This window comes from Acomys russatus, chromosome 9, assembly GCF_903995435.1.
Source record: "Acomys russatus chromosome 9, mAcoRus1.1, whole genome shotgun sequence".
Lineage (NCBI taxonomy): Eukaryota > Metazoa > Chordata > Mammalia > Rodentia > Muridae > Acomys > Acomys russatus.
The window spans coordinates 34279813-34351901 of record NC_067145.1 but is presented as its reverse complement, the minus strand read 5'-3'; the positions used below and the strand labels follow the sequence as shown (position 1 = coordinate 34351901).

The 72089-nt window shown below is 39.9% G+C and overlaps 2 protein-coding genes across 4 annotated transcripts in view; both read left to right on the top strand.

Moving 5' to 3' along the window:
- Positions 1–625, top strand: part of LOC127193867 (cathepsin 8-like) — a 4666-nt gene extending 4041 nt beyond the window's left edge. For both annotated transcript variants that reach the window (XM_051151125.1, XM_051151124.1), the window contains exon 7: positions 526–625. In XM_051151125.1, coding sequence (XP_051007082.1) covers positions 526–625 — 100 coding nt within the window. The remainder of the gene's footprint in view (positions 1–525) is intronic.
- Positions 626–57796: 57171 nt separating this feature from the next.
- LOC127193866 (cathepsin J-like) lies at positions 57797–62005 on the top strand. 2 transcript variants are annotated; one of them, XM_051151122.1, is made up of 7 exons: positions 57797–57922; positions 58220–58336; positions 58484–58630; positions 59108–59329; positions 59742–59904; positions 60992–61109; positions 61903–62005. In XM_051151122.1, the coding sequence occupies exons 1-7, from the start codon at positions 57797–57799 to the stop codon at positions 62003–62005; spliced, it is 996 nt and encodes a 331-aa protein (XP_051007079.1). The 2 variants fall into 2 exon arrangements, with proteins under 2 accessions (XP_051007079.1, XP_051007078.1); XM_051151121.1 differs by having other exon boundaries at positions 58217–58336.
- Positions 62006–72089: the final 10084 nt, after the last annotated feature.

The following is a 72089-nucleotide window of genomic DNA, read 5'->3' as shown; positions in this document are numbered from 1 at the left end:
CTCTGAAAATGTGCTTACAGAAGCCTGTGTGCTGACTGACTTAAATTCTGGGAAAGAAACAAGGGTTCTATGGGAAAGTCCCATGTTCTTAGGCATGGATCCATCTCCAGGCCCTGTTCTGGCTGTAAATGGGCTCTTGATCTTGGACTATAGTCTTTTCTTTTGTATAACCATCGCTTGACCCAACCCTGTGCACTCTGTGGTTGGAGCAACCAACTTATAGTGTATGAGTTGTTCTAATTCAGTCGCTGGTTTCCTTGGGTGCTAAATTACTTATGTCATTGATTTTCTACAAGCTCAAAAACTGTCAGTTCTATGCCATCTGTGGGTGGGGAGATGTCCTGATTTTCACTGCTGTGATTCTCACAGTCCTACGATAACTCTTGGTTCCCAGAGGTTGGTGACTTGCATTCTCTGATCATTTCTTTAAGTAGGCTTCTGGCTCAGTGTTTACACAGGGAATTGTTGTAATGAGTCCACTGTCCCATGTTCTTTCTACTAAATGGAAAACATGGTTCCTTTCAGTCACGGTGAAGGATGGGGAATGAACGGCTACATGAAGATTGCCAGAGACAGGAACAACCACTGTGGAGTTGCTACATTTGCCTTCTATCCCAGAGTGTAAGCTGCCTTATAGCAGCAAGGAAGAAGTGGAGTGCAGACAGCCGGTAAATAGGAGGCACTTCCTCTTCACATGGCCAATCTCTGCAGCATGGATAGAACACTTGAGTTACCGTACAACATGTTGTGATGTGAATTTTGTGGTATGGTTACTCCAGTAAGGCACCATGGCTGCTATAACCACAGCTCTGCACTGGTTTGTATTTGATTCCTGTAATAATGTGATTTTCTTTGTTTTAAATGAGTGTACAACATATTGTCTTTTAAAAGGCTTAAGTTCAAATGTGGTGTCTGCCTTCTTTTTGTTTTGATAGTGATGAGTTTTATTTATTTATTTTTATTAATTAAACATTTTTTATTTTTATATATACATTTATATTATTACACATATATACAATAAACTACCTATAGCAAGAAGAACCATGACATAATCAGGATTATATAAATGTTACATTCTTAGTGTTTTAGCTATTTGTATTTGACAGCCTTGAAGAAAACATCTTTCCTATCTTGGTGCACCTAAAATTATGAATATAAATCCATCTCCACCACATCTTGTCATTATCAAATTAAAACATCTATCTAGACCTAAAACCATCTTAACCCTAAACAACTAAGCTTCATTGCAAAACTAAGATACCTGGTGAGTTTTTAAATTTATGTAATTCATTTTATTTAATTTATGTTTTAGTTAAAATATAATTTCACTGCTCCCCTCCACTTTACTTTCTTTTTTTTTTATTAATTTATTCTTGTTAAATCTCAATGTTTATCCCATCCCTTGTATCCTCCCATTCCTCCCCCCCCCCATTTTCCCATTATTCCCCTCCCCTATGACTGTTCCTGAGGGGAATTACCTCCCCCTGTATATTCTCATAGGGTATCAAGTACCTTCGTGGCTACCAGCTGTCCTTCCTCTGAGTGCCACCAGGTCTCCCCCTCCAAGGGACATGGTCAAATGTGAGGCACCAGAGTACGTGAGAAAGTCATATCACACTCTCCACTCAACTGTGGAGAATATTCTGACCATTGGCTAGATCTGGGAAGGGGTTTAAAGTTTACCTCCTGTATTGTCCTTGGCTGGTGTCTTAGTTTGAGCGGGACCCCTGGGACCAAATCTGCCTATCATATTGTTCTACTTGTAGATTTCTAGGACCCTCTATATCCTTTTATTTTGCTATTCTCCCATGCGTCTCTCATTTAGAGTCCCAGTAGGATGCCTTCCCCTCTGTCCCAGTTTCCTGGTAAGTGAAGGCTTTCGTGGGACATGTCCCTTGGGCTAGTATGCAGATATAAGTGAGTATATACCATTTGATTCTTTCTGCTTCTGGGTTAACTCACTCATTATGATCATTTCTAGCTCAATCCATTTATCCACAAATTTCGGGAATTCCTTGTTTTTAACAGCTGAGTAGTATTCCATAGTGTATATGTACCACAGTTTCTTTATCCACTCTTCTACTGAGGGACACTTAGGCTGTTTCCATGTTCTGGCTATTATGAATAAGGCTGCTATGAACATGGTTGAGCAAATTTTCTTGTTGTGTGCTGGAGCATCTTCTGGGTATATTCCAAGGAGTGGAATAGCTGGGTCTTGAGGAAGCCCTATTCCCAGTTTTCTGAGATAGCACCAGATAGATTTCCAAAGTGGCTGTACTAGTTTGCATTCCCACCAGCAATGAAGGAGTGTTCCTCTCTCCCCACATCCTCTCCAGCATGTGGTGTCGCTTGAGTTTTTGATCTTAGCCATTCTGATGGGTGTAAGATGGAATCTCAGAGTTGTTTTGATTTGCATTTCCCTGATGACTAAGGAGGTTGAGCATTTCTTTAAGTGTTTCTCAGCCATTTGATACTCCTCTGTTGAGAATTCTCTGTTTAGTTCCAAACCCCATTTCTCAATTGGGTTATTCGGTTTGGTGGTGTTTAATTTCTTGAGTTCTTTATATATTTTGGATATTAGACCTTTGTCAGATGTAGGGTTGGTGAAGATTTTTTCCCAGTCTGTAGGCTGTCGCTTTGTTCTCTTGACAGTGTCTCCTGCCTTACAGAAGCTTCTCAGCCTCATGAGGTCCCATTTATTAATGGTTGACATTAAGGCCTGGGCCGTTGGTGTTCTGTTCAGGAAGTCATCTCCTGTGCCAATATGTTCCAGGCTCTTTCCCACTTTTTCCTCTAAGTGGCATAGTGTCTCTGGTTTTATGTTGAGGTCTTTAATCCGCTTGGATTTGAGTTTTGTGCAAGGTGACAAATATGGGTCCAGTTTCATTTTTTTACACATAGACCTCCAGTTGGACCAGCACCATTTGTTGAAGATGCTATCCTTTTTCCATTGAATGGATTTGGCTTCTTTGTCAAAAAATCAAGTGACTATATGTGTGTGGATTCATATCTGGGTCTTCGATTCGATTCCACTGATCAACCAGCCTGTTGCTGTGCAAGTACCATGCTGTTTTAATTACTATTGCTTTATAGTACAGTTTGAAATCAGGTATGGCGATTCCTCCGGAGCATCTTTTATTGTACAAGATTGTTTTAGCTATTCTGGGTTTTTTGTTTTTCCATATGAAGTTCAGAATTGAACTTTCAATGTCTTTAAAAAATTGTGTAGGTATTTTGATAGGGATTGCATTGAATCTGTAGATTGCTTTTGGTAGGATGGCCATTTTTACTATGTTAATTCTCCCGATCCATGAGCAAGGAAGATCACGCCATCTTCTCAGGTCATCTTCAATCTCTTTCTTCAGAGTTTTGAAATTTTTTTCATACAAGTCCTTCACTTGCTTAGTTAGGGTAACTCCTAGATATTTTATATTGCTTGTGGCTAATGTGAAGGGTGTGGTTTTCCTAATTTCTTCTCTGCAAGCTTGTCATTTGTGTATAGGAAGGCTACAGACTTTTTTGAGTTAATTTTGTATCCAGCCAATTTGCTGAAGGTGTTTATTCAGCTTTAGGAGTTCTCTGGTGGAATTTTGAGGGTCACTTATGTACACTATCATATCATCTGCAAAGAGGGATAATTTGACTTCCTCCTTTCCCATTTGGATACCCTTGATCTCCTTTTGTTGTCTTATTGCTCTGGCTAGAACTTTGAGTACTATATTGAAGAGATATGGAGAGAGTGGGCAGCCTTGCCTTGTTCCCGATTTTAGAGGAATTTCCTTGAGTATCTCACCATTTACTTTGATTTTGGCTATTGGCTTGCTGTATATAGCCTTTATTTTTTTTTTTTTTTTTTTTTTTTTTTTTTTTATTAATTTATTCTTGTTACATCTCAATGTTTATCCCATCCCTTGTATCCTCCCATTCCTCCCCCCCCCATTTTCCCATTATTCCCCTCCCCTATGACTGTTCCTGAGGGGGATTACGTCCCCCTATATATTCTCATAGGGTATCAAGTCTCTTCGTGGCTACCAGCTGTCCTTCTCCTCTGAGTGCCACCAGGTCTCCCCCTCCAGGGACATGGTCAAATGTGAGGCACCAGAGTACGTGAGAAAGTCATATCACCACTCTCCACTCAACTGTGGAGAATATTCTGACCATTGGCTAGATCTGGGAAGGGGTTTAAAAGTTTACCTCCTGTATTGTCCTTGGCTGGTGTCTTAGTTTGAGCGGGGACCCCTGGGACCAAATCTGCCTATCATATTGTTCTACTTGTAGATTTCTAGGACCCTCTATATCCTTTTATTTTGCTATTCTCCCATGCGTCTCTCATTTAGGTCCCAATAGGATGCCTTCCCCTCTGTCCCAGTTTCCTGGTAAGTGAAGGCTTTCGTGGGACATGTCCCTTGGGCTAGTATGCAGATATAAGTGAGTATATACCATTGATTCTTTCTGCTTCTGGGTTAACTCACTCATTATGATCATTTCTAGCTCAATCCATTTATCCACAAATTTTGGGAATTCCTTGTTTTTAACAGCTGAGTAGTATTCCATAGTGTATATGTACCACAGTTTCTTTATCCACTCTTCTACTGAGGGACACTTAGGCTGTTTCCATGTTCTGGCTATTATGAATAAGGCTGCTATGAACATGGTTGAGCAAATTTTCTTGTTGTGTGCTGGAGCATCTTCTGGGTATATTCCAAGGAGTGGAATAGCTGGGTCTTGAGGAAGCCCTATTCCCAGTTTTCTGAGATAGCACCAGATAGATTTCCAAAGTGGCTGTACTAGTTTGCATTCCCACCAGCAATGAAGGAGTGTTCCTCTCCCCCACATCCTCTCCAGCATGTGGTGTCGCTTGAGTTTTTGATCTTAGCCATTCTGATGGGTGTTGTAAGATGGAATCTCAGAGTTGTTTTGATTTGCATTTCCCTGATGACTAAGGAGGTTGAGCATTTCTTTAAGTGTTTCTCAGCCATTTGATACTCCTCTGTTGAGAATTCTCTGTTTAGTTCCAAACCCCATTTCTCAATTGGGTTATTCGGTTTGGTGGTGTTTAATTTCTTGAGTTCTTTATATATTTTGGATATTAGACCTTTGTCAGATGTAGGGTGGTGAAGATTTTTTCCCAGTCTGTAGGCTGTCGCTTTGTTCTCTTGACAGTGTCTCCTGCCTTACAGAAGCTTCTCAGCCTCATGAGGTCCCATTTATTAATGGTTGACATTAAGGCCTGGGCCGTTGGTGTTCTGTTCAGGAAGTCATCTCCTGTGCCAATATGTTCCAGGCTCTTTCCCACTTTTTCCTCTAAGTGGCATAGTGTCTCTGGTTTTATGTTGAGGTCTTTAATCCGCTTGGATTTGAGTTTTGTGCAAGGTGACAAATATGGGTCCAGTTTCATTTTTTTACACATAGACCTCCAGTTGGACCAGCACCATTTGTTGAAGATGCTATCCTTTTTCCATTGAATGGATTTGGCTTCTTTGTCAAAAAATCAAGTGACTATATGTGTGTGGATCATATCTGGGTCTTCGATTCGATTCCACTGATCAACCAGCCTGTTGCTGTGCAAGTACCATGCTGTTTTAATTACTATTGCCTTTATAGTACAGTTTGAAATCAGGTATGGCGATTCCTCCGGAGCATCTTTTATTGTACAAGATTGTTTTAGCTATTCTGGGTTTTTTGTTTTTCCATATGAAGTTCAGAATTGAACTTTCAATGTCTTTAAAAAATTGTGTAGGTATTTTGATAGGGATTGCATGAATCTGTAGATTGCTTTTGGTAGGATGGCCATTTTTACTATGTTAATTCTCCCGATCCATGAGCAAGGAAGATCACGCCATCTTCTCAGGTCATCTTCAATCTCTTTCTTCAGAGTTTTGAAATTTTTTTCATACAAGTCCTTCACTTGCTTAGTTAGGGTAACTCCTAGATATTTTATATTGCTTGTGGCTAATGTGAAGGGTGTGGTTTTCCTAATTTCTTCCTCTGCAAGCTTGTCATTGTGTATAGGAAGGCTACAGACTTTTTTGAGTTAATTTTGTATCCAGCCAATTTGCTGAAGGTGTTTATCAGCTTTAGGAGTTCTCTGGTGGAATTTTGAGGGTCACTTATGTACACTATCATATCATCTGCAAAGAGGGATAATTTGACTTCCTCCTTTCCCATTTGGATACCCTTGATCTCCTTTTGTTGTCTTATTGCTCTGGCTAGAACTTTGAGTACTATATTGAAGAGATATGGAGAGAGTGGGCAGCCTTGCCTTGTTCCCGATTTTAGAGGAATTTCCTTGAGTATCTCACCATTTACTTTGATTTTGGCTATTGGCTTGCTGTATATAGCCTTTATTATGTTGAGGAAAGTGCCTTGTATCCCCGATCTCTCTAAAACTTTAAACATGAATGGGTGTTGAATTTTATCAAATGCTTTCTCTGCATCCAAGGAGATGATCAGGTGGTTTTTTATTTTCAGTTTGTTTATATGGTGGATTACATTGATGGATTTCCATATATTAAACCATCCCTGCATGCCTGGAATGAAGCCTACTTGGTCATGATGAATGATATCTTTGATGTGTTCCTGTATTCGTTTTGCAAGTATTTTATTTAGTATTTTTGCATCTATGTTCATAAGAGAAATTGGTCTGAAATTCTCTTTCTTTGTTGAGTCTTTGTGAGGTTTAGGTTTCAATGAGACTATGGCCTCATAGAATGAATTTGGTAATTTTCCATCCATTTCTATCTTTTGGAGTAGCTTGAAGAGTATCGGTATTAGCTCGCCCTTGAAGGTCTGGTAGAATTCTGCACTGAAACCATCTGGCCCTGGGCTTTTTTTGGTTGGGAGACCATCGATGATTGCTTCTATTTCTGTAGGGGAAATGGAACTATTTAGCTTGTTTATCTGTTCTTCATTCAACTTTGGCAAGTGAAATTGATCAAGAAAATCATCCATTTCCCTTAGATTTTCAAATTTTGTGGCGTATATGCCTTCAAAGTAGGATCTTATGATTCTTTGAATTTCTTCAGTGTCTGTTGTTATGTCTCCCTTTTCATTTCTGATTTTGTTGATTTCAATACTGTCTCTCTGCCTTTTAGTTAGTTTGGCTAATGGTCTGTCTATCTTATTGATTTTCTCAAAGAACCAGCTTTTGGTTTTGTTGATTCTTTGGACTGTTTTCTTAGTTTCTAATTTGTTAATTTCAGCCCTGAGTTTGATTATTTCCAGGCGTCTACTCCTCTTGGGTGTTTCTGCTTCTTTTTTTTCTAGGGCTTCCAGTTGTGTTGTTAAGATGCTTATGTGCGATGTTTCCAATTTCTTTTTAAAGGCACTTAGTGCTATGAATTTTCCTCTTAGCACTGCTTTCAATGTATCCCACAAATTTGGGTATGTTGTTTCTTCATTTTCATTGAATTTCAGAAACTCCTTGATTTCTTTCTTTATTTCTTCCCTGACCCAGGTGTCATTTAGCAGAGAGTTGTTTAGTTTCCACGTACATGTAGGCTTTTTGTTATTTCTGTTGTTGTTGAATTGCAGCCTAAGAGCATGGTGATCTGATAGGATACAAGGTATTATTTCAATCATCTTGTATCTATTGAGGCTTGCTTTGTGACCTACGATGTGATCAATTTTGGAGAAGGTTCCATGGGGTGCAGAGAAGAAGGTGTATTCTTTCTTGTTTGGGTGAAAGTTCTATAGATATCTGTTAGATCCATTTGACCCATGGCATTGGTTAATGATGTTATTTCTCGGCTTAGTTTCTGTTTCAATGACTTATCCTTCAGTGAGAGTGGGGTGTTGAAGTCTCCCACTATTATTGTGTGGGGATCGATGTGTGGTTTAAGCTTTTTTAGGAGATCTTTTACAAATGTGGGTGCCCTTGTATTGGGAGCATAGATGTTCAGAATTGTGATGTCATCTTGGTTGACTTTACCTTTGATGAGTATGAAGTGTCCTTCCTCATCCCTTTTGATTAATTTTGGTTGAAAGTCTATTTTGTTCGATACTAAAATGGCTACACCTGCTTGCTTCTTGTGACCATTTGCTTGGAATATTTTTTTTCCAACCTTTTACCCTGAGGTAATGCCTTTCATTATGGATGAGATGTGTTTCTTGAATGCAGAAGAATGTTGGATCTTGTTTATGTACCCATTCAGTTAGTCTGTGTCTTTTTATTGGAGAATTGAGGCCATTGATGTTGAGAGATATTAATGACCAGTGACTGTTAAGAGTCTTAATTTTGATGTTGTTTCCAGTCGAGCGTTTGTGTAGTTGTGTTTTTGCCATGGGATAGTTATCTATTTCCTGGGTAGTTTTGGTTGTAGCTTGACCCTTTGGGATGGAGTTTTCCTTCTAGTACCTTCTGTAAAGCTGGATTTGTGGATAGGTACTGTTTGAATTTGTTTTTGTCATGGAATATTTTGTTTTCTCCATCAATGGTTATTAATAATTTTGCTGGGTAAAGTAGTCTGGCCTGGCATCTGTAATCTCTTAGGGTTTGCAGGATCTCTGTCCAGGCCCTTCTGGCTTTTATGATCTCTGCTGAGAAGTTGGGTGTAATTCTGATAGGTTTACCATTAAATGTTATTTGGCCCTTTTCCCTTGCAGCTTTTAATATTTTTTCTTTGTTCTGCATGTTTTGTGTTTTGATTATTATGTGGCGGGCAGTTTTTCTATTCTGGTCAATTCTATTTGGTGTTCTGTAGGCCTCTTGTATGTTTATAGGCATTTCTTTCTTTAGATTGGGGAAATTTTCTTCTATGATTTTTTTGAGAATAGTTTCTGGGCCCTGGAGTCTGATGTCTTCTCTTTCTTCAATGCCTATTATCCTCAGATTTCTTCTTTTCATGGTGTCCTTAATTTCTTGGATGTTTTGTGTCAGGAGTTTTCCAGATTTGGCATTTTCTTTAATGGTTGATTCAATATCTGTGATTGTATCTTCTAGCCCTGAGATTCGTTCTTCCATCTCTTGGATTCTGTTAGAAAAGCTCACCTCTGTGTTGCTCGCCTTCTTCTCTGAGGTCTCACGTTCTCGTTTTTCTTCTGTCTGTGTGTTTATCATTGAATTCATTTTCATTTTCAGATCTTGAACTGATTTTTTGATTTCTTTCATCTGATTTTTTGTATATTCCTGAGTTTCTTCCATTGCCTCTTTATAGGTCTTCAGAGCTTGAACCGTTTTATTTATTTCTTTCATCTGGTTGTTTGCATTTTCCTGCAATTTTTCCAGTTCCACTCTATGTGCTTCTTTTATGTCTCTCACCTGTTTGTCTGCATCTTCCTGCATTTGATTACGAATTTTATTTGTTTCCTCCATTATCATCCTCATTATTAAGGATTTGAGGTCATTTTCTTGTATTTCCATTGTATTTGAGTTCTCTGGGTTGTTTTCTTTGGGATAGCTGGAAACTGGAAACGCCATGTTGTTTTGGGGTTTTTTGCGTATGCTTTTTCGTTGTCCTTTAGACATCTTGCCGTCTTTGTTTTTGTTGGGTAGCTTCCAGAGTTGGATGGAGGGTGTCTGACGATAGATTCACTTATTTTCTCACAATTTCCCTAGGCTGGGAGCTCAAAGCTTCACTGGTGTGGATGTTAGGAGGTTAGCCCTGTTGTTCTGGTCTCTCACAGCCAGTGATCTTCAGCCCCCCTGTGCTGTGGATCCTGCAATTGTTCTGGGTCTCTGAATGAGCGTTGGGTCAGGCCAAGGTATCCACAGCCTTCTGTGTTCCCTGCCAAGTCCAGCCAGGAACACTGGGCCTGAACCACGGGCTGAACTCAGCTAGATTCTCAGGGCCTGAACCGTCTGCCGAGCTCAGCTAGGGATTCTGGGCCCAAAATGCGCACAGGGTCCAGCCAAAATTTTTGGGCTGGGACTACGCACCAAGCTCCGCTAGGGCCTTTTGGCCCAAAGTGCGTGCTGTGGTCAGTTATTGACTCAGGGCCCGAACTGACTACCAATCTCAGCCAGGAACTCTGGATTCAAACTGCACACTGTGTCCAACCAGAGTCTTAGAGCTGGTGGAACCGAGAGCTCTGTCCAGCCTGTGCCACAGCAGGAGAACTGCGGCTGCTCTGAGTTAGAGCCTGTGGTTCAACCAAGTGCTCCGCCCAGACTGTGTCACCGCAGGGGAGCTGCTGCTGAGCTGAGGTGGTGCCTAGGATGGAACTGAGCATGTCAGATGGGTCACTTCTTAACCTTTACTCCAGTGGTTAGGTTTTCATTCATTCATTCATTTTAAAAAATATAACAAAATAAAACAAAAAACTATCATATCAGAGTTAAAGAAGATAAAACAAAAGGAAAGAGACCAAGAGAAAGCACATGAAACCACTTCTTTGCACACTCAGGAATCCCAAAATATCAATAACTGGAAGCCATGGTATATTCACAAAGGACCTGTTGCAGATCTGTGCAGGCCCTGTGCCTGCTCCCTCAGTCTCCATGAGTTTATATGAGCTTTGCTCATGCTGATTTATAGGGCCTTGTTTTCTTTTCTTTTTAAACACTTTTATTTTTTACATGTACATTATTATACATATATACAATAAACTACCTATAGCAAGAAGAACCATGACACAATCAGGAATTATATAAATGTTACATTCTTAGTGTTTTGGCTATTTGTATTTGACAGTCTTGAAGAAAACATCTTTCCTATCTTGGTGGGTCTAAAATTCTGAAGGTAAACCAATATCTATCATATCGCATCACTGTCAACTTAAAGCATCTATCAAGTCCTAAAAACATCTTAAGCCCTAAACAACTAAGCTTAACTGTAAATCTAAGCTACCTGGTGGGCCTTGTCTTCTTGATGTCCTCCATCCCTTCTGGCTCTTACACTCATTCTGTCTCCTCTTCCTTGGGTTTCCTTCCTTAGGGGAGGGATTTGATAGAGACATCTTATTTAGGTCTGAGTGTTCCAATGTTTTTCTCTCTGAATAATATCTGGCCGTGGGACTCTATATTTGTCCCCATCTCTTTCAGGACAAAGCTCTTCCAATGATAGCTGAACAAAGGTACTGATCTATGAGTAAAGCAGGATGTCATTGGGAGTCATTTTATCAGTACGGTTCTTAAGGACCAGTTGTGTTTTGTTTTACTTAGGTCTCTGGGCTATCTAGTCTCAGGTCCTTGATTACCCAAACAGTGGTGGGTATGAATTCAATCTCATGGAGTAGGCCTTAAGTCAAATCAGCTATTGATTGGTTACTTACTCCCACAGGCTTTGTGCCACCATTACCCTAGCATATGATGCATTGTATATAAAGTGGAGTGTCTGCCTTGGTGTTTACATTTCTTTTTTGAGAGGGTGTAGAGTTTGTTCCTGTACCAAAGATCCTGGAATGTAGAGAAGAAGGCTCTATGTAGCCACCAGCTTGACTTCTCCATGTCCAACGTGGGTGATGTCTTCAGCGATGGGACCTTGCTGTCAGTTTGTGGAGAACAACTTATGGTCTTAGCAACTGCCTGGGTTCTTTGGGGAATTCCCTGGGAGCCCTTTGTCAACAACCCAATTAGATGTAACCTAATCTCAGCACTAGAAGCTTCATTTGGTGATAATAGATAGCCAGTGGGGTCTCTGTCTCTTCCATTATTTGATGGTTTCATTTAGATATGCTTCACATATTTATGTGTTTTAGGAGATTTCTAATATACTAGGTTGTGGAGAAATTTCTTACTGGGTTTTTATTTGTGTCACGGAGATATGGAGATACAGAGATACGAATTTCTTGAGTAGGGGAATCTCCAAACAACTGTAGGTCAAGCTATTCATGCCTGAGTATTTCTCACTAGATGGCGCCATTTGGTAAGACAAAAACAAAGGCTGCATGTTTTCTCGCGTTTGTAGATCTTACCATTGAATCTTCTTTATATGTATTTCATTTGTAATACCCATGGAAGTCAGGAAATTAGTGATTGGCAGTGTGTGAGAGAGGAGAGCTGCGAATTGTGTGGAAGAGTTGGGGGGTGGAAAGGCAGGCACGGGTGGCGGGAGGGGAGGGGCAGGGCGGTGTCAGGACCTCCACAAGGAAACTATCAAGACCAACAGATCTGGACAACAGGGGGCCTGCACAAACTAATGCACCAACCAAGGACATTGCAAGCAGAGGACCTAGGCCTCCTGATCAGATGTAGCCAATGGACAGCTCATTCTACACTGGGTGAGGGGTGGGGGAGCGGAGTGGTGGATTGTCTTGGACAAGAACTCTGGTGCCCTCAACTTAATCGCTGCCCCTTAGGGGAGAGGTCCTGTCTGAACACAGAGGAAGGGGATGTAGGCTATCCAGATGAGACCTGATAGGCCTCTAAAAGGTGGGGGAGGAGGACCTCACCTGTCAGAGGTCAAGGAGAGGAAAATAGAACAAAAAAGGGAGGGCAGGGTGGGAATAGGAAGATAAGAGCAAGGGGATTAAAATTGGGATGTAATGTGAAATAATATAATAATAATAATAATAATAATAATAATAATAATAATAATAATAATAATTTAAAAGTAATTTTCCTCTTTATACAGACCAAAGAGGAGTCCTGTCGTAAGAAGAAATGTTGTCCATTGGGATAAATCTCACAGCTCTGTGTGTGGTCATGAAAAGATGAGGGAAGAAAATCAACCACATATTAAGAAAGAAATTTCCATGGGATTTGGGCCTTTCTATTTCCTAAGGGTGGGATATTTGGATGCCTGAGATTCCTGGTATTGTGAAGTAATTCATTTGCCCTTACAGATGAAATATTTCTTTACAGCCAGGGCTCAGGGCAGCAGTGATGCACCAACAGTGCTGAGATGCACATATGGCTTGGCTGAGGATTTTCACTGTGACTTCAATGAACAAGTACTATGGATTTGGACAATACTTGTGTCGCTGTCATTTCAATGAAGAAAAGTACAGAAATTAATGTATGCAGGGATATTGTTCAGCAGAATGAGAGGTTTTAAAGCTTATGACCCCCTGAACAGCATTTTGGTTACTCTGACTCAGCAGACCTTCAGTGTCCCTTGTCCCGATGAATCTTTTCCTGCTTAGTAGCATTTTTCCTGTTGATTGTGCCTAGCTTTTACAGCCCAGTGATTATCTCACCCTAGAGGCCAGATTCATGAGTCACTAGGACTCTGAGTAATGGAATTCTTCTATAGTCTCTTCCAGGCTCATGTTCTGTGTGTGTGCCAGAGAAAATGTTTTTAAAGTGTGACTTCCTTTATTCTATCAATCCTGTGCTCACAGCATATATGTTCTTTCAACTCGGGTTTGACTACACATGTTTGAAGCTGAATAATGTGTTTTAAAGTTGGAGAAGGTAAAACAAAAACAAAAACAAAACAGATGTCTTTGGAGAATCAAGACTGAAATGAGACCAGAGTGTGAATTCACTCCTGTGTGTATACCCAGATAGATAGTGCAGGCAAATGGATGGAACTAGAAAATGTCTTCCTGAGTCAAGTAACTCAGACACAGAAAGATACATCTTGTATTTATTCACTCATTTGTGGCTATTAGCCACTAAAGAAATGATAACCAACCTACAATCCATAGACCCAGAGGTTAGGTATAGAGGAAGGAACTAGGAGGGACATATAGATCTCCCTGGGAGGGGAAAATAGAATAGATTTTTCAAATGTATGGATTGAGGGTTGGTGGGGATAGAAATGGGAAGATTGGGTGGGGAGGGGAAGGGAGATATGGTTGACTGAGCAAATATGAGGAAAAACAGCTGGAATTGATATGCATTTGAGGTATGCTATAGAAACCTAGTGCAGCGGAAAATTTCTGAAATATATGAAGGTGATCCTAATGATGTCTCCTAATAATGAGCAAGAACAGAAATCCAACTAGGCATTTCCTATAACCAAATGTGGCTTCCAGTGCTGGGACGGCTTACATTCAATTGAGTTTTTGGTCAAGGTGGTCCCATAGGAATCTCCAAACAACCCAACCTCTGGCTAAGAAAATGGATTGCTCTTCATAAACTGAAGATGTGACCCCATTATTGAGAACAGTATGTACATGACTCATTGAACAAGGAAAAGTGGAGATGGTGCCTACATGGGGCCTGCATCCCTACATTCTAGTGTCTTTGGTACAGGAAGATATTTCTACCAAAAGAGAAGCGTAAACACCAACCCAGCCTCAAAACATTTGACCCACAATCTTTCTTGCTTGAAAAATATGTTAAGGCAATGATGTCACAGAGCTTGTGTGAGTAGGCAACCATGCTGATTTGATTTGTCTCACTTCATGTGCTAGGGTAATCGTGCTATTTTCTAGGAAAGCCCTTTAAAGTCTAGTGTCTGAGTTAGACATGACGATGTAGAATTCTAACAACTTCATCATCTCCTATTCTCTCAGGTGGGATGTTGATCATTATCCTAGAGATTAATAGCTGTCTTCAGTTGGCAGGATTTTGTTGAAGAAAAGATGTGAGAGCATTTGTTGAAAGTTAGAACCAGATTCACGTGACTGTAGGAGGATCCGGGGCAAAGTGGAGCATAAGTGAAAGGGTCTGGTGATTCAGGCACAGCTTCTGAGTGACAAGCAGCATCTCCTCCTCATGTGTGGTGGACACCACCATGAGGCCTTGACCACAGTGTTCTCTCAGACAGTGGCTGACAAGGGGACTTTATTTTATTTCACTAACTGTTCTCTTTTCTTATGAAATATGGAAATGAGGGATTAAGTTGATCTCAAGTTCTCTCCATTGGTGATATTGATTTACGGCATGAACACACACACACACACACACACACACACACACACACACACACGAGAGACTATGTTGTCACAAGTGTTCTAATATAAATACCATTCTCGCCAAAATAGTAGCAAATGTACTTCATTTGAAGAACATATAAATGAAATGTGTATTGATGCATTGAAATATTTTAGCTATACAATAATGTATTAACAAATTCTATATGAATTAGTTTAAAAACAATACATCAAGCTAACAAAACAAGAATAAAATTAAATCCTTTAACTTTTATTCTTTAATATTTTTGGAAACTGAAATCAATAAGACAAAACATAGGTAATGAAAATAGATTAAAAAGAATTGTAGGTACTATATGTGGGGTTTTATTTTGAATTGATGGAAGTGTTCTAGAATTAGATATCACTAATGAAAGGATAACATGGGGATTGAATTATCAAACACTGAATTATTAATTCTGAGATAAATACATTGTTCTATGTACACCCTAGTTTAAAATACATTTGGAAAGTTCTGTCCTTGTGGCACATGAATGTAATCTCATCACTTGGGAGGCAGAAGCAGACAGATCTCTATGAGTTCCACCCAGCCAGGTCTACATAGCAAGACAACATCTCAAAAAATAATAAAATGCTTAGAGGGAAAACAAATCCAGCGTCATACTGAATCAGAAGAAAAGATACTGAAGGTTTTTAGACTGAGAGACCTGGGTGCATCCACACCTGTCATGGGGCTGCTCCTGGGGAAACACATCCCGGTCTTTGAGTACCAGTCAAATATACAAATCAAAACACTGCTTAAAAAAAAAAAAGGCTCCTGCTCACTTTGAATATAGGACTCATAGCTAGCTAACACTGAGGGTCACAGATTTGTTTTACAGTGCTCTCATCCTCATTTTTGTGTCATGACACAATTTCCTGAGAGCTTGACTCAGGAGGTCTGGGGTAGATATAGGATTGTGTTTTTCTAGCCAGTTCCCAGGGATGCCATTGCTACAGACTGTGATGCTACATGACTGAAGCACCGTGTAGTTGATGAGCAGCTTTGTGCTCACACATGGAGCTATTCCCTGCAGTCTGCGGTATATGGGAGGCTTACGTCGTGATGCTTGACAAGTACTCCAGTGCATGGCATGCCACAAGCAGAGCTTAAGTGTGAGAGGTGAGCTTTAGGTCCTCTGACCTCAGTCCCTCACCATGCCCCAATGAGTGCTGTAGCAACTGTAGGGCCCATTTCTGCTGACATCGGTGCTTCACATTCTTCTTTCAGGTTCTGTAGGGAAGGTGAGCACATGTTCTCTCTGTATTAATAAAGACGTGGCATGCCAAGTTGATGGATTCCTTTTCGCATACACTAAGATGTGAGTGTTTGCGCTCACGGATCTTGTACAGCTCCTGTGCGTTGTTTTCACTTGGCATGACCCATCTCACGCATGTGAGCTCTTCACAAGTCATAAAATTTATTATGCAGCATCAGTCACTCAACTTTTTCCCCCTTTAGTTAATCTTTAAGAGCTCTGAGACAGACTGTAGCTCTTAAAGAGTGCCATGAACTAAGGAGTTTATTTCCAGTGGTGCTTTCTTGGAATGAGGTTCCATTACTGAAAGCACAAGATGTCAAGGAGCTATACACATGTACGCAAGTGCTTATCAACAAAATTATGCTTATTTGGACTCCTTTGGATTTTTATGAGAACCTCAATCAGTATTACTCTCAACAATTGATCCTATTCCTACTGAAGTTTCTGAAATTTCAGTGAAATCAGAAAATGCCTTAGTTTTGATGATCATGGTCACTACCAGGTTCCTGAAGCCTCCCTCGTTTTTCTTCATTTTACTTTTCAGGTGTTTATTTTTTTTTCCTTTTTTTTTCCAGGTGTTTATTATGAGCCAACTTGCAGCAGTGTTAGTGTGAACCACCACTCAGTTCTGGTAGTCGGCTATGGTGTTGAGGGAAGAAAAGGAGAAGGCACGAAGTACTGGCTGCTCAAGAACAGGTATAAATTGCCAAAAGGATTTGTCTAAAATGACAGAGACTTTCTTTGCCGTCAGAATTTGGATACAAGTTCCTCCAAAAGTTTTTCTACTGAAGATCAACATCCGTGTATATGGTATATGTGTTTGTGTGCAAGAGAGAGAGAGAGAGAGAGAGAGAGAGAGAGAGAGAGAGAGAGAGAGAGAGACAGACAGACAGACAGACAGACAGACAGACAGACAGAGACACAGAGAGAGACAGAGAGAGAGACAGAGAGAGAAGACATGATGTAGATATCAGTTTTCTTTCTTAACTCTTCTCAACTCATATACTGAGTCTGGGGCTCTCACTGATGAAATTGTTTCTACTTTTGTTAGTGTGCTTGGCAGTTTCATCCAGATAAAGTCCTGGCCTCTGTGATTACAGGCAAGCTGCAAAGGAAACATGCTTTTTCGTCAAGACTTATTATTTGTTATATATGTTAGTGAGGGTGTCTGTGTGAGTGTACACTCCCTGTCAGGGGATACAGGAAGAGGATATTAGATTCCCTGGAAGTGCAGTTAGTAGTTGTGAGCTAACTGATGTGAGGGCTGGAAAAGGAGCATAAGTTCTATGGAAAAGTCTTAAGTGCTTTTAGACAGTGAGAAGACCTCCATCTTGACTTGTAGTGGGATCCTGGACTAGAACTACAGTCCTTCTCCTTGCATGGACATCACTTGACCCGCTAAGCTCTCTCTACAACTGTAAGAACAGCTCTAAGCGTATGGTCACAATTTTGAGATCCTGGCACTGTTTTCTGTGATGTTAATGTCATATTTGTGACATTGCTTTCCTAAACTCTGGTGCATTTGTTAGTTATGACATGGGTAAGGGTAGAGTCTGCCTTTCTGTGCTGTGATACTCATGGTCTCATGTATGGGAACTACTGGTAGTCAGGAATTGACCCTCTGTTGTTTCTTTGTGTGCGCGCGCGTGCGTGTGTGTTGGCCTCTGACTCAGTGTCCAGATGAGGAGTTGATGCATTAATAAACTCACTATTCTGTATCCTTCCACTAAACAGAAAGACATACTTCGTTTCAGGCGTGGTACAAATTGGGGCTTGAATGGATACATGAAACTCCTCAAAGACTGCAACAACCAGTGTGGAATTGCTTCACTTGCTATGTATCTCACTGTGTGAGCCGCCTTCTCACGCCAAGAACAGACCAGACTTGAGACAGCACGTACAGAGAAGTGCTCTGTTTTTACAGTGAGCGCCCTCTGCTGTGTCGACACAACACCTGAGTCATTGAAGCGCCATATTGCGGTGTGAACTCTGTGATGTGTTCACTCTATGCCTCTTACAACTGATCCTCTTCATTGATGTGTACTATGGATTCCTTTAACAACATGATATTTGAATGTCTGTACCAAATAATGCCTTTTACAAACAAAACAAATCAAAAGACGTTTAAAGTCAAATGTAGTATCTAGCTTTGGTCAGGGTAACTTTTTATGTGAGCAAAATGTAAGTTGGCAACAAATCACAGCTGAATATGGAGTTAACGTATTAGCAGAAAAAAAATGTGCAGCTATTCTTTCAACATTTCAGTATTCGTGCATGGCTGTGGTTTGTTTACAAGGTCTTATGTTTTCAGCAGCAAACCTCATCTAAAAGTCTATATGAAGATAGACTGGTTTTGAAATTTTGAATTCACATGAGTTTATCCGGTTTACTACTGGCCACTCTGTATAGTGATGTGGCACCATGTGCTAATACACTCTAATGGTCCTGGGCTATGAAATACCCTTGTCCAGCAGCTCAAACCTCTGTACTAGTTTCTCTGTGCCTGTGTCAGAGACAACAAGGTGATAGTAGTTATATATAAGCCAAGTAACTCTACTACAGTAGGATCTGGTAAATGCATCATAAATACATCATAAGAAAAGGACTTCCAAATATCCTTTATATTTATGATAGAGCTCTGTAAAGGAGAAATGAAGAAATTAATGAGAGAGCAAAAGGAAATAAATAACATAGTTCAAGATATAAGAGTAGAGTTAGAATAAAGAAAACCCAAACTGAAGTGATTATATAATTGAAAATTTTAGAAATTGGAACATGAACTTCAGAGGAAGTCTTATCTATAGAGTACAGAAGAGGGATAAAAATATTAGGAAATTGAGACAATTTCTGAGCATTGCTGGGAGAGGGGAGGCTCCTGGGAGTCTATGGGTTGACTCTAGTGGAGATTTCTAACATCAGGGTATATGGAGTTTGAAATCACCACATCCTGTAGCCAGGTGGGACTTCCAGGGGAGGGAAAGCAACAACATCCCACATATAAAACTTTCAACCCAAAATTTGTCCTGACTGCAAGAAATGGTGAGATAAAGATGGAGTGGAGATTAAAGAAATGGTGAAGCAATGACTGGTTCAACTGGAGACACTCTCAGTAGGAGAGATCCAACCCCTGACACTCTTAATGATGCTCTGCTATGCTTGCAGACAGGAGCCCAGCACAACTGTCTTCTGAGAGGCTTCATCCAGCTGCTGATGGAAACAAATGCAGAGACCCACAGCCAAACAGAAGACCAAGATCATGGAGTTTTGTGCAGGAGTGAGAAGAAGGATAGAGGGAGATGGATAGGCGAAGGGCATCACAAAAAGATACACAGAGTAAACTAACCAGGGACCATGGAGGTTCACAGATACTGAACCACCAAAGGGCTTGCATGATCCAGACCTAGATACCTACACATATGTAACAGATGTACACATTGTCATCATGTGGGTCTCCTAACAATGGTAGTAAGGGCTATCTACAACTCTGTTGCCTGATTTTTAATCCCTTTCCCCTAGAGAGGCTGGCCTGTCTGGTCTCAGTTGAAAAGAAGGCTTTTAGTCCTGCTGTAGCTTCAGGTACCAGGATGTGTTGGTACCACTTAGGGGCCTCCACATGTTTCAGAAGAAGGAGACAAGGAAAGGTGAGAGACGGGCATGAGGGCAGGACCGAGAGGAGAGCTGGGAAAGGGCTGGGATGAAGCTGTAAAGTGATTAAATTTAACAAAAGAAAAAATAAATTGAGACAAGATAGAAAGTATGACACCTCTGTCAAAAGATATGTTAAATCTGCAAAAATCCATACACAAAACAACAAGAAATGTAGAACACCATGAAGAGACCAAATGTTACAATAATAGGAATAGAGGAAGGAGGAGAAGAAACAATAGGCAAAGTCCCAGAAAATCTTTTCAACAAAATCAGAGAAAATTTCCCTAACGTAAATGGGAAAGTGCCTGTCAAAGTACAAGAAGCATATAGAACATCAAGCAGAAGGAACCAGAAAAGAAGGTCCCCTCAACACATAATAAGCTAGACACTAAGCATCCAGAACAAAGAAAGGATATTAAAGGTTGCAAGGGAGAAGAGACAAAGTTAGATATAAAACAGGACTATTACAATAACATATGACTTTTCAATTAAGACTGTGAAAGTCAGAAAAGCTTGGACACGTGTTCTGTAAACTCTGAAAGAACAGAGATGTCAGCTCAGCCTGATATAACCAGCAAAAATCCAATCAAAATAGATGGGAGGAAAAGAAATCCATGATAAATCCACATTTAAGCAGTATCTGACTATAAATCCAGTCCTACTGTAGGTGCTACTGGGAAAACTTCAACCTGAAGAGGTTAACCACACCCAAGCATGCACAAGGAAATAGAAACCTCAGACCAGAAATTCAAAAGGAAAAGGCCACATCACACCATAAAAAACCCAGGAATCAATTACCACTGCTCACTGATCACTCTAAACACAAATGGTCTCAGTTTCCCAATGTCAGTCACCAGAAAGGATGCAAAAACCAAGATCCATTCTTCAGCTGAATACAAAAAACACACCTTAACATCAATGGTAGATATCACCTCAGGGTTAAAAAATGAAAAATATATTCTAAGAAAATGGACCTAAAATAAAAACTTATGAAGCCAGTTAATATTTGGCAAAATAGTCTTCAAACCAAAACTAATAGAAGAGACAGAGAATACAAGATGCTCATGCAATGAAATATTCATCACAAGGACATTTAAATTCTTAACATATATGAATTAAACACAAAGGGGCCAGGTACATAAAGAAACACAACTACAGATTAAGTCACATATTGACACTTATACACTGATAGTGGGTAGGTTCACTGTTCTGCTCTCACTAGTAGACAAATTATCCAGAATAAGTAAGCAGAGAAGTACTGGAACTGACAGCATAACCTAAAAAGACAGAACAGATATTTACAGAAAACTTTACCTAACAAAATAATATACCTTCTTTAAGTAGCTCATGGAATCTTCTCCACTATTGACCACATGGTCAAACACAAAGCAAGTCTTAACATATACAAGAATATTGATATGACATTCTGTATCCTATCTGGCCACCACAGATTAAGGCTGGATAACAACAACAGAAAGAACAAAAAGTTTACAAACTCATGGAAACCAAACAAGTCATTACTGAATAAGAAGTGGATTAAGACAAAAATTTTAAATGATATTAAATACTTTCTAGGATTCAGTGAAAAAAGAATCGACAAGTCATCCAAGTTATGGGACAAAATTAAGGCTGTTCTAGTAGGTTCATACCACCGAGAGACTTCAAACAGAAATGGGAGCAATTTCATATAGTAACTTATAACATATCTGAAAGCTTTAGAACAAAAAGAAGAAATCACATCCAAGAAAAGTAAATTAAAGAAATTATCAAACTTAAGGGCGAAAGCAATACAATAGAAACAACAACAAAACAGTAAAAAGAATCAATGAAACAAGGAGTTTGATGTTGGAGAACATCAATGAGATTTGACAAACCCTACGTCAAATTAACTAAAAGCCAGAGAGAGTATGTCCAAATGAACAAAATTAGACATCAAAGGGGGAACATAACAATAGATACCTACAAAATTCAGATAGTCATAAGAACATACTTTTTCTCTTAAAAAAATAATAATAGTTATTATTATTATTATTAATTATTCCATTTCTATCCCAGACATAGTCCCCTCCTTCCTCTCCTCCCAGCCCCACCCTCCTCATTAGTCCCCTCCCCTATTCCTCTGAAAAAGAGAGCCCCTATCCACTCACCCCAGCAAGTCAAGTACCATTAAGACTGAGGTCATCATCTTCCTTTGTGTCCTGGCAAGGGAAAGTGATAAAAAAAAAAAAAAAAAGCAGGTAACCGAGTCCATGTCAGAGACAGCCCTTGCTCCCCTTACTTACCTACATGAAGCCTGGGTTGTCCATTGGCTGAACGAAGGTCCAGTTCATGCATGGTCCTTGTTTGGTGCTTCAGACTCCACAGGCCCCTCTGGGCCCTGGTTGGTTAGCTCTTTTGGTCTTCTTGTGTAGCTCTTGTCACCTCTAGGCCCTTTTACCTGCCCCCTTCTTTTCCACTAGATTCCTTATCCATCTCCCAATGTCGTCTGTGAGTCTGACCATCTATTTCAAAGAATGCTAGGTGGAGCCTCTCAGAGGACAACTATGATAGGCTCAGGGCTGAAAGCATATCAGGGTACTGTTATTAGTGTCAGGGGTTTGCTCTCTTCCATGGGGTGGGTCTTCTGCTGGGTCAGGCATTGGTTGGACATTCCCTCAATCTCTGCTCTATCTGTTCTATCTTTATCCCTAACAGTCTGGTAGACAGGGTGAGTTTTGGGTCGAAGTTTTTGTGGGTGGATTAGTGGTGTTCTCCTCCATTGTCAATAGAATGAAAAAGCAATTTCAGATTGGGGAAAAGTCTCTACCAATCCTACATCTGACAAAGGGCTAATATACAAAATATATAAAGAATTCAAAAAATTAAACACCTATCCATTGGTGAAAGTGAGGTATTGAAGTCTCTCACTATCAATGTATGGGGGTCGATGGAACTAGAAATTATCATACTGAGTGAGTTAACACAGACCTAGAAAGACTCACATGGTATATACTCACTTATAATTAGACACTGGCCCAAAAGGCATGTCCCATGAAAGTCTTCACTTACCAGGAGATTGGGATAGATGTGAGGGCATCCTATTGGGACTCTAGGTGAAAGAAGTATGGGAGAATGGGGAAATAGAAGGACCCAGAGGGTCCTAGAAACCTACAAGAAGAACATCATGATGGGTGGATCTGGACCCAGGGGTGTCTACTTAAACTATTCCACCAACCAAGGACAATACATGCAGTAAGCATTGAACCCTTACTCGGATCTAGCCAATAGACAGGACATTTACACAGTTGTGTGGAGAGCAGGGACTGACTCTGACATGAACTCTGGTGCCTCCTATTTGACCACTTCCCCTTGGTGGGGAGGCCTGGTGGCACTCAGAGAAAGGATGAGCAGGCTATCAAGATGAGACCTGATAGGCTGTGACCATATCATGGGGGAGGATGTCCTCTTCTGTCACAGACCTAGAGGAGGGTAATAAGGTGAATGAGGGAGGGAGGGAGGAACGGGAGGATACAAGTGAAGGGATAACAATTGAGATGTAATCTGAATAAATTAATAAAAATTAAAAGGTAAAATAAAATGATAGTGTGGGGCTGGAGAGATGGCTTATTGGTTAAAAGCACTTGTTGTTGTGGCTCCCAGAATCTATGTGGTGCCTCACAACCATCTGTAAGTCCAGTTCTAGGGGATCCACTGCCCACTTCTGACCTCTGTGGTGCCAGACAAGCAACTGGTGCACATACACAAATGCCAGCAAACACTCACACATATAAAATAAAATAAATAAACCCTTTTAAATACATTTATTTTATTACACATGTATAAAACAAACTACAAACAGCAGAGAGAGCCATGTGACAATCATGAGAACCATGAGTTCTATAAATGTTACATTCATAGTGGTTTGGCTATTTGTATTTGTCTAGCTTGAAGTAATCATCTTTCCTGTCTTGTTGGGTCTAAATTTCTGAATGAAATTCAATATCTATCCTATCTCAACTCTAATAACTTAACTTCTTTATCTTGATCTGAAGTGATCTTATCTCCTAACCAACTAAACATGATTGTAAAACTATACTATTTGGCCTTCAACACCCCTCAGAGACTTGAGAAGGAATAAAACTTAAATTCCTGAGTGAACCAGCAGTGCGGGTTAGCAGATTCCAAAATGTACAAATTGACTTAGATGGTTTACTGCCTGAACAGTCACCCAACACTCTCTATAACATTGGAGCCTCATCTTCAGCTTTCTGGCCCAATTTCTCTGTCAGACTTATTTGCACAGCAGGAGCTATTGGGGATTTGCTTACCCGTCTTGACAGAGTGTGGCCATCAACTCTGCCTGCATCTAAGCTGCCCAGTTTTAGGCAGAATTCTGTTTGTGGCAGGAATGAGGACATTTTGCCCAGTGGCTTGTTTGCCACATTTGAAGCCATCTCCATAAGGAGGCTCTTTGATGCTCATTATCTTCTTTGAGGTTGGCTGGGTGTTGTCAGGAATTAACTTGTCTTGCTGTCAAAGAAACTTAGGATTATAAAACAACTTAAAATACTATATTCTGTGTGTCTCTGAGGCTTTTGAAGACTTTATTCAACTATTTTACCTCATATATCAATAGTCATTATCTATCTGTTAGACTTAGGATATATATTCTTTTTTTAAATTTTATTAATTTATTCATATTACATCTAAATGGTTATCCCCTCCCTTCTATCCTCCCATTCCTCCCTCCCTCCCATTTTCCCCTTACTCCCCTCCCCTATGACTGTGACTGAGGGGGACATCCTCCCCCTGTATATGCTCATAGGGTATCAAGTCTCTTCTTGGTAGCCTGCTATCCTTCCTCTGAGTGCCACCAGGTCTCCCCAGGATATATATTCTTGTGCTAAAATCTGACAAGTATTTGACATGCCCATGTTTTGTATCAATATACCAAATTGTATAGCAATGAGTTAGACATAACCTTCATTATAAGTAACAATTAAGGCCTTGAGTTAAGGAGTAGGTTCAACCATCTAGCTTTTGTTCTATCCTCTCTCTATGTTCCTATATCTCCCTTTCTTTCTTTTCAGCTCCTATATCCTTACTTACATATGCAAGATAAAGGAAAAGAGAAATGTCCCTGTGTTTCACCTAGTTTTTTTCTCTGTATAAGACCAATAATGACTTATGACCACCTCCCAATGAGAATAAGCATTTGTACACCAAGAGAGCAAACAGAAACCTATACAAACCCCCCTTAGAGAGAATGGGGCATCATTCTCTGAAGGTTTCTTCAGTTTGAATGGAGACAAATAATACCTTGGAAGGGACCCAAAAATTGGAGAAAATGGTTAAGCAAGCCAGGGATAGCATTTGTGGTCCAGTTTAAAAAAAAATGGGAATATACAATGTCTGAGAAGCACTCAACATCCCTAGTCATCAGGGAAATGCAAATCAAAATGACCTTGAGATTCCATTTTACACCTATACAAATGGCGAAGATCAATAACTCAAATGACAACATATGCTGGTGAGGATGTGGTGAAAGGGGAACACTCCTCCACTGCTGGTGGAAGTGCAAACTTTTTCAACTATTCTGGAAGAGAATATGACACTTTCTCAGAAAATTGGGAATAGCTTTACCCCAAGACCTAGATATTACCACTCCTGGGCATATATCCGAAAGATGCCCCACCATGCAACAAAGACATTTGTGCAACTATGTTCATAGTAGCCTTATTCATAATAGCCAGAACCTGGAAACAACCGAAATGTCCTTCAATTGAAGAATGGATAAAGAAACTGTGGTACTTCTACACAATGGAATACTATTTAGCTATTAAAAACAAGGAAATCTTGAATTTTGCAGGCAAATGGATGGAATTAGAAATGATCATTCTGAGATAACCCAGGCTCAAAAAGACACGCATGGTATATACTCACTTATATGTGGATTTTAACCCAACATAGACATCCTAGGAAGGGCTCCACTCAGCAGGGTATAGGGACAGTTAAAGAGATTCAAAGATGGACACTGGACAGAATCCTGAGAGTGTAGGGTGGCCCTGTTAGGCCACAGAAGAAGAGGCCATATGTAGTACAGGGGACACTAGATAAACTAAGGTCAGGCACTGGGGGAGGAGAGCTCCCCTTTCTAAGGACTAGGAGAGGGAGGGAAAGGGGATGAGAGAAGGGATGGGATTGGAAGTTGTTGAGGGAGGGGATGGGATTGGGAGGAGATGAAGGAGGGAGTGGGATCGGAAGAGGATGAGAGAGGGGGGCTAGAATTGGGATGTAAAGAAATAAAATTGCAGAACAAGCAGGTAATTTATATTCCTAATCCCACTACATGGGAATAGCTCTGAGACTCACAGAGATATGAATGTAAAGGCATAGAGAGGCCTCATGTTGGCCACAGAGTCTCTGTGACTTAGTATTAGAGGCCACTCTTAGTAAGGCATGAAGGAAGATTTGCAGACATCTTATGTCAACTCATCCAATGAGCAGAAAACTAGCTTTAATTGTTCTGTGCATCCCGCACACTAATACAATTATAATGGTAGGACTGTATAATGCTTGTGAGAAATTATGTTTTCAGAACAAAATAACTGGACACTGATGCTGGATCAGACCTGACAGGAATCATTCCTCTCCGCATGATGTACACTGGCATCCTGCATCCACCTAGCTCCATCCCCTGATGATTCTGTTGCTGTTACTCATCAGATTTGGACATCTTCTTAGAAAACATTGTAGAAAACTTCAGATCCAATTTGGACCACCATTTCAATCTCCTACTAATCCTGGAATCTCTCAACACTTAGAAGACAAATAAATCTTTTAAGAAATTAATCACCACCAAACAAAATAACCCAATTAAAAAATGGGACACAGAGCTAAACTGAGAATTTTCAACAGAGGTATTATGGATGGCCAAGAAGTACTCAAAGAAATGCTCAATGTCCATAGTCATCAGAGAAATGCAAATCAACAAGACTCCGAGATTCCATCTTACATCTGTCATAATGGCTAAGATCAAAAACACAAGTGAAAGCAATGGCTGGCGAGGATGTAGAGAAAAGGGAACACATCTCCATTGCTGGGAGAATGCAAATGTGTACAACCACTTTGGAAATCAATCTGGTGCTTTCTCAGAAAACTAGGAATAGCTCTACCTTAAGACCAGCTACCCTTAGGCTGTTTTCATGTTCTGGCTATTATGAATAAGGCCACTATAAACATGGTTGAGCATATGTCCCTGTTGTGTGCTGGAGCTTCTTCTGGTTATATTCCAAGGAGTGGAATACCTTGGTCTTGAGGAAGCTCTATTCTCAGTTTTCTGAGATAGCACCAAATAGATTTCCAAAGTGGTTGTACTAGTTTGCATTCCCACCAGCAATGAAGGGGTGTTCTTCTTTCTCCACAGCCTAAGTGTCCTTCAGTAGAAGATTGGATAAAGAAACTGTGGTACATTTACACTATGGAATACTATTCAGCTATTAAAAACAAGGAATTTCCAAAATTTGTGGACAAATGAATTGAACTAGAAATGATCATACTGAGTGAGTTAACCCAGAAGCAGAAAGACTCACATGGTATATACTCACATATCTGGACTCTAGCCCAAGGGGCATGTCCCATGAAAGTCTTCACTTATCAGGAAAGTAGGACAGAAGGGGAGGACATCCTATTGGGACTTTAGGTGAGAGAGGCATGGGAGAATGGGGAAATAGAAGGATCCAGAGGGTCCTAGAAACCTACAAGGAGAACATTATGATGGGTGGATCTAGGCCCAGGAGTCCTTCTCAAACTATGGCACCAGCCAAGGATTATACGTGCAGTAACATCGAACTCTACCCAGATCTAACCAATGGACAAAATACTCTCCACAGTTGAGTGGAGAGTGGAGACTGACTTTCACATGAACTCTGGTGCCCCATATTTGACGACATCCCCTTAATGGGGAGGCCTGGCGCCACTCAGAGGAAAGATAGCAGGCTACCAAGAAGAGACTGATACCCTATGAGCATATACAGGGGGGAGGAGATCCCCCTTAGTCACAGTCATAGGGAAGGAGAGTAGGGGGTAAGCAGGAGGGAGGGAGGAATGGGAGGATACAAGGGACGGGATAAGATGTAATAGGAATGAGTTAATGATAAAAAAAAGAAGGAAAGAAAAAGACCAGCTACATTATTCTGGGGAATACACCCAAATGATGCTATACCACACAAAAAGGAACTTGCTCAACTATATTCATAGCAGTTTTATTTGTAATAGCAGAATCTGGAAACCATCTAGATGTCCCTCAACTGAAGAATGGATAAAGACACTATGAAACATTTACACAATGGAATACTACTCAGCCATTAAAAACAACAAAATAATGAAATAAACAGGCAAATGGATGGAACAAGAAAAGATTATCCTGAGTGAGGTAACCCAGACCCAGAAAGACAAACATAGTTTGTACTCAATTATAAGAAGATTTTAGGCATTTGGTGCAGGATAAACATTCTACAGTGCAAAGACTTGAGAAGGAATATAATTAATTACCTGGCTAAAAAGGAAGTGCATGTTATCAGCTTCGAAAATGAAAAAATGACAGATACATTTTGCTATCTGGATAAGCTATTCAAAACTTTAGAGCATCATCTTCAGCCTTCTAGACCAGTATATTTGACAGACATATTTCTGAAGTAAAAATTATTAAGGATTTGCTTACCCTGTTTTAACTGAGTTCGGCAGTCAATTTGACCTGCATTCAACTTTTCCCATTTTAGGTAAAATTCTGTCTGTGGTAGAAATGAGGGGATTTTCTTTGTCCAGTGGCTCTGCCACACTTGAAGCCATTGCTATAAGGAGCTACTCATCATCTTGTTTGAGCAGAAGAAAATTCCATTTTGGAAAGGAGATTTCCATTCATGACATGTGAAAAGGTGAAATATAAATGGCATGGATTTTGTAGCCAACAAGAATTATTGGCTATACATAGACATTCATTAACATGCTGAAATCAAAACAAGGTTGTATAGATAGGAATGTCATCCTTTAGGCTCTTAGGCACCTATTGTATTAGGCCAAGCTGCTACATGTGTCCCAAGAGAAGGTCTCACACTTAAGGAGAAAAACTGATGGTTTTAATGGCTTCTCTCTACACAAACATAAGGAAACCATTGACCCTGTAGGTTGTTTCTTCACATGATGGACTCAGGTCTTTCCTTGGCTACATGTTTCTGTAACCCTCCCAAATTGCATACAGTATGGCAATCAAATAAAAAAGGAAAACGTGGAAACCTCAATGGAAGTATGGAAGCAGGTAGTTCATTGATAGAAGAGTTTACAGCTCAGTAATACTGGTTTTATAATATTAGGATCTAAAAAAGAAACAAGAGGAGGTAAACAAAAGAGCAAATGGAGAAGGAAGATAAATGCATGAGCTTGTGCCTTAAACACCATTTGCTCTCCCTCAGAATGGATTCAAAGTCTTCCCACTGAGTTGGGATTAAACAAAAAGTGACTTCTCACCTTCTCGTCTTCTTTTCACATCAGTAAAATGAATATTGTCAACACATACTAATAAAAATATAACTTATGGTCCCACTGCTTCTTTCCTGAGATTTATGATAAACTGTCCTATTGGCTGTCCCTTAAGGATTCCTTACATACACCTTGATTGTGTACTTGGCTTGTATCACATCTTCCAGTAAAGTCTCTAATAAATGTTTGCAATTCTTCATTCTTAATTTCCTGGTATGTCATCTATAAACTGGAGATACTGGGTAGGAGTTAGCTCACACAGTACTCTCTGTGTCTGAGTGAAAGTACCCTCACTCCTTACCACCTCTTCCACAGAGACACCAGAGCAAGGAATTCATAAGGAATAGCAGAGAGATTTGAATCAATAAGCATTTATTTCCTTAAGTTAGAGTCACTTTGGCAGAATGCTGTAATATCAGGTGAGCCAGTTAAATCCTATTAACTCTTTTACATTCTAAAGACCCTCTTGACTGAAGAACCGAGATAGGTGAGGAAAGAGTGACAGGATGTCCTCCCTCCTCTTCACCTGCATGAACGTCACACAGCAAATCTCACACAACATATATCGGTAAACACAGAAGACTGAGTTCACAGTGTAGTCTGAATGTCCTTGCTGATCTTTAAAGGCATCTGCTGTTCGTTTTGTTCCATTCCAATTGTATAGACACATCCTTCAAACTCTAACATGTACCACCAAGACCTGTCTTTAGCAGTGTATGTGAGCTACAGAAACAAAATGGTCAGAAAGCATGAAGATACTTGAGTGGTCATGAATCTAGCAAATACAGTGAGCTCTTGCTTGCAAAGCTCTACAGATGAATTTCCATCATTCTGTGTCCCAGTGACCAATGATTCAGGACATTAGGTCAGGTACTCTCTGAGCCCTAGGAGATAGATAAAATCAGCAGGAAGGATCTGGTCAACAGGAAAAGAAGCCTTGGGTCAAAACACCCCACCCTTCCTGAGCCACATCTACCCAAGTGCTTTCTGATAGACATGATGAGGACTTATATTTCCTTTCTTTTTAATTCCTCTACCTTCCCTATGCACTTTAATTTGTGTGTTTTCCTCATTGGAATGGCTTTTACCTTTTAAAAACCAAGCAGAGAAAAATCACTCAGCACATATATGCTATCAGTATATTTATTCCTGAATAGACCACAAAGAACACACCTTCTAAAACCCCCCGATGAGGCTGTTGGGGCACCTCACAGCCTTGGGTGCATCACTGCTGCTCTGAGTTCCTGGCCACAGTTAGGAATTTCACCTGTAAGGGCCAAAAAACTGATCTTCAGCACCAAGGATGAGGGTCAGGTACTTAAATGACCCTGCATTTATTGCAGAGTGCTCAGACATGTGGGATGTTAGCATGTTCCACACAAGATTTGTCCTTTATATGTGCTTGGTTCCTTTTAACATTCCTTGTAGTATCATTCTAATATAACACTTACACAGACATCTCGCCAAGTGGGGAACAGTTGAGCAGAAATTCTCCTGCTGGGTTCCACTGTGGAGCACTCTCTGGTGAGGACACTTTGGAATATTGCAGGCTTGACCCCTGACTGCTACAAAGTCCTTCAGCTGTGGTATGCTGGAAGGATGGCACAGATCAATGTCCAAGAAGCCCTTTGAGCTTTGGCTATGGGTACCAGGTGGTCCTTGTGGACCCATCTACAGTGCTAAACATTTAATAGTCACTGAGGTTAATACACCAAGTTTCTAGTCCTCTTGATGATGGGTATTAACACAAAGGCTAGAAAAGCTGTGTCTCAGAGCATGATAGCGAGACCCCACAGACCATTCCCAATGTTCCAATATTTTTTTCAAACAAGGTTTTTCTGTGTAATCTTCTCTGTCCTGGAATCGCTTTGTAGATGGGGTTGACTTCAAACGCTCAGTGATCCACCTGCCTCTGCCTCCAAGAGTGCTGGGATTAAAGACTTTCACCACAATGCCCAGCTCCAATATTTTTACTCTTTAATTGGGAAATACCTTTGAGCTATCAGAACTCACAGTTCAGGGCTGGTTCGCTAGCACATCAGTACTGCCACAAGTATAACTCATTAGCATATCTTAGATAGGCTCTTGCCTAGGCTAACATCTGTGGTGGCTGCTGACCTGCTTCTGGTGCCTAGATCTTACCACAGCTGCATGGGAGGAACTTCTATGTCATGGACTACATTATTCCTAGTCACACAATATGGTTTCTAAATTAACAAAAAATGGCTCCTATATTTTTTCCTAGACACACTATTCACACTCCTCCATCACTTTCTGCTCTCATTGCTTCACACACAAAAGGTAGGAATATTACAATGAACAACAACCTTTCTTACTGTGTACTTCCACACTTATAGAATACATTGAATAGCACATTATGCTCTGAACCCTCAACAGCTTTCCTAGCCCAAGCTTCCAAATTCCACCATAACTGTCCTCAGAAACAACATAATCAAGTCTGTCAGACAAGATCCATTTTCCTAATACCAATCTCAGTTCTTCTTTGGCTTCTATCACTATTCGAGATACCATGACCAAAGACAAATTGGGATATTAAAAAAGGGTTTACTTTAGAGGTTACAGTTCCTCATTGAAGGGAGCCAAGGCATCCTACCCAAGGAAAAACAAGTTGGAAATAGAAGCCATGTCCAAATACCAAATACTGATTTGCTCCCATGCTTGTGTCTAGCCACATCCCAGGCCCCGCCTCTATAGGGGTGGTATCACCCCCGGTGGGCTGGGAACCTATATGTCAATGAGAAGTCAAGAAATTGCCCCAAACACATGGCCATAAGCCAATCTGATGGAAGTAGCTTCTCAACTCAAATGTGGTTCTCTTTCCCATGTATGTTCAGCTGATAACCAAGATTAGTCATCACAGTTGGCTGGGCAGACATACTTCTTCTAGCCTGTATCTTGGTTTTCACTATCCTTCACTGTGCAATTTACCTAGGATTCTTTCCTTTTTATGCTTATGATTCACAAATGTTGTCTTTTCAAACTTTCGCAAATATCTTCATTTTCCTCAAATTCTACATATTTCTTTTAGGGTTTTAGAGTTTTATATTTGTTTGTTTAGAGAAATTTTTAAAATGAGACAGGTTTTCTCTGCATAGCCTTGGCATTAACTTTTAAATAATTTTATGTAAATTCTTTTCTATCTTCAATGCTTAAACATACATTAGATACCTTGTATCTGTTTAGAAGTTTGGGTGTGTCTTGTGGCTGCTTTTGTCCTGCCCCTTTTTCCTATGGCCAAACTTTAATAAATTCCATAATTATTAGAGTTTAAGTATATCCTAGGCATCTTGTTCCTAGTTTTTATTTTAATTTGTTGTGGCTTCTTTGGCCCTGTCCCTAGGCATCCTGTACTTCGTTTTGGTTTTGGTTTTTTGGGTTTTTTGTTTGTTTGTTTTTTGGTGTTTTTGTTTGTTTGTTTGTTTTCGTTTGTTTGTTTGTTTGTTTTTGTGGCTATGTTTTCCCTGTCCCTTTTTCCATATGGATGGACGGTTCTTTTTCTTTTTTTTTTCCTTTCTTTATTATTAATTTATTCATATTACATCTCAGTTGTTAGCCCATCCCTTGTATCCTCCCATTCCTCCCTCCCTCCTGCTTCCCCCCTATTCCCCTCCCCTTTGTCTGTGACTGAGGGGGACCTCCTCCCCCTGTATATGCTCATAGGGTATCGAGTCTCTTCTTGGTGACCTATTATCCTTCCTCTGAGTGCCACCAGGCATCTCCATCCAAGGGACATGGTCAAATATGGGGCACCAGAGTTTGTGTGAAAGTCAGATCTCCTTCTCTACTTAACGGTGGAGAATGTCCTGTCCATCAGCTAGTCTGGGTAGGGGTTTGAACTTTACTGCCTATATTTTCCTTGGCTGGTGCCATAGTTTGAGGAGGACCCCAGGGCCCAGACCCACCTGTAGTTTTCCAGGACCCTCTGGATCCTTCTATTTCTTCATTCTCCCAGGCTTCTCATGCTTAAAGTCTCAATAGGATGTCCTCCCCTCGGACCCACTTTCCTGGTATGTAAAGTTCTTCATGGGGACGTACCCCTTGGACTAGTGTCTCGATATAAGTGAGTATATACCATTTAACTCTTTTTGCTTCTGGGTGAACTCACTCATTATGATAATTTCTAGTTCAATCTATTTGTCCACAAATTTCTGAAATTCCTTGTTTTTAATAGCTGAGTAGTATTCCATAGTGTAAATGTACCACAGTTTCTTTATCCATTCTTCTACTGAGGACACGTAGTCTGTTTCCATGTTCTGGCTATTATGAATAAGGCAGAGAGACTCAAGGAAATCCCTCTAAAATCGGGGACCAGACAAGGCTGCCCACTTTCCCCATATCTCTTCAATATAGTTCTTGAAGTTCTAGCCAGAGCAATAAGACATCAAAAGGAGCCGGGCGTGGTGGTGCACGCCTTTAATCCCAGCACTCGGGAGGCAGAGGCAGGTGGATCGCTGTGAGTTCGAGGCCAGCCTGGTCTACAAAGTGAGTTCAGAACAGCCAAGACTACACGGAGAAACCCTATTTCAAAAACAAACAAACAAAAAAAAAAGACATCAAAAGGAGATCAAGGGGATCCAAATGGGAAAGGAAGAAGTCAAATCATCCCTATTTGCAGATGATATGATTGTGTATATAAATGACCCTCAAAATTCCACCAGAAAACTCCTACAGCTGATAAACACCTTCAGCAAATTGGCAGGATACAAAATAAACTCAAAAAAGTCAGTAGTTTTACTATATACAAATGACAAACAGGCAGAGGAAGAAATTAGGAAAACTAGTCCCTTCACGATAGCCACAAGCAATATGAAATACCTAGGAATAACCCTAACCAAGCAAGTGAAGGACCTATTCGAAAAAAACTTTAAATCTCTGAAGAAAGAGATTGAAAATGACATCAGAAGATGGTAGGATCTACCTTGTTCGTGGATGGGGAGAATTAACATAGTAAAAATGGCCATCTTACCAAAAGCAATTTACAGATTCAATGCAATCCCTATCAGAATACCTACAAAATATTTTGAAGATATTGAAGGAACAATTCTCAACTTCATATGGAGAAACAAAAACCCAGAATAGAAAAAACAATTCTATACAATAAAAGATCCTCTGGAGGAATTTCCATACCTGATCTCAAGCTGTACTATAGAGCAACAGTAATTAAAACAGCATGGTACTGGCACAGCAATAGACTGGTGGATCAATGGAATCGAACTGAAGACCCAGAGATGAATCCACACACATATGGTCACTTGATTTTTGACAAAGAAGCCAAATCTATTCAATGGAAAAACAACAGCATCTTCAACAAATGGTGCTGGTCTCACTGGATGTCTACATGTAGAAAAATGCAATTAGACCCCTATTTGTCACCATGCACAAAACTCAAGTCCAAGTGGATTAAAGACCTTAACCTAAAACCAGAGACATTAATCCAGTTAGAGGAAAAAGTGGGGAAGAGTCTGGAACACATAGGCACAGAAGACAACTTCCTGAACAGAACACCAACAGCCCAGGCCTTAACGTCAACAATTAATAAATGGGACTTCATGAGGCTGAGAAGCTTCTGTAAGGCAGGTGACACTGTCAAGAGAACAAAGCAACAGCCTACAGACTGGGAAAAGATCTTCACCAACCCTTCATCTGACAATGGTCTAATATCCAAAATATATAAAGAACTCAAGAAATTAATCACCACCAAACCAAATAACCCAATAGAGAAATGGGGCTCAGAACTAAACAGAGAATTCTCAACAGAGGAATATCAAATGGCTGAGAAACACTTAAAGAAATGCTTTACCTCCTTAGTCATCAGAGAATTGCAAATCAAAACGACTCTGAGATTCCATCTTATACCCATCAGGATGGCTAAGATCAATAACTCAACTGACACCACATGCTGGCGAGGATGTGGAGAGAGAGGAACACTCCTTCATTGCTGGTGGGAATGCAAACTAGTACAACCACTTTGGAAATCTATCTGGTGCATTCTCAGAAAAATGGGAATAGGGCTTCCTCAAGACCCAGCTATTCCACTCCTTGGAATATACCCAGAAGATGCCCTACCACACAACAGGGACATATGATCAACCATGTTCATGGATGGTTCTTTTTCTTAAACTTACGAATTTTAGCCTTTGCATTCAGGACTTAATTTAGGCTGGCATGTGTTTTTTCACCGATGTCGTCCCTTGTGTCTCTTTGTGCCATGGGTGGATGTAACTTGTTTCCTACAAGAAATTGTCTCATGTTTAAAGGGATAGGCTGGCTGCCAGAGCAGTGTAACACTTCAACTCAGTTAGCTTTTAACAGGTTTTGCTGTGGAAAGCATACAGTTTGCATGAATTCTCCCAGCATATCCTTGGTTTCTTATATAGATTAGCAGAATATTCTTTTTAGGCCAAAATGCCTATCGGCATCAATTTTCCTGTGGGAGGCCCATTTTCCAAGGAGACTGGCTGGCCTTTTAGAGCAGTGTGACATCATGTCTCATTACATAACCCTAAGATTAATGTATGTCTACCATTTAGATCATTAAGGAAATTATTATCCATTATTAAGAAAAAATATATGGTAATAATAAGGAAAAATGCATCATTTTGAATCTTAGACTGTCTTAAGCGTATTGCTGCGTACTGAGGGCATGTAGCTTACTGAACTGCACTGATGGTAGCAAGTGGTTTTCATTTTTGTAACCTGTGCTGATGGCATCAGGCCCATGAAAGCTTCAATCCGAACTGATGAGAACAAGTGATCTTAAATTGACCACTTTTTTTTTCCAAGCCAGGGCTTCGAAAAACAGCTTCTCTTATTAGCAGAGGTTTCTCCCCTGTCTTCATTGTGTTAGGATTAAAAGTGCGTGCTATCATTGCCCTGTTGAAATTTCTCATCTCAGATCCAGTCAAAATCTTTAAAAATCTCATCATTTCATGTTTTAGCGAAGTCAAAAAATAAAGATGCCCCCTCTATTGCCCAGTATAGGGAAAAACAACAACTTTTGAGCAAAAACCAAGCATAAAAGTGGTGAAGCCTTGTCCATCATTTCTTGGAATCTAGGCTTTGCTAAAGTGTATTGATGGGCCCTTCCCAGAAAGACTTGACAGACATCTGGAAGACAGAGAGCTTTGTGCTTTAGCAGCCATCAGCTCTATTGGGAAGAGTCTTGTTCCTTTTTCCATTTCTATTGCCCATAACTTAGCATTATCTTGCTACCTTTTCCTTGAACTTTCCTAGAAAGGGTTTGGTAAATGTGATCACAGTTGAACATATTGCAACCACACCCATAACAATGACAGCCAAAACAATGCCAGAAAAATCGAAGTGCCTTCTGCGTGGCACTTTCTATTTTAGGTGTAGTTGTAGGCCTAGCTCTCTAAAAGTCCGCTGGCCTCCCAACTTCACCTCTCCAACATTACATGTTGCTGACGTTGATGATTCCCTGTGAGAGCTGAGCCCACAGGCAGCAGCACAGAGCAGTGCTTCTGAAATGCATTTGTCTTTTGTTCCCTGCTCTATGGCTAAGAAACAGTCTTTCTTCTAGACTTCTCAAGTTATAAACTTAGATTCAAGCCCCATTTGGGGCACAACTATGTTGCATGATTTTTAATATTTAATGTTGATATATTATTTTAATAAATCAGTAGTAATTCCTTAGCCAGCCATATACCCAAATAACCACACAAAGAGACTATGATCTATTTAATTAGCCTAGAGCGCAATGCTGTGGAATATATACTCCTCCAAGCTAGTATAGTTTCCTTCCATTCAGATTTCTCACATTATACTTGCTTTTAACTCATATCCTAGGTCCAGCTCATTACTCCTGGTTTGCCAGTCTTCTCCATGTGCATCCCTCCCGTTCTTCCTGCATTTTGTCTTCTCCTCACTGAACCAGGATGTCACACTCTAGTCTCTGTATTTCTCAGTGTTGGCTGGTTGGCTTTTATTAGCAGTGCAGAGAACAAATGGTGACATGTTTACACAAGCTTGAGACAGGAGATACTTAGAATAAACACCACAATGCAATGTCTGGAATGAAACCAGATAGTAGGGTAGAGAAATCTGCACTTTAATGAACAAGGATAAACTGTACATAGTTCACAAGAACATTATGCCAACAAAGGCACAACATACCCAAATTTACGGGACACAATCAAAGTGGTGCTAAGAGGAAAGTTCATGGCACTAAGTGCCTTCATAAAGAGATCGTAAACATCTCATACAAAGTTGGTTTGATGAATAAAATGTATTTGGATCAAGTCATGACTATTTTCACTCTGGTCTGTGGCTAGTTTGTGTACAGGGCACTCTTAAAAAGATCCATCAGGTAAAATATGACCTTTACAGAGATATTTGCGGTCTCCAGTGTATATACATTGCCATACGTAAAACATGAGATGAGAGATACAGTGATAGGCATAGAGGACACATCATTGCACTCAACGGAAAGTCCTACCAGTAAATGGATCAATAAGACACAGAATACCAGACTTGAGGACAAATTAGAAGACGTAGACCATGAATAAAGGACAAGGATAAACAAAACTAAAAACCTGTACATGGTGGTTGCACACACTTCTAATGCCAGGACTCAGAAGGCAGAGGCAGGTGGAACTCTCTGATGTTACGGCCAGTCTAGACTACTGAGTGAGTTATAGGACAGCCAAGGCTATGCAGAGAAAACCTATCTCCATTTTTAAAATTTCTCTAAACAAACAAATATAAAACCCTAAAAGAAATACGTAGAATTTGAGGAAAATGAAGATATTTGAGAAAGATGGAAAAGACAACATTTGTGAATCATAAGCATAAAAAGGAAAGAATCCTAGGTAAATTGCACAGTGAAGGATAGTGAAAACCAAGATACAGGCTAGAAGAAGTATGTCTGCCCAGCCAACTGTGATGACTAATCTTGGTTATCAGCTGAACATACATGGGAAAGAGAACCACATTTGAGTTGAGAAGCTACTTCCATCAGATTGGCTTATGGCCATGTGTTTGGGGCAATTTCTTGACTTCTCATTGACATATAGGTTCCCAGCCCACCGGGGGTGATACCACCCCTATAGAGGCGGGGCCTGGGATGTGGCTAGACACAAGCATGGGAGCAAATCAGTATTTGGTATTTGGACATGGCTTCTATTTCCAACTTGTTTTTCCTTGGGTAGGATGCCTTGGCTCCCTTCAATGAGGAACTGTAACCTCTAAAGTAAACCCTTTTTTAATATCCCAATTTGTCTTTGGTCATGGTATCTCGAATAGTGATAGAAGCCAAAGAAGAACTGAGATTGGTATTAGGAAAATGGATCTTGTCTGACAGACTTGATTATGTTGTTTCTGAGGACAGTTATGGTGGAATTTGGAAGCTTGGGCTAGGAAAGCTGTTGAGGGTTCAGAGCATAATGTGCTATTCAATGTATTCTATAAGTGTGGAAGTACACAGTAAGAAAGGTTGTTGTTCATTGTAATATTCCTACCTTTTGTGTGTGAAGCAATGAGAGCAGAAAGTGATGGAGGAGTGTGAATAGTGTGTCTAGGAAAAAATATAGGAGCCATTTTTGTTAATTTAGAAACCATATTGTGTGACTAGGAATAATGTAGTCCATGACATAGAAGTTCCTCCCATGCAGCTGTGGTAAGATCTAGGCACCAGAAGCAGGTCAGCAGCCACCACAGATGTTAGCCTAGGCAAGAGCCTATCTAAGATATGCTAATGAGTTATACTTGTGGCAGTACTGATGTGCTAGCGAACCAGCCCTGAACTGTGAGTTCTGATAGCTCAAAGGTATTTCCCAATTAAAGAATAAAAATATTGGAGCTGGGCATTGTGGTGAAAGTCTTTAATCCCAGCACTCTTGGAGGCAGAGGCAGGTGGATCACTGAGCGTTTGAAGTCAACCCCATCTACAAAGTGATTCCAGGACAGAGAAGATTACACAGAAAAACCTTGTTTGAAAAAAAATATTGGAACATTGGGAATGGTCTGTGGGGTCTCGCTATCATGCTCTGAGACACGGCTTTTCTAGCCTTTGTGTTAATACCCATCATCAAGAGGACTAGAAACTTGGTGTATAACCTCAGTGACTATTAAATGTTTAGCACTGTAGATGGGTCCACAAGGACCACCTGGTACCCATAGCCAAAGCTCAAAGGGCTTCTTGGACATTGATCTGTGCCATCCTTCCAGCATACCACAGCTGAAGGACTTTGTAGCAGTCAGGGGTCAAGCCTGCAATATTCCAAAGTGTCCTCACCAGAGAGTGCTCCACAGTGGAACCCAGCAGGAGAATTTCTGCTCAACTGTTCCCCACTTGGCGAGATGTCTGTGTAAGTGTTATATTAGAATGATACTACAAGGAATGTTAAAAAAGAACCAAGCACATATAAAGGACAAATCTTGTGTGGAACATGCTAACATCCCACATGTCTGAGCACTCTGCAATAAATGCAGGGTCATTTAAGTACCTGACCCTCATCCTTGGTGCTGAAGATCAGTTTTTTGGCCCTTACAGGTGAAATTCCTAACTGTGGCCAGGAACTCAGAGCAGCAGTGATGCACCCAAGGCTGTGAGGTGCCCCAACAGCCTCATCGGGGGGTTTTAGAAGGTGTGTTCTTTGTGGTCTATTCAGGAATAAATATACTGATAGCATATATGTGCTGAGTGATTTTTCTCTGCTTGGTTTTTAAAAGGTAAAAGCCATTCCAATGAGGAAAACACACAAATTAAAGTGCATAGGGAAGGTAGAGGAATTAAAAAGAAAGGAAATATAAGTCCTCATCATGTCTATCAGAAAGCACTTGGGTAGATGTGGCTCAGGAAGGGTGGGGTGTTTTGACCCAAGGCTTCTTTTCCTGTTGACCAGATCCTTCCTGCTGATTTTATCTATCTCCTAGGGCTCAGAGAGTACCTGACCTAATGTCCTGAATCATTGGTCACTGGGACACAGAATGATGGAAATTCATCTGTAGAGCTTTGCAAGCAAGAGCTCACTGTATTTGCTAGATTCATGACCACACAAGTATCTTCATGCTTTCTGACCATTTTGTTTCTGTAGCTCACATACACTGCTGAAGACAGGTCTTGGTGGTACATGTTAGAGTTTGAAGGATGTGTCTATACAATTGGAATGGAACAAAACGAACAGCAGATGCCTTTAAAGATCAGCAAGGACATTCAGACTACACTGTGAACTCAGTCTTCTGTGTTTACCGATATATGTTGTGTGAGATTTGCTGTGTGACGTTCATGCAGGTGAAGAGGAGGGAGGACATCCTGTCACTCTTTCCTCACCTATCTCAGTTCTTCAGTCAAGAGGGTCTTTAGAATGTAAAAGAGTTAATAGGATTTAACTGGCTCACCTGATATTACAGCATTCTGCCAAAGTGACTCTAACTTAAGGAAATAAATGCTTATTGATTCAAATCTCTCTGCTATTCCTTATGAATTCCTTGCTCTGGTGTCTCTGTGGAAGAGGTGGTAAGGAGTGAGGGTACTTTCACTCAGACACAGAGAGTACTGTGTGAGCTAACTCCTACCCAGTATCTCCAGTTTATAGATGACATACCAGGAAATTAAGAATGAAGAATTGCAAACATTTATTAGAGACTTTACTGGAAGATGTGATACAAGCCAAGTACACAATCAAGGTGTATAAGGAATCCTTAAGGAACAGCCAATAGGATAGTTTATCATAAATCTCAGGAAAGAAGCAGTGGGACCATAAGTTATATTTTTATTAGTATGTGTTGACAATATTCATTTTACTGATGTGAAAAGAAGACGAGAAGGTCAGAAGTCACTTTTTGTTTAATCCCAACTCAGTGGGAAGACTTTGGATCCATTCTGAGGGAGAGCAAATGGTGTTTAAGGTACAAGCTCATGCATTTGTCTTCCTTCTCCATTTGCTCTTTTGTTTACTTCCTCTTGTTTCTTTTTTAGATCCTAATATTATAAAACCAGTATTACTGAGCTGTAAACTCTTCTATCAATGAACTACCTGCTTCCATACTTCCATTGAGGTTTCCACGTTTTCCTTTTTTATTTGATTGCCATACTGTATGCAATTTGGGAGGGTTACAGAAACATGTAGCCAAGGAAAGACCTGAGTCCATCATGAGAAGAAACAGGGTCAATGGTTTCCTTATGTCGTGTACAGAGAAGCCATTAGAACTCTAATGGGAGGTGATAATTAGCTGCAAAGAAGAAGAACTCATCACTGAGTTGGGACCCATTCTCTTGCTGAAGAAGACACACTATCATGCTGTAGTACCTGGGTCCTATCAAGAGAATGCCTTCTCTGTGCTCTCCTGTCAGCTTCATTCTCATGGTTACAAGTAACAAATATTATCATAGCACTGCCTATGAAGATAGCGCTGTGCTTTGTTCAAGGATACAAGGAAATCATGGGCCTCTACAGATAAAGAGCTTGATTTATTTCCTTCATACAAATAAGAAACACAACCCATACCTGTTGGTCTAAGCCTAAAGTTAAATGAGTCCCTGATTTGAATGTGTACTGTTGAGATGGGCATTGACATGTCAAAGACAGCACTGCCTCGGAAACATGGAAATGGCAAATCCTTCCTTTGATGATGAAAGAGAGATAACAAAGCCTTTGCCTATTGTAAATAGGAATGTTAATGAAGGGTTGACATTCATCTAAAGCCAGTGCACGCAGAAACTATTAACCACAGCTCCCTTCTCCTTGGTGTTTATAGCCTGAGATTGCTCTACTCCAGGGATCTCCCAGCAAAATAAACTAGCCCCTCCCACACACTGTACGTAATATATGATCTGACTTTCTAAGTTGCATAATAAGATGATTCCATCAGAGTGAACACACCCTACCAGATTACAGATTGTTTTGTAGACGTGCCTGTTGTTTCTTCAGTTTCTGTCATTTTATTATTCCTGAGTCATTCCAGACAGATTTTTTAGGACACAGTTTTGCTGGAGCCACAATATTCATTATTAGATTTGCAGTGTTTACCTGTTATTTAAAAAAAAAAAAAGCAAAATTCCTGGCCTCCCTGCTTTCAACATCAAGTGTCTCAGCTCTCCAATATAAATACACAAACTAAGAGAAGCAATTAAAACACAGGATCTATCCTTTGGCTGCCCCTAACAAATACATCTTTACATCAAAGAATGGAAACATCACCTTGGGTAAAAGGGAGAAAAATATTATATGCAAATGGACCTATGCAGTAAGCTGGTGGAGCCAGTTAATATCTGACAAAATAGACTTAAAAAAGAAAGTAATAAAAGAGATAGAGATAGATGCTGCATACTCTTCAATTGAAAAATACATCAAGAGGACATTGCAGCTATCAATATCTATGCACCAAACCTTAAATGCAGGAAGAAGAAAGTTCCTAAAGAATGGCACTACGGCTCAAATCACATATTGATCCTTGTACCCTTATAGTGGGTGGCTTCAATACATTATTCTCTCAACAACAGACAAGCTATTCAAAAGCAAAACGTAACAAAAAAAAAAAAAAAAAACAGAGAAAATCTGGGACTAATTGATGTTATAAACCAAATAAGCCTAACAGATACTTACAAAAAATATTTACCCAAGTCCAAAGAATGTACCTTCTTCTCAGCAGCTCATGGAACTCTCTCCACTTCTGACTACATACTCAGACACAAAGCCTGTCTCAACAGATACAAGAAAATAAAAGTAAGAACCTGCATCCTGTCTGACCACTATGGATTAAAGCTGACTAGAAGCAAATGAACAAAAACAGAAACAACCAGAAGTTTATAAACTCATGGAAACTGAGCAAGTCAGCACTGAATGAAAAAAAAAATGGGTCAAAAAAGAAATTAGAGAAGAAACTAAAGACTTTCTGGAATTGAATGAAAAAGGATATACAAGATACCCAAATAATTCACAATATCAGAACTTTAAAACAACAGAGATATCTGTCTGTGGATGAAGAAAATGGAGTATTAATCAGTTGCTAAAAATTAAATAGGCAGGTAAATGGATGGAAGTAGAAACAAATGATCGTGATTGAGGTACCCAAGATCCACAAAAAAACAAATATGCTGTTTCCTATTATATGTGAATATTATCTGTGAAGTGAATAATAAGCAAGCTCCCATCCATAAAACATGGAGGTTAGGTACAGAATAATGTACTTGTCAGGGTGATGATCAATCTCCCCAGGAAGGAAAAATATGATAGATAGTTAATGAAGCAGGAGTATTGACTGGAGGGGAGGGAGAATGATGGGATGAGAGCAAGAACGGCAGGATGGGACGGGGGGGGGGCAGTTAAAGTAAAAGACCATTTGAAACGTGCTATGGAAACCTACTGCTGTAGAAACTTCTTAAAATATGTACATATAAGATGGACATCTAAATGAAATCACCAAGTAACAAATAGGATAGAGGACTAGGGCTTTGTGTCTATAGCTGTTTCTTATGCCCTTTCTTGGCCTCTTTTCCTTCTGCTTGCCCTGTCCTATTCTGACTTATTTGGCTTTGTTTTATATTATAGTATAATACTTTATTTTATTATTCTCCCTTAGATGTCTGTTTACTTTCCTACAAGAGACAGAAAGGGGGTGTATCAAGATGCCAGTGGATGTGGAAAGAAACTTGGAGGAGTTGAAGGAGGATAAAACAAACCCATTACACATTGTATTAAAAAAATCAACTTTCAATAAAACAAATATCAACACAAAAATGAATAAAAGCTCTATTTCATTATATTTCAGAATGTAAATGAAATAGATAACTACCTAGATCCATATTACTTACTAAATTTAAAACAAAAAACTTGAAATCCTTAAAGAGAGTCATTATTAACAATCAAGTTGAAGCAATGATAAGTATCTAACTAAAATAAGTCTGCCCCTGCACACACACACACACACACACACACACACACACACACACACACACACACACACACACAAATACCCAGGACCAGATGGAGACTTTTAACAGAACATCCTCAAATAAACATTAATGATACTAAAATTATCACACAAAACTGGGGAAAAACCAAGAAGATCCTTTTCTTTATTAGCTAGATCAATACACACTTCACACTCTCACTAACTCTCACATTCAAACCACTCATTCCAAATTGTTTAAAGCTTTATGAAGTCAAGATATCATGGGACCAAAACCAGATAGCAATTCAATAACAACAGTAAAAATTAAAGGTCTGTCTCTCTGGCCTACAAAGATTCCAAGTTATCAATAACATTCTGTCAAGCATAATCCAAAGCCATATAAAAAGATCATTTATCATGACCACACTTTCTTCATTCCAGAGATTCAGTGATAAACCAACATATGGAGGGAGGCAGAGACAATGGGGCTTTGGTCCATCCTTCATAATAGCCACACAAAAAAAAAAACAAAAACAAAAACAAAAACAAAAACCCACAAAGTAACTCTAACCAAACAAGTGAAAAACTTGTAAGAAAAAGACCTTCTAGTCTCTGGAGAAAGAAATTGAAAAAGATATCAGAAGATGAAAAGGTCTCCTGTATTCCTGGATGGGGAGAATTAACGTAGTAAAAGTGGCCATCTTACAAAAAACGAGCTATAGATTTAATGCTATCTCTATCAAAATACCTACACAATTCTTTACAGACCTTGAAAGATCAATTCTCAACTTCATACAGAAAAACAAAAAACACAGAATAGCTAAAACAATTCTATACAATAAAAGATCTTCTTGAAGAATCTCCATGCTTGATCTCAAGCTGTACTATAGAAGAACAGTAATAAAATGGCATGGTACCGGCACAGAAATAGGCTGGTTGATCAGTGGAATCAAATGGAAGACACAGAAATAAATCCACGTACCTATGGACACTTGATTATTGACAAAGAAGCCAAATCCATACAATGGGAAAATGGCATCTTCAACAAATGGTGCTGGACCAACTGGATATCTACAAGTAGAAAAATGCAAATAGATCCATATTCATCACCCACACAAAACTAAAGTCCAAGTGGATTAAAGACCTCAACATGAAACCAGACACACTGAACCTGTTAGAAAAAAAGTGGGAAAGAGTCTTGAACTTATTGGCACAGGAGACAACTTCCTGAACAGAACCCCAAAAGCATAGGCTTTAAGATCAACAATTAATAATGGGACCCCGTGAAACTGAAAGCTTCTGTAAGGCAAAAGACACTGTCAACAGAACAAAACAACAGGGTATTTACCAACTCTGCATCCAACAAAGGGTTAATATCCAAAATATATAAATAACTCAATAAATTAAACACCACCAAACCAAATAATCTGATTTTAAAAATGGGGTACAGAGCTAAATAGAGAATTCTCAACAGAGGAATATCAAATGACTGAGAAACATTTTTAAAAATGTTCAATGTCCTTAGTCATCAGGAAAACGCAAATCAAACTGACTCTGAGATTCCACTTTAACCCTAATCAGAATGGCTAAGATCAAAACTCAAGTTACAGCACATGCTGGCAAGGATGTAGAGAAAGGGGAATTCTCCTCCATTGGCAGTGGGAGTAAAAACTTGTACACCATTTTGGAAATCAATCTGGCACTTTCTCACATAATTGGGAATAGTGCTACCGCAGGACCCAGCTATTCCACTCCTGGGCATATACCCAAAAGATGCACCACAACAGAACAAGGACATATTCTCAACTATGTTCGTAGCAGCTTTATTTATAATAGCCAGAATCTGGGAACAACCTAGACGTCTCTCAGTTGAAGAATGTATAAGTACATTTACACAATGGAATACTATCCAACTACCAAAAACAAGAAAATCTTGAAATTTGCAGGATGGAACTAGAAATGATCATCCTGAGTGAGGTAACACAGACCCAGAAAGACATGCATGGTATATACTCTCTTATAAGTGGATATTAGACCAACATAGAAGTCCTCTGAGAAACTCCTCCTAGCTGTGTTTCAGGGCCAATACTGGGACCTGCAGCCAGACCTTGGGAGGAGAGCTGAGGGTAGTATGGAAGAGCGGGGCAGCTGGAGGGTGGAGTCGGTCAGGAGCACCACCAAGGACAGAGGATCTGGACCAAGGGGCCTACACGAACTGATGCACCAACCAAGGACAATGCACATAGAGTACCTGGACCTCCTGTTCAGATGTAGCTGATGGGCAGCTCATGCTCCATGTGTGTGGGGAGAGGGGGAGAGAGGGGGCTGCCTCTGACATGAACTGTGGTGCCTGCAATTTGATCACTGCCTCTTGCCAGGGCAGCCTTAGGGGCACACAGAGAGAGGTGACGCAGGCTACCCTGATGAGACTGCATAGACTGTGAGCAAACAGTGGGAGAGGAGTGCCCCCATCAGAGGTCTAGGGAAGAGGAGTAGGGTGGAAGAGGGAGGGAGGATAGGAACTGTAAGATAGGAGCAAGGGGATAGCAATTTGATGTAATGTGAATAAACTATAATAAAAAAGTTCAAATCAACATATGGAAATCAACAAATGGTACCAGTCATATATATTGAGTCAAGATAAAATTTACAAGATCTTTCTTTGACAAAACCCAACATCATTTCAGGATTAAAAACTAGCCCACAGATCCAGATATGTATATGAATGACATGGATAACAAGAACTTTAAGACATGGCAGAAAGACACTTGAAGTTTAGTAGAAAAACCATGCTTTTGAATTGAACAAATTAATTGTGTTAAAATGGCCATGACTTCAGAAACACTCTACAGATTCAATGCAATCTCATCCAAAATTCTAGCTCAATTTATCACAGATATAAATCTACAATCCAAAAACTTTGTGAATGCAAAAAGTACCAAGATATCAAAAGCAATCTTAAACCAAAAGAATACTATGGTTGTATCACCCTACTTGATTTCAAATTATAATAAAGAAATAGCCATAGTAATAAAAACAGCATGATAGTGGAACATGAAACAGACATATAAATCAATGGAAAAGAATAAAGGAACCAGAGATTAATACACTCAGCTATCCATACATTTTTTACAAGAAAGAAAAAATATATTGAAGGAAATACAATATGTCCAAAAATAATAGTGAAAGCCTTTACTTGCAGAAATTGAATCTGGAAGCTTATACTTCTCCCTGAAAAACCAAAACCAAAGCAAACCAACCAACCAAACAATAACCCTTCAAGTCTGAATGGATAAGACATCACAGCCTAATGTTTGATAATCTGACACTTCCAGAGAGAAATAGGGTGTGCACTTAAACCTTGCAGCCCAGGGAGAGCCTTTCTGGGTAGGACTTTGTAGCACAGAAACCACAACCAATCAGTCACTTACAGGACTTCATTAAATGACAGTTTCCACGCAGCAAGGAAAGTGTCAGCTGAGTGAAGAGGTAGCACGCAAACAGCGGGAGAAAATACTTGCTGACTTCACATCCAACAGAGGATTAGTGTCTTAACTATGCACAGAACTGAACCATAATAAACAAGAAAACAGCCCAGCTAAAAAGATGGGCTTTGGAAATGGATAGAAAGTTCTTAAAAGTGGGGAAAGGGGAAAGAGGGTAGGTCCAGGAGGAGAAGAGGGGGGGTGCTAAGATTGAAGCATAAAATGAATAAATAAATTTTTTAAAAAGGAAAGAAAGTTTTTAAAAATGAAAAATAAAAAGAGCTGGGAAACACTTTAGAAAGTCACAAACTCCTTAGCGAACTGGGAAACACAAATTAAAACTACGTAAAGATTCCATGTCATGTCAGTCAGAATGGTGATGATCAGGAACACACAGGACAAAAAACTCTGATGCAGATGCGGGGAAAGGAGCCTCACACCCTGTTGCTAGTAAAGGCACCACTCCAGTCAGTGGTCTTGCCTGGATTCTCCAGATCTGGACAGATTTTCATTTTCCTCATTAAAAAAAAAAAAAAAAAGCTAAATTTCCAAAGGAAAAGGAAATTATAAACCCAGACATCCATCAGGAATTAAAGAAGCAATGCTACCACTGACAGCACTCAGTCTCACAAGCATTCAGAGGATAAGCCAGTATATGATGTACATAGTTTATGCCATAAATACAATGCAAATCGCCAGTTAACATAAAGGGCCAGACACAGCCTGTGGAGAAATATGAAAATGCCAATGTGCTGGTTCTGTTTGTGTCAATTTGATACAGGCTGGAGTTATCTGAGAAAAGACAGCCTCAAATGAGAACATGCTTCCTTGATATCTGGCTGTAAGGCATTTCTTAATTGGTGATTGATGGGGGAGGGCCCAGTTATTGTGTGTGGTGCCGTTCCTGGCCTGGTGGTCTTGAGCTTTATAAGAAAGCACGCTGAGCCAGTCATATTGCAGAATATTTGATCCCAATGTGACCCCTGAGATTGGGAATTGGAAAATTTGTCTTTGATGCTCGTGTGACCCCAGAGACTGTGAACTGTAAATATCTGTCATTGATCCCATTGTAATCCCTGAGATGGAACTATAAATCCCTGTTTCTTGTGGTTGAGCCCTAACACATTTTTAATCTAAGAACTTTCTGTTTATTGTAAACAGGTGATTAAGGTGTGGCGTAATTACACATACCTTTAATCCAAGAGCTATCTGTTCACAGGATTTAATAAAGTTAACCCTAGGTCAAGAAGTAGAACAAGAAACCAGCTGACAGGATTTAAAGAGTAGGAGGGACTTTGAGTTGAGGGTTATTTAAGACAGCCTGTGGAAATAGAAGGAACTTTGGTTTTTAGTCTTTTGGCACTTCTTAAGCTTGGCTCTTAGCTCTCTAACTCTTGAGCTCCTCAGCTCCTTGGCCTTTGGCTCTTTCAGCTTTGAGCTAGCAAGCCTTTGGCCGTGGGTTTTTTTTTTGTTGTTGTTGTTGTTTTGTTTTGTTTTTTGTTGTTGTTGTTTTGTTTTTGTTTTTGGTTTTTTTTTTTTTTTTTTTTTTTGGCTTTTCCTACTGGTCTGTCAGCTGAGCTAGTGAGCCTTTTGGACGTGAGCTGAGTAGGAAGGTCAGCTGGGTGCTTTCTCTGCCTCTTTGAGCTAGCAGGGTTTTCACTGCAGCATCTGGCTCCTAAGTGATTTATTGGTAAAATAGAACTTTCTGGGATTTTCCATTAAAACAACACAGTCAGGATGAGCAAACCAGTTAGTAGCACTCCTCCATGACTCCCGCATCAGCTCCTGTCTGTAGTTCCCAGCACTGCTTGGGTTCCTGTCCTGACTTCCTTTGATGATGAGTTGTGGTACGGAAGCATAAGCCAAAGGAGCCCTTTCTTTCCCACGGTTCTTTGGTCATGGTGTTTCATCACAGCAACATAGCTCTAACATAGCCAGCAAGTTTAGAAATGCAAAAGTTGACAAATAATGACCTAAAGGCAAATTTCTATCTTCTACTTTTATAAATGAAATTTATTTGGATTCAGCCACACCTATTTTTTCACTCTAGTATGTGTGTGTGTGTGTGTGTGTGTGTATACATATATATGGCATTTTTAGAGAGTTGTGTCAGAGAAATATGGCCAGTTATAGAAAGATTTACTGCTTTGCCTTTCATTGAACACGAAATGAGATACATTGATGTGAATAGAGAAGACCATTATTGCACTAATATGGAAAGCCTTACAAGTAAAATTGATCAACGGGAAACAAAATATCACACCTAGAAAACAAAGCAGAGAATTTAAACAGTCAATGAAAAAAAGTGACAAACACAAAATCAAAAGCAACTATGATGGATAATCTTGGTTGCCAAGTGAACATACATGGGAAAGGGAAGCTGATTTGAGAAATAGCAGATTGGCCTATTGGCATGTCTTGGGGGCATTTTCTTAACTGCTAATAGTTGTGAAGGGGCCCAGCCTCCTAGTCATGATATCACCCCTAGAGATATGGGCTTGGGCTATACAATAAAAGTGGCTGCACATGAGTCTGGGAGTCAGTATTTGGCAGGTGAACATGGCTTTTATTTCAAACACATGCCAAGAATCTCATACCTTTATTTCTCCCAAAGATGAAACTGTGAGATAAATACTTTCTTCCCCCAATTTTCTTTTGGCCAAGATGTATAACATAGCAAAAGAAGCCAAAGTAGAGCTGAAATTGGTATTCGGGAAATGGGGTGTTGCTATGATAGACCAGACTATGTTGTTTTATAAAAGAAATGCAGTGCCATTTGGAATCCTATCCTGTAAAAAGCCATTGTGTGCTCAGAGCTTAATGTGCTATTTAGTGTATTCTATAATTTATGGGGAAATCCAGAGGCAAGAACAGATGTTTTTCATTGTAATTCTCTTAGGTATTTTTTTCTGTGTGAAGCAATGAGGGAAATGACGATGGAGTCATGTTAATATTGTATCTAGGAAGAAACACACATCGCCATAGCATATATCTATCAATTCTGATTTCATAAATGTAAGAAAAGTAACTTTAAAAAATTGGTTAATGTAGAAACCATGCTGCTAGTGCTGAGGAACAGCTTCCTGGCTCTTACAGGTAAAATGACTATCCATGGCCAGGGAGTCAGAGAAGCAGTGTGAATCCAAGGCTGTGAGGTGCCCATGAAGCCTCATCACTAGTTTAGAATGTCTGTTCCTTGTGGCTTATTCATGAACAATTATATTGAGGGCATATATCTGCTGAGTTATTGTTCTCTGCTTGGTTTTGAACACGTAAAATACAATTTAATGGGGAAGGTATATAAGTGAAAGAGTGTAAGGAAGGTAGAGACGTGACAGAGAAAGAGAATATAGGTCCTCATCTTGTCTGTCAGAGGGCTCAGGAAGGGTGGACTATTTTGGCCCAAGGCTTCTTTTCCTGTTAACTAGCTCTTTCCTGCTGATTGTGTTTATCTCTTAGTGCTCAGAGAGTACCTGACCCAAGGCCTGGAATCATTGGTCACTGGGACACAGGAAGGATAGAAGTACATCTGCAGATCTTACTAAACTAGGGTTCACTTGGGTACCTGCATGCATTCTTACCATATCCTGCCAAAGTAAGTCTTATTAGTATATGTTAGAGTTTGAAGAATGGGTCTATACATTTGAAAGGGGGCAAACTAATATCTGTGGTTCTACGCCTATTCAAATCACACTTACTAGAATAAACATATTAATACTCTGTAGAGAGTGAACAAAATCCTGACTGAATGTGTGCTGTTGAAGAGGGTTGTGCCAAGGACCTCAATGCCTCTGACCTATGGAAATACCAAAGCCTTCCCTCTGTGCAGAAGAGAGGATTGGTCTTTCTCTAAAACCTGAGCATGTGGGAACTATCAACTATTCCCCTCTAATGGATGGGCTGAATTCCCAGGTTACACAGCTCATCAGAGTGAGTGTAGCTCATCTGATTTTAGATCTTCTATACAAGTGTCTGTCATTTCTTCACTTTCTGTCATTTCTTTACTCTCAGGTCACCCAAGTCAAGTTTCTAGGACTCAGCTATGCTGGATGACACAAAACATTATGTTGTCTTGTTGTTATGTTGTTTTGGTTGTTCATTATGAAACAAAGGCAAAATATTTTTGGCCTTCAGAAAAAAAAAATGACAAGAAAGGATCATTGTTTATTTTTGTAACCCAGTAAAGGTCTGAAAGGCCTTTTTTTTTTTTTTTTTTTTTTTTTGACAAAAGAATTAAGCTACCCAGAATTTACCAAGGTAAAATTACCGTTTTACCTTGTTCTTTCCATATGATTGAACATCAGATTTCTAAAGTCTGGATAACTGGCTAACCCCAGGCTGGATTTCATGGGGAGAAGTCACAAAAAAATTTAGGAAACCAGTGCATGTAGGAATAGTCAACTACATCTAGTTATCTCCATAAAGAAAGGACACATTTGAAATGGACTTAGGATGGTGGTGAGCATGCATGTCTCAAGCAGTAGAGACAGATGGAGCCAAATCCAGGCCACTCTCCTCATTGTCCCCATCCTGACTCCAAGTCACTCCTCACTGCTTCACATACTTTGTATTTCCTGCTTTTGTGTGAGAGAGAGAGGCAAAAGATAATAATACACGGGGCTCACAATTTCTGCTGAAGCTTTTGAGTCACAGAGTTTTCTGGTAGTCTGGTGAGTGCTAAGGAGAAATGTTTGGTGCTTCCAGTTACACAATAGATCTGAAAGTTTCATATCATAAGGTTACTGTGAATTCTGATATAAACTTTATCTGGGCTGTTTGGAAAGTTCCAGAAGTATGGTCTCTGAACTTAGACTAATTTTAGCAATAATGATCAAGGATGTGAGAAACATGGTCATGGGAAGGTAATGCTACTTTTTGAAGAGAATGATATATTCTGAGGTATGCATCAATACAAGCAAGAGGATTGTTAAGTGTGTTGAGGTTTGTCTGCCATTGGAATTATTTTCATGCATTGAAATTAAGGCTTCAAAAGAACAATATTGAAGTAATTAGTTTTAGGCTAGGACTGCCTGTAACCAATATGCTAATATATACCTGCTTTTTAGTCAGAAATTTTTGCTTGGGTTTGGCACAGACTACAGAGTTCCAACTGCTTCAACAGCTCAACTGTTCCTGCTGTGTCTGGTGAATTCACCCTTTTCTTGAGATCACCATAGTCTTCTTAGAGGCAATTGTGTTGGTGTTACTTATATCAAAAATAGAGTAATAATAAATGAATTGTATAAGGGAAACGGAAGAAGGGTTGCTTCCATTGAGTTATCAATGTTGCGTTACCTCATTTTAAAATACAGACAAAGGTTTTATGTAGAAAAATATAAAATGGAATTTCAAGAATCTTCTGAGATTTAAGATAGCAAACACTTTAGAAAACAACCTCATTCATCAACACTCTTTACCTCCTTAATTTTAATAATTATTAGAAGCAAATTACCATAATATTTTCACTTGTGTCTAGCACTGGAGGAAAGCTAAGAATATAAAATAGGAATAGAAATTCACGCTAGAAGGGGATATATCTATGCATGTCATTTCAGCATGCTTCTTGGCCTGCAGAATCAACACCACGGATGCAGGTATGTTACAATCACAACATCCTTCAGCATGTTATTAGAAACATGTAGAGAACATTTCATAAAAGGAGAAGAAATTGGGGAAGAAAAGGACAAAGGAAGGAATTGAGGGATGACAGAGGGAGGAAGGAAAGATATCTGGAAAGAAATGGTAAGTTGAGAGAATAGGAGAGATAGATAGTAGAAGATAGATGATAGATAGATAGATAGATAGATAGATAGATAGATAGATAGATAACAGTGACATACCTGTTCTGAATGAATTTTTGTCATTCTGTGGGAATATGGACTTCAGTAGCAATGGTAGCAACCAGTGTGATTGCTACTCAAAGAATTGTTCATGTGACCTAATCTCCTGTGTAGACAGTCTGGGAAAATGGCAATATGTATTAAGAAAAATTTAAGTAAATAAGTATTCTATGAACATATTAGCCCAAATCTGTGGCATATTAACATCAATTGATAAATATATAAATGAAATCCATATAGTGAAATATTTTACTTATAAAATGAGATGTTGATATATGCCACAGTGTGATTTTTAAATAACTAAATCCAATGGGAAATGAACACAATGAGGTACTTCATTATTTTATTTTTAGGTAGTAGCATAATATTTTACTGAGATAGTCATGATATGATAGTTTTCATCTGAAAATGAATATTTCCATGTTTATGTCATATAATTTATATTAATGATACCTGGTTACACAATATTCCATTAATTCTAAAGATACAGAAATGATGGTACATTTACACAATGGAATACTATTCAGCTATCAAAAACAAGGAAATCTTGAAATTTGCAGGCAAATGGATGGAACCAGAGACAACCATCCTGAGTGAGGTAACCCAGACCCAGAAAGACATGCATTGTATATACTCATTATATGTTGATATTAGCCCAACATAGATGTCCTCTGAGAGACTCCATCCAGCAGGGGATAGGGTCAGATACTGACACTCAAAGCCAGACTCTTAGTTAAGAGCTTCGAGTTATATGGAAGAGATGGGGAGTGGAAGGACAAAGGATGGGGGTGTCAGAAGCTCCACAAAGAGGCTATCACAGCTGGTGAATCTGGACCCAGGTTGGTCTTCAAAAACTGATGCACCAACTAAAGACATTGCAAGCAGAGAACCCTGTCCCCTGGTTCAGGCATAGCTGATGGACAGCTCATTCGCCACATAGAGAAGAGGAGGGAAGAATGAGGGTCTGCCTCTGATATGAACTCTGGTGCCCTCAATTTGATCATTGCCCACTCAGTGGAAAGGCCCTGTGGGAACACAGAGGAAGGGGATGCAGGCAATCCAGAAGACCAGATAGGCTGTGGTCAGACAGTAGGGGAGGAGGACCCCACTGGTAGGAGGTCTAAGGGAAGGGAATAGGGTAGAAGAGGGAATGTGGATGGAAACAGGAAGAGCAAGGTGATCATAACTGATATGTCATATAAATAAATTATTATTTAAATATATATCTCATATTTATTCTCCACATTCCTCCTTTGTCTACTTCCATAATCTGTATCTTACTTTGGATTCTTATGTTCTCAAACTATACTTAGAGAAATTTAGTCTTGTTATGATCAGTGGAAAATAAGATGAAGTTATCTGTAATGAAAAATGCAGGTACATATTATCTGCCATGGGTTTGCTCCTGGAGGAAGTTATCCCCATTTGTGATGACCAGGCAGTCAAGGAAATCAAAGCATTGATATAAATTATTCCTCCCATATTGCATTTTATTCAAAGAGGATGTAAGATGAGTAACACTGAGATGCCCTGTCTTGTTCTTAGCGGTTTTTACATGTTCTTGCTGTCATTTTATAACAATAGACCTACGGTGTAGAGCATACTTCAATAACTGTCACATCATGCACAAGATCCAAAGAGCTCAACCAGACACAATCCCAGCGTGAAGGAGACAGAAATGTGCAAAAATAAATAAATAAATAAAAAGTCCCACCACTAGTCAAGAAGTTAACACAGCTTGGAGCTGCTTGGAGAAGGAAAACCAGATTTCTCCAGTGGCCTGACAATGAGTGTGTCACATACTTCTATGGCAGGCCACATGCTCAGGAGTAGTTGGCCAACATAAATCAGGCACTATATTTTTAGTGGCCTTTTTTTCCCTTTAGTGAATGAGAAAAGGAACACGAAGTTGAGTTGGGAGGTAGAGAGAGGGGATCGTAGAGAAGTTAGGGGAACAGAAAGAATATGACAAACTTATACTATATGACATATACAAAGAATGAATTAAAAATGAATAGGATGTCTGAAGAGTGAAACAAGCAGAAGCTACACAGGGAAGAGAGGAGTGTGATTAATATAGTAAGAGCCGATGTCTCTTATTAGAGTTTTTCAATTTCTCTAAAAATCTTACAAGAGCCTAAAAAATTATCCCTCACTATATCTCCTATATTTAGCCATTTTTCAGGTAGTCTATGGTATATAGATAACGTACATTTCTTCCCTGACTTATGGAAGCCACCAAATGCAATAATCAATGGATAATTCAAATATGGCTTTTCTGTGCCATGTGATATGATATACAACCTGAGAAGATGAAAAAAGAATGCAATAATCATTATTGTGGTATAATACGTTTATTAATGGTCCCACTTTTTAATACTGGTGCAATAGAAACGACCTTTTATCAGGACTCTTTTAACACAAAAATATCCAGCCAATAGCTGTAGCCAAGTATCTACACAGAGAAGAAGGAAGAGTGGGTACTTAGGGAGAGGGATAGAGTAGAGAATTGCTGTTCTGTGTCTAGAGTGACCTTGAAGAAGAAATTCTTCTAACTCTCTCTTTGTGGTGTTTGCAAAACAACATATGCGCCCCTCAGACCACCAGCCTGAAAATGGTAAGTATAGGAGCTTCCAATGTGTTACCACAATGAAGACAGAGAGGAAGGTGCTTCTATATGGTAGTTCAATTTAATCTCCAAGAGACAAGCTGGAAATTTTAGTGAGACCCCCTCACAGCACACTCATTCATATTTCCTATTATGCTTCAGCCTTTAACATCACCTTCCTTTTTGACTGTCACTGTCTCCTAAAAGATCCCTGTGAGATGCAACTGTGTTTCACCCTGACACAGGGAAACAGAGCACCCCAAGGTCTGCATTCTCAACAGGATCCAACCACAGCTGTGGACTAAACACAAAACAGAATATAGTGACTAAGTCCACACCAAGGATGGTATCCAAAACCTCTCATTCTAAACTGCTTGGGTACATCAGCGTGCAGCTACTCCAGAAAGCACAGTCATCAAGCAAAATGTCAGATACAGTGTGATCCAAGGCCTACAGGATGGCTATCTAACTTCCTTTGACAAGGTCAACAAATTTAGCTCCCCGCTGTTAGCAGAAGCACCTCAGGCTCAACCTTTTGGCGTCAGGCTGAGATCATATCACAGAAAGAGCCTGGAGTCCCACTGCCTGGAGGTCTAATCCAGTCACCAGCACAACCAATCAAACCAAGGGCATAATTGAGGGGTGGGACCAACTGTCCACATATTTGGGATTTAAAGCCTGAGTAGGTTGTAGCTGTACTGGATCCCGAAAGCACAGAAACCACTGAAGAGTTGAGTCTGTGGAGTAGACTGAAGCAGCGCAAGTCATCACAGGTGAGGCTCTGCCTGTGCCAAGGCAGAATGGGAGTTAACTTTGGAGGGGAGACTTGAGAGACTTCATGGAGAATCAGGCAGATCCCCCTAAAAGGACGATATATGCTATGGATATAGCTCTTCTGTCTATAGATGGAAGGGAGAGAGTGGAAAAGACATAGAAGGCACCAAGCCTCTTGTACCCCAGGCCTAGGTTTGTAGAGGTTCCCAGTGAGTGAAAGTTTTGATTTGTCCACAGAGAGTGAGAGAAGGTATCACGCACACTAGTAACCATCATTGTCACTGCCTGGGCAATAGAGATTGTTTCTTGCACATAATCCCTGGGTAAATCTGTTCTCATTTGACTTGTGCAAATGTAGTATAAGGAGGCAAATCCCTATCCAGGTTCTATGGGTAGTGATGCTTTACAGACCCAGAAAGTCCTGAACCTGAGATTAGATGCCGCTTGTGGATCTGGCTACTGTAGGACACCATTCTCGTTAAGGTGGTATGTGGAGAGTTTGATCGCATGGTTCCAATTGTAGTACAGAAGGAATAGCCCCGGTGATTCTTGCAACATTGTTTAGTAGAGGACGTTTGACAAAGTTTTCATGCAAGAAGGGAGGGCTCAAGACAAGCCCTAATGTTTTTAGAAAAGTATATAAGGCCAAGTGGCCTCAAAAATGGGGCTCACATTAAACCTTGGATTTGACACCACACAATAAAAGTTTCACTTGGTATAAATCAGGAGTCAGTGATACCCTACATCCGTGTTTCTTTTAAGGAGATCTTTCTGAAATAATAAGATGCTGTACATTTGGACCCCTTGCTAGGATTGTGGGCACATGCTCCTTATTTTGCAATGGATCTAATTACCACCAGGTTCATTTGTGTCAAACATATTTGAACCCTTTTCTATAATCTTCTAAAAAACAGTATTTGGAAGAATAGTTCAAAGAATTTTATTGACCATGAATGGCTTAGTTTCTTAGGAAATAGTGAGAAGACATTTTAAAACTATTGGTGTAGCTGCATCTTTATCTTTCTTCCCTCTTCAGGTTCCTAAGACATGGCTTATGCCATTTTTGTGTTGATCCTGTGCTTTGGCCTGGCCGCAGGTGCTCCGCCACGCGACTCTAATTTGGATTATAAATGGGAAGAGTGGAAGATGAAACACAACAAAATATACAGCACGGTTGGTAAACAGGAAACTGTCCAGAAGATTCTCATAATGAATTAGCATTGCTGTTGCAAGCGTCTAGGCACATGGGAGGTCATTGACACTACTTTTCACTGAGAAATTAGCTAATCACAATCATGAGCACAGGATGGCAAGATTCCCTTTTCCTCAGTATAAGGAGAATGTGTGGCCAAAGCTCCCTTAGTTCACCCTCATTGGCCTCTTTTCAACTGCAGCAGCAAGTCCACTTGGTCAGCCTTTTCCAGAGTTTAATTAGAAAGAAATGTCATCCAATATGCTCATTTCCAGGAGGAAGAACCACTGAGGAGAGCAATATGGGAAGAAAATGTGAAAATGATCAAACTTCACAATGAGAAGAACGGCCTCGAGAGCAGCTTCACCATGGACGTAAATGGCTTTGCTGACTCCGTAAGTGCAACATAGATTTTTTTTCACATTGTGTTCTCTTCGGTTCTATACAATGGAGTCATGTTTCAGAGTGTGTGTGTGTGTGTGTGTGTGTGTGTGTGTGTGTGTGTGTTGCTTTGTTTTTGATTAATGTTATTTTCCTTGAAGACTGGTGAAGAATACAGAAAATCGCTGCATGATATTCCAGTTCCAGCTGCCCTGTCGATGAGAGAGGCCTATAAACATTTGGTTAGTAATTTACCCGCATCTAAGAATTGGGTAAAGGAAGGCTATGTGACTCCTGTGAGGAATCAGGTAAGACAAAGGCAGATGCCCCATTTTTTTTTTAAACCACTTTTAAGATAAAAATACTTGATGTCTCTGTGTGTCTGCTGAGTGTGCAGAATGTGCAGTTCATTGTTTCTTCTATGGGAGTTTCATAAATCTATACAATGGATATTTACTCTAGCCATCCACCATACACACCCTCTCTCTAACCATTGCCCTCTGCCACATCTGTCTCTGGAATTTATTTCTTCTTTTGTTTTCAATAATAACCCATAAAACCAGTAGGTCCTGCTCAAATGGTTATTGGGCATGGAGGTGGGGTGGGGAGCGGCACAGACTGTGCACAGACAAGAGCAAACTGCCAGCAGTCATTTTCTCTAGGAGAGTACTAGTCTTCTCTAGACACCTACCAACTGCCAGTCCATCTCTTCCTAAATTATTATGCTGCCAATGTTTTTGCTAGGGTTGATATTTATGTATGAAAATATTTTCTTCCTTGATCAGGGTAAATGTGGCTCTTGTTGGGCTTTTACTGCAATTGGTGCCATAGAAGGACAGATGTTCTCGAAAACTGGCAACCTCACCTCTCTAAGTGTGCAGAACCTAATAGACTGTTCTAAGCCTCAAGGAAATAATGGATGTGTTTCGGGTTATGCATACAACGCCTTCGAGTATGTTCAGAAAAACGGTGTTGAAGCTGAGGAAACCTACCCATATGAAGAAAAAGTAAGTGGACCTCCCATGTGTTGTCATCTTTCACCGTCCAGTTAGGGTACACTTTCAGAAATAATCCACCATCTCCTGAAATCCCTTTAGAAGTGGGATACACCACAATTGGTCCTGTTAAAATATCTGTCCTATCAGACATTGAACAGCTTCTGGGGTAGCGTTTTCCTTGTAGACGCCACTGCTCCCATGCACGTGGAGAACATACAAACCTTTTCACATATAATGAAGATTTCCTTCTGTAAGGTGTCACTGAGGACATGAAAGCTCATTCCCAGTTTCGAATCTTCCAGTTTATTTCTCATACTTGGATAATGTATAACAGTCCAGACACGGGGATGCTCAGCAGCAAAGTGCACAGTGTTGTGGTTAGGTGTAAGTAACTGAGTCCTTATCTCTTTACTGTTTAAAGGAAGGACCCTGCAGATACAGTCGTGAGAATGCTAGTGCTTATGTGACAAGTTTTGTGGCCCTCCCACAAAATGAGCTTTACCTGTTAATTGCTGTAGCAGCTATTGGGCCCGTTGCTGCGGCAGTTGATGCTTCCCATGATTCTTTCAGGTTCTACAGTGGAGGTATGTATATTTTCATATATATATGTAATACTTTGTGACATCCTTGGGCCTTGCCATGTTCATGAAATGTCATTTATCTATGAGATTGTATCTGAGCTTGGGTTTCTGAATTTTTCATCCCCACTCAATAATACTGAGTCCTGTCTTCAACTGATATGACCCTCTCATGGAAGTAAGTGCAAAGTGCTTCATGAAATTTATGTTTAGTTCACTTTAAAAACTATCCTCAATGGTTTAGATTTTTATGCAGAAGTATGTCCAAAATCAAATTATTAGTGAGCCTCTTGAATTAAGTAACTGTAACTTCTATTAGTGAGTTTTTCTTGGCATGAGATTCTAGTGAGAAATTAGATTTCAATTAGTCATCTTATATGTATCAAGGCAGGTGGGGTTTTTTTGTTTGTTTGTTTGGTTGGTTGTTGGTTTTTGTTTGTTTGTTTTTTTAATTGACTTGTCATGTATTCCTACAAGATGTTCAAACAAGATGAAATAGCAGCTCTTACATTTTTTATTATATTTCTTTTTTAATATATACATTTATATTATTACACATGAATAAAATAAACTACATACAGCAGGAAGAACCATGAGGCACTCAGGAATTATATAAATGTTACATTAATAGTGATTTGGCTATTTGTATTTGGCAAACTTGATGTAAAAATCTTTCCTATCTTGTTGGGTCTAAATTTCTGAATGAAGATCAGTATCTATCATATCTCATCTCTATTAACTTAAAACATCTATCTTGATCTAAAAACATCTTAACCCCTAACCTACTAAGTTTAATTAAAAGACTAAACTATCTGGTCTTTAACCCCATCTGAAATTTGAGAAGGAATAAAACTTAAATACCTGAGTGAACAGGAAGTGTTTTTTTTTTAATTTATGCAGTTTTGGTGTCTTCAGTTTGATGTGAAAAAGCCTATTTACATCAGTATTCTCAGTAACAATTCATTCAACTCCTAAGTCTGATTGTGGTATACATCATTTCAAGGATCTTTGAAAACACTTTTCTATTGTTGGAGGCAGTGGTCGTTGTCAGGTGTTATGGGCATCTCACGTCAGCTTCTTTTTTGTTTCTCAGGTATTTATCATGAACCAAATTGTAGCAGCTATTACGTGAATCATGCAGTTCTGGTGGTTGGCTATGGATTTATCGGAAGTGAAAGAAATGGCAATGAATACTGGCTTATCAAGAACAGGTATAATTTGCCCAAAAAAAATTATATTTGAAATTCCAGAGGCTGGAGAGATGATTTACTGTTTAAGAGCATGAGGTGGCCTTCCAGAGCCTTCACAAAGGGATTATTTCTTGTAGTCAATGTTTGAGTATACAGCCTAGAAAATTTTGTATCACTTAAGTCGAACAAAGTCTGTTTTTGTTTTCCTATGTACATGTTTGAGGTGTGTGTGTGTACAAGCATGCATGTCTATGAATAACTGTGTGTGCAATTGCACACGTGTGGAGGCCTGATGTTAACATCACATATCTCTCAATTGTTATCTAACTTCTACATTGAGGCAATGCCTCTCAATGATCTAGGAGTCCCCTGTCTAGACTGGCTAGCCACCTTCCTCCAGGTGTGCCTGTTTCTGTGTCTGGAGAACCTGTGCTATAGGGACACTGCAATGGTCATCTGGCTTTTACACAGTTCTTTGTATTTGTCTCCAGTCCTTAAGCTCTGAACGTCCCTATAGCTTAAACAACCTAGTCACAACGTGTGATCGTAGCCTTCCCCTTCTGTCACTGGTTTCTTGGTGTCAGTGTCATTTTGTGCCATTGCTTTTCTAAAACATGACACACGTGTTCAGACTGAACCAACCACTCTTTCTCTGTTGCGGTCTTCACTGTCCTGTGTGAGGTGCCTCTTGGTACTCAGGAGTAGACCCCCAACCTTTTCTGCTCCTTCTGTTAGGTTTGCCTCTTGCCAGTTATTGCAATAAATCCACCATGCGTTGATCTTTCTACTAAATTAAACATATGTTTCCTTTCAGCTGGGGTAAAGGCTGGGGCATTGATGGCTACATGATGCTTTCCAGAGGTAGAAACAACCACTGTGGAATTGCTTCACAAGCTTCCTATCCCGATGTATTCTGAGCTTCCTGGTAGTTACAAGGAAGGACACGTGGAGACATCATTTAGTGGAGTGCCTTCCACTTCACAATGGCCAGCCTTTGCCGAGTGTGTTCAACAGTTGAGTTGCTGAAGAGCCACATTATGATGTGGATTCTGGGGACCCGCTTGCTTTATTTCAACATGGCAACTACTGTAATTAATTCTCTGTACTAATGTGTCTTCAGGATTCCCGCATCAACTTGACTTTCAAGTTTAATGATTGTGCAAATGGTGTCTTTTTAAAAAGGTTAACTTCAAATATAATTTCTAGCATCTTTCTGTTTTGTGAAGTGGTATTTTTTGGGGGGGTCAAACATGTAATTTATCTTGAAGACTGAGAGTGGTTCTAGCCTTCTAGGAGAAAAAGTAAGTGGCTCTTCTCTGGGGGCTTTTATTAGATTTCAGTTATGGTCTGCTTATAGGGTTCTATATACCAGAAACCTTGATCTGAAAGAATATATGAACATTTTTGGATTTAATATTTTCAAACCAACATAAGTTTGCCAGTTTTCAATGCTCTGTGAAGTGTGGTGGCACAGTCTGCTGCTCCACGGCATTATGCTGAGGAGTGACCGCCCATATCCAGCACCTCAACTATGTACTAGCTCCTTTGTTTCTGTGTCAAAGACATCAAGGTCATGATACCCACAGTTACAGAACTGTGGTTCAGGTGACACTTCCAGAATCTTCAGTGCCTCAATGGCACTGAATGGCAAGAGAGGCATTTCAAATACAGTCCTTTGTAGGCAGTGTCCTGTCCTATTGCTGGTTACTGTTGTTAGATCTTGAGCTTCTTTTCTAATATACTGAACTTTGCCATGGGCATGTATATATGGAAAAATTGTATGTATGTATGTATGTATGTATGTATGTATGTATATACACATATATGTAGGTATTTGTGTATGTACATATTCACATATATCATATACAGTTTTATATACATGGGATCAAATAGTGAGTGTCCTTAGCCTATATCCCCAGTAGATAATGAAACACTGGCCTATACAGATTGGACTCCAGCTTCTCATAGCCTGTGTCTTTCATAGTCCTTTGTTGGAATTAAGCTTGATTAACAGATAGGCAAAGATGATTTCTAAATCGCTTTGCTTTTGAATATCATTTGAACTTTTGTTTAACTGAGGCGCAATATTTGTCCTTTAGAGAGCACAATTTGAATTCAGTTTACATATGCAATATGCATTAACACAATCAATGTAACTGCTGTTGAAATATATTCAAATATTAGAATGTCTATGAGTCTTCCTATAGACTGGAAGTTTCTAACGACTTGTGGTAGAATGTAGCAGTACAGATGGCTAGAATATCCTCCACTCAATTGGAATGGGGGTCTTGAATTTAAAAGGGAATGCATGGGTGAAGGAGATGCTAGTTGTTCTTTAAAGAACATCAAGTTATTACAAAAAACACTTTTCTTTTTTAAAATTAAAATATAATTACATCATTTACCCCGTTCCTTTTACTTCCCAAACTACCGTGCCCTTCACCCACTCATTCTCTCTTATATTCGAGATACTCATTCCTTAACTGCCAAACTAATTATGAATCCAATATTATCCTGGTACAAAGCCATATCCATAGTCAACAAAAATAACAGCATCAGTAACAAAAATTAGAGATCAAGATTCTTAGCCACAAAAATTCTAAAATTTATCAATTGGCAAATGTAATTCAAGGACATATCAAAAAGATCATTTATCATGACCAAGTTATCTTCATTCCGGAGATCCAGAAGTAAATCACCATGTGGAAATAAACAAATGTTTCTATCTTACTTAGAGTATCTATTGTGTGATGAAACACTATGACTAAAAATGAAGCAGGGGAAGAAAGTGTTTATTTGGCTTACACTACCAGATCATAGTCTATCATTGGAGGAAGTAAGAACAGGAACTCAGGTGGAGATGGAACCTGGAGGCAGGAGCCGAGGCCTTGGAGGAATGCTGCTTATTGGCTTGTTTCCCATGGCTTGTTCAAACGTCTTTCTTATAGAACTCAGGACAACCAGCCCAGGGATACCACCCACAATAGGTTGAGCTCTCCCACATTGATTACAAATTGAGAAAACGCACTACAGCTGGATCTCATGGAGGCATTTTCTCAATGGAGGCTCCTTCCTCTCTGATGAATCTAGTGTGTGTCAAATTGGCACACAAAACCAACCAGAACAATTACCAGGCACATATATTGACTCAAAACAGAAATCACAAGGCCTCTCTTTGACAAAACCTAATATCATTTTAGGATAAAGTAATAGTGAGTGCATACATAAACACAACAAAGACTATGTATATCATGCATTTAGTCATCATTATGGCAAATGAAGCAAAACTCAGTCTGACTAAGATCAGGAACGAGATAATGGTGAATACTGTCTCCAATCCTATTCAATATAGTGGTTGAAATCTAATCTAGATTAGTAATACAAGAGAAGGAAAAAATCATACAAGCTATGTGTGTCCATATTGTATCATTCAATGCTGGTTATTGTTGAGGTTAATAAGCCTCAAAGATAAGTAGGACTGTTAGTTGTCTCCCTCATTTTGAAGCTTTCATGGAGTCTTCTGGTACCATGAGAGCCACTCCTCAGGGAGGGGGCATTTAGGTCAGCTCCAGATCATGGGTATTTGGGCCCATGTGCATGGTGTCTTCAGTAATAATGGATTACCTTGGTGGTAACCAACGGCTCTCTAGTTGGACATAAGACCTGCTCAACAAGAGAAATGTTGTGTCTGGTCCTGGAAACCTAGGTAACTACTCAGTGCTTGTGAAATCATGCTTGCATAAGGAGAAGAATCTACAAGCAATCACTTTCTAAATCAGCACAATCCCTGACAACAACATATAAATATTTGTTCTTATAGTCACAGATAAGTATAGGTCTCACCCCTCATCAAGAAAATTTCTCTTTGCAACAGATGGAGACCACTCATAAAACCATAGCCAATGTGAATACAGAGTTATAGAGCCTAGTCCCACTGGGTACGTCTATAAAATACTCCCATAGCTAAGACTCAGGAAATGTTGTGGCAAAGTGCAGAAAAAAATTTAGAGCCCAGTGGATCTAGCACTTTGTTATGAGTCAGTGTTTCCTACTAACATCCAAAGCTATATCTATGAAGGCTCACAACCAACTGCCCAAACATGAGCAGAACAAGGATGAGAATAACCAACGTTCCAAACTATGTGGGGGAAAACCCACAAGGCCTCAAACCTACACAAAGAACTGCAGGCAAGTGAGTAAAACTGGGTGTGGATAAGTGGTCCTCCCCAAGGAAGACCACATTAACTGGTTGTCCAGTGCCAGAAAATCAACTCAGAATACATAAATACAAGTAACATTATTTGGATCCAATGGATTACATTAAGAATATATATGTATAGACAAATATGTACATGCATGCATTAACAGTTCATGAAAAAAGAAGCCATGAATTTGGAAGGGAATGCCCAAGGGCACATGGGAGGGTTTGGAATTAGACAAGGGAACAGAGAAATGTTGTAATTAGATTATAATCTCAAGAACACAAATAGGAAAATAAGATAAAACAGTACTGTTCATACAAAATATTATTCTATACATAATAAACTCAAAAGATCCCACAATACACTCTTGGAACTGATAAAGATATTTAGCAACGTGGCAAGATATAAAATTAACACACAAATTTTTAGTCATCTCAGTTAACAGTGGAAAATGTACTAATAATGAAAATCAAATAAATAATAACCTATTCATAGTGGCCCCTAAATAGACAATACTTAGGGATAAATATAATTAAGTGAAGAATATCTGTAGTGAAAACTTTAAGAAGTTGTAGAAAACAATGAAGGAAGGCACTTGAAGGTAGGAAGGCCTTCTATGATTGTAGATTGGAAAAATTAATGTGAAAATGGCCATCCCAGAAGAAGCACTCTACAAATTCAGTGCAATCACAGTAAAAATCCCAGCCTTATTTTTCACAGACATGTAAAACCACAACCACAATATATATATGATTGCACAAAGGACCAAGATAGCAAAAACTCATGGACCAAAAGAATACTGTGAGCAGCATCACCCTTCCTGATTTTAAATTATAGTACAGAGTCATAGTAGCAAAATAGCATGACACTGGCACATGAAACAGATGCACAGAACAATGGATTAGACTAGAGGAGCCAGATGTACATTCATACAGCTACAGCTAATTGACTTTTTACAAGAATGTAAAAAATATACATTGGAGAAAAGACAGCATCATCAACAAGTCATAATGAAAAGTCTTTACTTGTAGAAAAATAAAACATGATCATCATATTTCACCCTGAGAAAAGTTCAAACACAAATAATTCAGAAATCTCGAGACCTAATCATTTGAAACTTTCAGAAGTGGGATGTGCACTTCAATCAACTGGCACAGGAAAGGCCTTTCTGGGTAAGACTGTGTAGCACAGGAGCTAAGACCAACTACTTACAAACTGAACTTCATTAAATGACAGTCCCATGCAGCAAAGAAAGCGCCAGCTGAGTGAGGAGGTCGCCTGCACAGTGGTAGGAAATGCTTGTTGGCTTTACATCCAACAGAGGATTAGTGTCTTGAATATGCACAGAACTGAAAATAAATAAATAAATAAATAAATAAACAAACCAGTTAGAAAGGCAGGCTTTGCAACTGTATACAAAGTTCTTAAAAGAAGAAATAGAAATGGCTGGCAAACACTTTAGAAAGTTTCAAAACCCTTAGCTGCCTGGGAAATGCAGATTAAATATACATAAAGAGTCTGCCTGGTGCAAAGAGTCAGAATAGCAGTGATCAGGAACATGACAGCAATGGCTCCTCAAGACTTGGACAGACTTCTAAGTCAGCCTGGGGAGGGTTTATCTTTCCTCCTAAGGGAAAAAAAAAAAAAAGCGAAATCTCCAAAGGAAAAGGAAACTGGGAACCCAGACATACAGCAAGCACAACCCCAACAGCACTCATTCTCACAAGCATTAGAAGATACTCCATGATAAGTGCTTGCTCTGGATACAATGCAGATACAGTCACATGAAGGGGACAGACATACCCAGTGGAGAAATATGGAAATGCCAACAGGTGGAGAAAGTCAAATGTTGACAAATAATGATCCTAAAACAAACTTCTCTCAACCTTTTGTTTCTATAACAGAAATGTATTTGGATTCAGCCACACCAGTTCTTTCCCTCTAATCTGTGGCTGGCTTTCATAGAAGGCATTGTTAAGAAATGCATCAGACTCCATGACCCCTGCTACTAGGAATTTCAACAACAGTCACCTGCATAACCTCCCTGAAGCTCACCCTGTCTTATATCTCCAGCTTGTCACAGAGATGCTCTCTCCCATGGTTTCTCTTCTCCCTGAAGGCCCTCTGTCCTCCCAACTCCCCTCTCCCCAGGTCTGATCTCTACCCTAATTAATGATACTCTGCTATACTCACAGACAGGAGCCTAGTACATTTGTCCTCTGAGAGGCTACATCTAACAGTGGATCCAAACAGATAAGGAGACTCATAGCCAAATATTGGATAAAGCATAGGGAGTCTTGTGGGAAGTAGGGGGAATGGATAGAAGGACCTGGAGGTGACAGGAGCTCCACAAGAAAATCAACAGAGCCAACTAACCAGGGCCTTACTACAATAAATTGTATCTGTTCAGCCTAGGAAGCCAATAACTGACACAAAGAGACTGAAATGTAATTCAAAGCTGCAAGCACTATGCTGGCCAGAATCTAAACTGCTACTAACCTAACAATAAACTAAAATAAACTACTCTAATCCTCAGAACCTACATATATCCCAAGCACTTGCCAATCTGATCCTTCTCGGCCTGCTTCTCTCCTCCAACTCCATCAACTGTCAACCATCAGTGGTCCACCTTCCACTCTTAACGGTCAACTCCCAGCTCCTCCCCATCTCCAGGAAGTCCCGCCTTCCACTTCCTGTTCTTCTGCCCAGCTGATTGGCTAAACAGTTCTTTATTGACAGTTGTTACATCCACTCAAGACATTCCTCCGCAGGGCCCAGAGGGGCTTGAAAGAGAATGAAGGGCCAACCAAAAACCATACAAAGACTGGACCTAGGGCCCCTACACAGATGTAGCTCATGAGCAACTCAGGCTTCGTGTGGGTGTCCTAGCAAGGGAAGTGGGATCTGTCTTTGACATGGACTTGGTTGCCTACTTTTTGATCACTTTCCTCTGGTGGAGCTGCCTCTCCAGCCCACAGGGGAAGAGGGCATGCTCAGTCCTGATGTCACTAGAGAAGCTGGGGTGGGTAGGTAGGGGGAGATCCCCTTTTCTGAGGCATAGGAGACCAGAGGAAAAGGGAGGGAAGGTGGGAACTGAAGGACAGGAGGGAGCAGGCTGAGATTGGGCTCTAAAGTGAATAAATAAATAAATAAATTGATTAGTTAATTAAAAGAAATGTATCAGGAACAGTATGGCTCTTTACAGAAAGATTTGCTGTCCCTTGGTGTATGTTTTGTCTTACATTAATCTCTGGGACAGGGGAGGCTCCTAGGAGTCTATGGGGGTAACCCTAGTTGAGACTCCTAGCAAGGGGTATTAAGGAGCATAAAGTTGACACTTCCTGTAATCAAGTAAGACTCCCAGTAGAGGGAGGGGGGACACCAACCTACACATAAAACCTTCAACCCAAAAGGTACCTTGTCTACAAGAAGCATAGGGGGAAAGATGGAACAGGTTGAGAGAATGGCAAGCCAGTGACTGCCCCCCCCCCCACCCCGAGACCCACCTGATGGGAGAGGGCTGGCCACTGTCACTATTATTGATACCCTGCTATGCTTGCAGACAGGAGTCTAGCACAACTGATTTCTGAGAGGCTTAGTTCAGCAGCTGATGGAGATAGATGCAGAGACCCAAGGCCAAGTAATGGGCCAAGCTCAGGGAATGCTGTAGAAAAGTGAGAGGAAGGACACAGGGAGCTAGAGCAGTTCAAGAGCACCACAAGAAGACCTACTGATAGGAGGGAAAAAAGGATAGAGAGGAAAGGAAGGGAGAGGAGAGGAGAGGAAAGGGGTGACATTATTGCTAGACTACATCCTGCTGATTGGGGGCATTGAGTTCCTTGGGACAAGTTTGATCTTTCTTGCCAGGATATCTAATTTCTTCTTGTTGTTTCTTCTTAGCAAACCACAACCAAAAACCACTAGCCAACAACCAACAACCCACCATACCTCTCGAGGCCCTAGCATTTATATACCCTCTAAAAGTCCCCAGAATTCCAAATTTCACACAATAGCAGAAACTATTTGCCGGTGGAAAAATCATCCCCATTAGAGCATCAGGCAAATCGTAGTCAGCTACTGTGAAAAATCGGAAGCAGCCCCATATCCCACATCTGGGATTAAAATGAAAACATATTCTTATAACATATCTCTGTGTGTGTGTGTGTGTGTGTGTGTGTGTGTGTGTGTGTGTGTGTGCGTGTGTGTGTGTGTTTTAAGAAATGGAAGCTGAGTTTTAACACTTTGACCTTCCTTTCTCAATTTACTCCTTATCATCTTGGCAAAGGCAACTATGAGAATACAAGGCCACCAGAGGAAATGGACAGTCCTTTGATGCCATAGAAGTTGGGGGTCCATGTCCCCTGGATGGGGAGACCTGGTGGCACTCAGAGGAAGGACAGCAGGTTACCAAGAAGAGACTTGATACCCTATGAGTATATACAGGGGGAGGAAATCCCCCTCAAGAACAGTCATAAAGTAGAGGAATAAGGGGAAAATGGGAGGGAGGGAGGAAGGGGAGGATACAAGGGATGGAATAATCATTGAGATGTAACAAGAATAAATTAATAAAAAAATTTTTTAAAAAAAAGAAGTTGGGGGTCCAAGGTATGATATCCTACAGTAAAGGGAGAGAGGCCACTAAGTGCCACCTATAGATAGGGATGAGGGTTTTATAGCCAAGGACACATTACGTAGCAGCAGATGGAAATTATATTTTTATTTTATAATTTCAGTTAAAAAAACAACTTATATAAATATTTTTTATTCTGCAGACTTGTGTAACTTTTATTTTTATTTTTTAATTAATTTATTCAGATTACATCTCAATTGTTATCCTTTCACTTGTATCTTCCCATTTCTCCCTCCCTCCCTCTTTCACCCTATTCCCCTCTCGTGTGTGTGTGTGTGTGTGTGTGTGTGTGTGTGTGTGTGTGTGTGTGTAGTATACATGCTCTCAGAGCCCATACTAGAATGTTTATCAGTTGGCAAAGACCAGGCCCTTGAAAGACGTGGTTCCTCTTCCACCTGTTCTCTCACAAGTCTGTTTTCACATCCTACACTTGGGATAAAAACAAAAACATGTTTACCTCCACTACCATTTCTTCCATGATTCTAAATCCAGTCAAACTGACAATGAAGCCTTAACACCAACAATTCACCAATGGATCAAGAATCCACACTAGTACCTCTATTGGCCAGTATTGTTATTGGAACTGGATTTAAAAGGTAGGTGGGTGAGAACACACCCAAAACTACCCTCACCTACTGCCACATTGCTTGAACAGGGTGGAAGATACCTGGAACCCTGGATACCACTAAGATGAGCAAGTAAGTGGTGAAGATATGGGAGGAAAGAGAATTAGAACAGTGTGGCACAGTGAAAAGGTAGAAATGGATACTAGAGTACAGTTAGGAACACCTGAGACCATGGTGAGCTCCTAGCCTGGGCTGCCACTAAGGGCCATGTCTGAGTCCATAGCCCTAAAGCAGCAAGGGACCAGTGTCAATGTCTGCATGTTAGCACCAAAGGCCAACTTCCATCCCTGATCTGGGCTGCCACCTGGGGCCATGTTGGTGTCTAAGGGCTGTGCAGAGCTGGCCCCACCCTTCACCTGGGCACTGTAGGAGAACAGGCCTGAGGGTGTGTGAGCAGGAGAGGCTGACAACTCAGTTACAACCCAGGCTCAAGTCCAGGGCTTTCTTTGAGTTTTCCCACTCCAATATCTACCCATTTATGGTCTGCTGGAGTTCCTGAAGAGGCTGGTTCTGCAGAGCCATAGCTACAGGGCAACAGGACATGGCACAGGGCAACAATAGGATATCCAGGAGGAATCCCAGTGTGGATCCAGTATTGATGGGGTAGCAGAAGCCAGAGACCTCGAATCAGACCAATGACTCATTACAATGAACACTTGCAAGTAAAGCTGTTTTGGGCAAATGGGAATACTTTGTGGCACGCTACAGCTCCCATGGCGAGATGTTTTGTTTGTTTCTTCTGTTTTGTTTTGGGAAGGATGTTTCAATGACAGGTGGCAGGTATGGAGGGATGGGGAGTGGAGTGAGATTGGGGTACATGATGTGAAATTGACAAAGATTCAACAAAAAGTTAAATAAAAACATCACAAAAGTGCATATGAAAAAATTAAGCATCAAAAGATTAGAAAGCCCAGAAGAAATGGATTTAACTAGGCACATACAAGCTACCAATATTGAATCATGAAGAAAAAATATCCTAGAAATCCTGATTATATCAGCAGCCTGTGATAAAACTGAATCACTAATATGAGGCTTTCTATTGTAGAAATAGGAGGTTAGAAAGACCCAGCATCTGTAGGATCTGGAACACATTGTCAAATGTTCAGATATAAAAGCAGGTGAGGCTCAGCGGCAGTCTTAGGATAGAGGTGGTATACAGTCGACAGAGACTGAAATTTAGAGGACACGGTGAACTTCTCGAGCAATTTACTGGAGAAGGAAGAATTACCCTCCCAGCTTGGCCACATGAAAAAAAAATATATATATAATAGCATTTTTCTCAAAAGTCAGGGTGAAATGTAGATAGGAAAGTGCAGAGAAAGTGATGAATGAGGAAAGAAAGAGAAGAAACTAAAGAAAATTATAAATATCGTCTCAAACTAGAAAAACATAAAATTAGATCAAGGTCTGATCTAACCAAACAAAAACTATTTTTATTTGTATATATTTAAAAATCCTTATAAATGTATAGGAAGTGAGAGAAACCATAATACTATGAATAAAAGAAGAAACTTGGGATTGCAAAGTGGCTTTTTATGAGTCC

What these genes read in the sequence shown, in the direction of transcription:
- LOC127193866 (XM_051151121.1), top strand. Translation starts at nt 57,797, where the DNA reads ATGGCTTATGCCATTTTTGTGTTGATCCTGTGCTTTGGCCTGGCCGCA. An exon ending in TTTCAGGTTCTACAGTGGAG is followed by an intron (nt 59,905 to 60,991) that starts GTATGTATATTT and finishes TTTGTTTCTCAG; the next exon opens with GTATTTATCATGAACCAAAT. An exon ending in TACTGGCTTATCAAGAACAG is followed by an intron (nt 61,110 to 61,902) that starts GTATAATTTGCC and finishes GTTTCCTTTCAG; the next exon opens with CTGGGGTAAAGGCTGGGGCA.